The following is a 72089-nucleotide window of genomic DNA, read 5'->3' on the forward strand; positions in this document are numbered from 1 at the left end:
TTTGATGGACAATCGATGCTATGATTTTTCGGCAGCATGTTGATACTTCTCAAGGACATTTGCCTGCTTGTGCATTTCTTACACAGAGAAGGAGGAGTTATTTGAGTGACAGTTGATGCTCAGCATGGGAAGATAAAATGGAAGAAGGTGATAGACCTGAGACACATGTTTTGGATGCCGATTGAGCTTTGTTGTGCCCACAGAAAAAAGTGGGTTTTTGGAGGATCGGTCAGGCAGATCGATCAGTGGCTCTTGCAGTGAAAAGAAAAGGCAGTGACCAGTGGGGAGTTGTCCGTGTGTCCACCCTTGCCTGGGTGATACTCCACCACAGAAAACCGGTCCCCCTTGTTGTGGTCACAGTCGTTAAAGGATTTCGAAGGACAACGAGAAGATCGACAGCGTCAGCTCACCTGAAGACTCAAATTTCTCCCTCTCTCTCTCCATCACTACTCAACTCAATACCATGAACTGAAGTGAAATTTACTCATCATTGTAAGACTGTATCTTTTTACCCTGTATCTCTACTGCGATTGCTCTGCTATGGAGAGTGGAGACTGCTTTTTATCGCTGGTGAGATCGCTCTGATACAGAGAGGGAAAATGTTGCCCAGGTTTTCTGTGTTTTAAATGTGGACTTGGACAGCTGACTTTTTTCAGTCTTAAGGTTTTTTAGTGTTCTCTGTTTTTTTTGCCTGATCATTTCCCTTTCTTTTGTGTGTGTGGGGTAGGGTCTGTTCTGGTTTTGTTTGTTTTTTGTGTGGGGAGGAGAGATTTGGAGGTCGATGTTCATGCTGCCTCTCTTTTCTTTCTTGGTTTCACAGCTATCTGGAGAAGAAGAATTTCAGAGATGTATAGTTTGATAATAAATGAACCTTTGAACCTTCGTATCAAGATATATTTAAAGACACAACAGTGTGTGAATTCAGACGTCAAAGCCCTGCGTCAGCAAGTGTGCTTGTCCACAGGGGACGTCAGGGACCCAATGTCTGTCAGTTCACTGGAGGTTGGTAGCCCAGATAGAGCTGGTCCTGGAGTTCGAGGACTTTCTGTGTGTGTTAGTAGGTGGGTGAGTGAGAGGTGGGGAAAGGGGCTTGTTGTGCTGTTGCTGCTATTTATGTTCTTCTGCTGATGATAGTGGGCATGGTTTGTTAGTGCCGGAACGTGTGATGACACTTGTGGGCTGCCCCCAGCACATCTTTGATACGTTAACATAAAAACTGCATTTCACTGTGTGTTTTGATGTACATGATTCATAAATGAACCTGTATCAGCATCAGAATCTGAATTATTATTCAATTAAGTCCATGAATCAAAACCAGAATCAGAATCAGGTTGAATATGATTGGCATATATTGTGAAATTTGTTAACTTTGTGGTGGCAGTACAATGCAATACATGATAATAGAGAGAAAAAAACTGTGAATTACAGTATGTATATATAAATTAAATATGTAGTGCAAAAATAGAGGAAAAAAGAAAAAAAAAGGAGTGATGTAGTGTTGATGGGTTCAAAGTCGATTCAGAAATTGGATGGCAGAGGGGAAGAAGCTATTCCTGAATCGAGTGTGTACCTTCAGGCTTCTGTACCTCCTTCCTGATGGTAGCATTGAGAAAAGGGCATGCCCTGGGTGCTGGCGGTCCTTAATGCTGGACGCCAACTTTCTGAGGCACCGCTCCTTAAAGATGTCCTGGATACTACAGAGGCTAGTGCCCATGATGGAGCCGGCTAACTTTACAGCTCTCTGCAGCTGACTTCGATCCTATGCAGCAGTCTCCCCCCAACCCTCTCTCCCCATACCAGACGGTGATGAAACCAGTTAGAACGCTCTCCGTGGTACATCTGTAGAAACTTGGGAGTGCTTTTGGAGACATATCTAGTCTCCTCAAGCTCCTTATGAAATATCACGACTGTCTTGAATCAGTAGTGATGACCTTGAAAATATAGAATTATCCCAAACAACACAATATTGTCTGGCATGTGAGATAATTGTTCACTATTGCTAGCTGTTCACCTGTGTTGTACCTAGCCTTATTTCAATTGGTTTATTATCGTCATATATACCGAGATACAGTGAAAAACTTCCCTTGCACACTGTTCACAAACAAGAGAAAATCTGTGGATGCTGGAAATTTGAGCAACGCACACAAAATGCTGGAGGAATTCAGCAGGCCAGGCAGCATCTATGGAAAAAAGTACAGTCGATGTTTCCCTTCAGCAGGACTGGTTTCCAGCTGTTTTTTGATCTGATTTCCAGCTTTTCTGACAATCTTAGGGAAGGGAAACACATCTCTTAATGTGTACGAACCAGACTGAACTGATTACGATGATGTGCCAAGGGCGCGTGTGGCCAACTATTTATGCAGTGAATCAATTAGGCCTCCAACACTCAGCAGGCCCCTCACATCTTGTGCGAGCTTTTGAGTGGGTATGTTTGTACTACAATACCATAGTGTCTGACATCCACCTGGCCCCAACACACCTGAAAAACAAGGACACTTATATCAGAATGCTGTTTCTCAATTTCAGCTCAGTAATTAACCAGACCCTGGTGAACAAGCTCCTACACCTCAATCTAAATATTGGGTGCTGGATATCCTAATGAACAGACCTCAGACCACCCTCCCTATCATCTTCAACACTGAATGAGCAGGTAATAGATAGGAGCTACAGGGAGCTAGCCACCCTTAGGCTGAAAGAGCCAGGGTGACTGTCAGAAGAGGAAGGGGAAATGGATAGCCAGTTCAGATACACCTGTGGCTGTTGCTCTCAGCAATAAGTACACCACTTTTGATACTGTTGAGTGGTATGAACTACCGGGCAGGGGTGGGGGGAGCCACAGTGACTGGGTCTCTAGCACTGAGTCTGGTGCTATGGCTCAGATGAGAAGAGAGGCGAAGCGGAGGGCAGTATTGATAAGAAGATTCCTTAGTCAGAGGAACAGAGATGAGGTTCTGTGGGTGTGATCGAGACACCCATGTTGCATGTTGCCTCCAAGGTGCCAGTGTCAGGTATGTCTCAGAATGGGTCCATGGCATTCTAAAGGGGGAGGGTAAACAGCTAGAAGCCTTGCTACATATCGGCACCAATGACATTCATTGACAAGGCGAGGAGGCCCTGAAGAGAGATTTTAGGGAGCGAGGTAGAAAACTGCAAAAAAAGGACCTCCAGGGTAGTAATCTCTAGATTGCTACCCATGCCACGTGCCAGTAAAGGTATTTAGAAATTTAGAAATTAGTCCACACATTACTACTACCAAAGCGCATGACCATGCAAAAAATCAACATTGTATTTCATTTGCCACTTTCTTGCTCATTCTCCTAATTTGTCTAAGTCATTCTGCATTCTACCTGTTTCCACAACACTTCCTGTCCCTCCACCAATCTTCATATCATCTGCAAACTTGGCAACAAAGCCATCTATTCCATCACCTAAATCATTTATATACCGCATAAAAAGTGGTCCCAACATTGACCCCTGCAGAACACCACTAGTCACTGGCAGCCAACTGGCAAAGGATTCTTTATTCCCATTCACTGCCTCCTACCAATCAGTCAATGATCGAACCATGCCAGTAACTTTCCTGTAATACCATGGGATCTTAACTTGGTAAGCAGCCTCATGTGTGGAACTTTGTCAAAGGCCTTCTGAAAGTCCAAATATACAACATCCACTGCATCCACTTTATCTATCTTACTTGTAATCTCAAAGAATTCTAACAGGTTCATCAGGTAAGATATTTATGAATTTCAGCTTTATCAAACAGTTAGTAGGAAAAATAAAATTAAAAAGTAAGAAGTGTCCATTACAGTTAACCCAGTCCAAACGTGCACATAAGTTGGAGCTCATCTTGAAGTTGTCTTTAACTCACGTGCTAGAACCATAGTCGGCATGAAAGCTCACACCACCTTCTTAACGTCACTCAAAATCCATTTCAAACAAATGGGCTGCCACATGGGAGTAATCGTTCTTCCTCCTTGAAACCATTCAAGGAACAAAGCACAAAGCACAAAGCACAAAGCACCTTGTACAACAGGGACAGCATCCTCAACCATCTTCCCTCCTGTCTTCTCCCAGCTCCCGTCAAAAAGACCTCGACCCACACCAGTGCCCATCACAAAACCTCTCCACCCAGCATTCTCCAGAACCTTCTCCCAATTTCACCATCCTGATTGGATGACACTACATTCCTAAGCATGAATATTACAACCTCTTACCTTTAGCTCAAACCCAAACTTGCTGAAAGCAGTAGAGACTGCTTTTATGGAACTGCTAAAATGTAATACTTACAGCATAGCAGTAAAAACCTTAACCAGGGTGTTACATGAACATGCAATCAATTTATGTAATCTTATGTATTTATACTTGTTGTGCTTTTTTTCTTGTGTTCTTTATGCTTATTGTGATTTCTATGCTACATTGGATCTGGTGCAATAATCATTTCATTCTCCTTTTCACTTGCGTACAGATGAATGACAGCAAACAATCTTGAATGTTGAATCTTTCAGCTTGGTGGGCCGTGGTTTATTGCTCTCGCACTGTAATTTTCCCAGCAAATACCGTGGCTAACATGATTCAGTACAAATATTTAATCCCACTGCTCTATTGCTGTTCTTAAGACCATGAGACTGTAAGACACAGGGGCAGAATTGGGCCATTTGGCATTGAATCTGCTCCCCATTCCATTGCAGCTGATTTATTATCCCTTTCAACCCCATTCTCCTGCCTTCTTCCCATAACCTTTGACACCTTGACTAATTAAGAACCTATTAACCTCTGCTTCAAATATACCCAAAGACTTGACCTCCACAGCTATCTATGGCAATGAATTCCACAGGTTTCCCCACCCCCTTAGCTGAAGAATTTCTGCCTCATCTCTTTTCTGAAGGGATGTCCTTCTATTCTTGCTCAAAGCATATGCAACAGAGTGGACATGGACAGGACGTTTCCTATAGCGGAGGAGTCTAGGATCAGAATACAAGAACATACATTTATAACAGAGATGGGGGGAGATTTCTTTAGCCCAAGAGTGGAGAATTCATTGCCACAAATGGCTGTGGAGGTCAAGTCATTGGGTATATTTCTATTCTGCTTTGTATCTCAACAAATAAATAAATGAGCCCCAGCAGAATTGCAGAGTAGATTCAATGGGCCAAATAGCCTAATTCTGTTCCTTTGTCTTATGGTCTTACACTGGTACGGTCATAGCTGAAGTTTACTTAAGAAACCTTGCCAAAAGATGAGCATAAGACTTTGATAACTTAATCAGTTTATTGAAATGATTATAAAGGCTGCAACATCATGGTAGCATGGTAGTGTAGCAGTGAGTGCAATTGCTTTACAGTGCCAGCAGTTCACCCTTCGGGATTTGATTCCCGCCACTGTCTGTAAGGAGTGTGTACATTCTCCCCCATGGTCATGTCGGCTTCCTCTGGGTACTCCAGTCCAAATAATGTGCAGTTAGTGTTACTGAGTTGGGGGCTTGGTATGTTTCCTCCAGAAGCATGGTGACACTGGCACGCTGCCCAGCACAATCTGCAAACAATGCATTTAACTCTACATGTGACAAATAAAGCTAATCTTATCTCAAATCAAAGACAGTCAGAGTGGCTGTCAGAGGGCTCAGCACTCGGTAATCAATCTCTTTCTCTCTCTCTCAATGGTGCGAGAGAGTCTGCTGCCAATTTTCGAGTCAGGGAACTCGAAATGAAAAGCGAAGTTTCAGGCTAACTGTAACATTGAAATAGTGACTGTTGTCTCCCCTGTCGCTGGGGAAGGAGCAATATCTGTCTTTGCCTTGTTAGTGAGAGAGTGCCTATGGGGCGTTGATATTGTCAGAGTGAACAGATAGTTTTTGATGCACCGTAGATCACGGTCTCTTTTTGCTGTTGCTTGCATGGTGGATGGTGGGAACGCTGATGCTTTATGCTAGAATAAGTGGGGGAGGGTTTGATGATGTTTGCTGCTGCTTGTGTGTGGGAGGGGCTTTGGGGTTCTTCTGTTTTTTCTGACCTTCATTCTTTGGGGTTTTTCTTTGTTTTGCGGATGTGCGTGGAGAGTGAGAATTTTAGGTTGCATATTGTATATATTTTCTGATATTAAATGGAACTATGGAACTATTGAAATATTTTAAGATACATATAAAATAACTAAAAGTTTGGAGTATTTAACAAGTTTATGATTAATTTTGTAGAATTGTCATTGGTATAAATAGGACTATTCTGTGGGCAATACATCAGTAATTGGGTGACACAGCATCGTGGTTAACATGACACTGTTACATAGAAACATAGAAAATAGGTGCAGGAGTAGGCCATTCGGCCCTTCGAGCCTGCACCGCCATTTATTATGATCATGGCTGATCATCCAACTCAGAACCCCGCCCCAGCCTTCCCTCCATACCCCCTGACCCCCGTAGCCACAAGGGCCATATCTAACTCCCTCTTAAATATAGCCAATGAACTGGCCTCAACTGTTTCCTGTGGCAGAGAATTCCACAGATTCACCACTCCCTGTGTGAAGAAGTTTTTCCTAATCTCGGTCCTAAAAGGCTTCCCCTCTAACCTCAAACTGTGACCCCTCGTTCTGGACTTCCCCAACATCGCGAACAATCTTCCTGCATCTAGCCTGTCCAATCCCTTTAGGATCTTATACGTTTCAATCAGATCCCCCCTCAATCTTCTAAATTCCAACGAGTACAAGCCCAATTCATCCAGTCTTTCTTCATATGAAAGTCCTGCCATCCCAGGAATCAATCTGGTGAACCTTCTTTGTACTCCCTCTATGGCAAAGATGTCTTTCCTCAGATTAGGGGACCAAAACTGCACACAATACTCCAGGTGTGGTCTCACCAAGGCCTTGTACAACTGCAGTAGTACCTCCCTGCTCCTGTACTCGAATCCTCTCGCTATAAATGCCAGCATACCATTCGCCTTTTTCACCGCCTGCTGTACCTGCATGCCCACTTTCAATGACTGGTGTATAATGACACCCAGGTCTTGTTGCACCTCCCCTTTTCCTAATCGGCCATCATTCAGATAATAATCTGTTTTCCTATTTTTGCCACCAAAGTGGATAACTTCACATTTATCCACATTAAATTGCATCTGCCATGAATTTGCCCACTCACCCAACCTACCCAAGTCACCCTGCATCCTCTTAGCATCCTCCTCACTGCTAACACTGCCACCCAGCTTCGTGTCATCCGCAAACTTGGAGATGCTGCATTTAATTCCCTCATCCAAGTCATTAATATATATTGTAAACAACTGGGGTCCCAGCACTGAGCCTTGCGGTACCCCACTAGTCACCGCCTGCCATTCTGAAAAGGTCCCGTTTATTCCCACTCTTTGCTTCCTGTCTGCTAACCAATTCTCCACCCACACCAAAACCTTACTCCCAATACCGTGTGCTTTAAGTTTGCACACTAATTTCCTGTGTGGGACCTTGTCAAAAGCCTTTTGAAAATCCAAATATACCACATCCACTGGTTCTCCCCTATCCACTCTACTAGTTACATCCTCAAAAAATTCTATGAAATTCGTCAGACATGATTTTCCTTTCACAGATCCATGCTGACTTTGTCCGATCATTTCACCGCTTTCCAAATGTGCTGTTATCACATCCTTGATAACTGACTCCAGCAGTTTCCCCACCACCGACGTTAGGCTAACTGGTCTATAATTCCCCGGTTTCTCTCTCCCTCCTTTTTTAAAAAGTGGGGTTACATTAGCCACCCTCCAATCCTCAGGAACTAGTCCAGAATCTAACGAGTTTTGAAAAATTATCACTAATGCATCCACTATTTCTTGGGCTACTTCTTTAAGCACTCTAGGATGCAGACCATCTGGCCCTGGGGATTTATCTGCCTTCAATTTACCTAACACCACTTCCCTACTAACATGTATTTCGCTCAGTTCCTCCATCTCACTGGACCCTCTGTCCCTTACTATTTCTGGAAGATTATTTATGTCCTCCTTAGTGAAGACAGAACCAAAGTAATTATTCAATTGGTCTGCCATGTCCTTGCTCCCCATAATCAATTCACCTGTTTCTGTCCGCAGGGGACCTACATTTGTCTTTACCAGTCTTTATCTTTTTACATATCTATAAAAGCTTTTACAGTCTGTTTTTATGTTCCCTGCCAGTTTTCTCTCATAATCTTTTTTCCCCTTCCTAATTAAGCCCTTTGTCCTCCTCTGCTGAACTCTGAATTTCTCCCAGTCCTCAGGTGAGCCACTTTCTCTGGCTAATTTGTATGCTTCTTCTTTGGAATTGATACTATCCCCAATTTCTCTTGTCAGCCACGGGTGCACTACCTTCCTTGATTTATTCTTTTGCCAAACTGGGATGAACAATTGTTGTTCAATTCATCCAGCTGTAGTTACAGCTTGGGGCATCAGAGTTCTGAGTTCAATTCCGATATTGTCTGTAAAGGGTTTGTACATTCCTCCCTGAGAATGTGTGGGTTTCCTCCGGGTGCTCCAGTTTCCTCCCACAGTCCAAAGACAGACTTGTTAGTAGGTTAAAGTAGGTTAATTGGTCACTGGAACTTTACCTGTGATGAGGTAAGGGTTAAATAGGAGCTTTGTTGAGTGATGCGGCTTGTTGGGTTGAAAGGGTCAGTTCCAAAACAGGATGAGAGTACATCATTTCCAAAGCTTTATATGGAGTTTTGTATTTCTTTAGTACTGTTCAATGTTAAAAATCCAATCTTAATTTGACACTTTTTTATGTCAATATAAAAAATAAAACTTCAGATGATAAAAATGTTGGGCTGAGAAAACATTTTGGCAGGTGATGGGGCAAAGGTGTAGCCATTGGGATGAGTTGCAGTGCAATAAAGTTGCAGTGAAATCAAAGCAAAAAGTATCAAATACTGGTCTTAAGGTGTTGTACTTAAATGCACGCAGCATAAGGAATAAGGTGGATGATCTTGTTGTACAGCTACAGATTGGCAGGTATGATATTGTGGCCATCACTGAGACCTGGCTAAAGGATGCATGTCTCTGGGAGCTGAACGTCCAAGGATACACGGTGTATCGGAAGGATAGGAAGGTAGGCAGGGGGAGGCGTGGCTTTATTGGTAAGAAATGACATTAAATCATTAGAAAGAGGTGATATAGGATCAGAAGGTACAGAATCTTTATGGGTTGAGCTAAGAAATAGCGGGGGTAAAAGGACCCTGATGGCAGTTATTTATAGGCCTCCAAACAGCTGCAGGGATGTGGACTACAAATTACAACTGGAAATAGAAAAGGCTTGTCAGAAGGGCAGTGTTATGATAATTGTGGGGGATTTTAACATGCGAGTAGATTGGAAAAATCAGGTCGGCACTGGATCTCAAGAGAGAGAATTTGTAGAATGTCTGCGAGATGGCTTTTTAGAACAGCTTGTTGTTGAGCCCACTAGGGGATCGGCTGTACTGGATTGGGTATTGTGTAATGAATCAGAGGTGATTGGAGAGATTGAGGTGAAGGAACCCTAAGGAGGCAGTGATCATAACATGATTGAGTTCACTGTGAAATTAGAAAAAGAGAAGCCGAAATCTGATGTGTCGGTGTTTCAGTGGAGTAAAGGAAATTACAGTGGCATGAGAGAGGAACTGGCCAAAGCTGACTGGAAAGAGACACTGGCGGGAAAGACGGCAGAGCAGCAGTGGCTGGAGTTTATGCGAGAAGTGAGGAATGTGCAAGACAGGTATATTCCAAAAAAGAAGAAATTTTCGAGTGGAAAAAGGATGCAACCGTGGTTGACAAGAGAAGTCAAAGCCAAAGTTAAAGCAAAGGAGAGGGCATACAAGGAAGCAAAATTTAGTGGGAAGACAGAGGATTGGGAAGTTTTTAAAACCTTACAAAAGGAAACCAAGAAGGTCATTAAGAGAGAAAAGATTAACTATGAAAGGAAATTAGCAAATAATATCAAAGAGGATACTAAAAGCTTTTTCAAGTATATAAAGAGTAAAAGACAGGTGAGAGTAGATATAGGACTGATAGAAAATGATACTGGAGAAATTGTAATGGGAGATGAGGAGATGGCAGAGGAACTGAACAAGTATTTTGCATCAGTCTTCACTGAGGAAGACAGCAGGATACCGGACACTCAAGGGTGGCAGGGAAGAGAAGTGTGTGCAGTCACAATTACGACAGAGAAAGTACTCAGGAAGCTGAATAGGCTAAAGGTCGATAAATCTCCTGGACCAGATGGAATGCACCCTCGTGTTCTGAAGGAAGTAGCTGTGGAGATTGCGGAGGCATTAGCGATGATCTTTCAAAAGTCGATAGATTCTGGCATGGTTCCGGAAGACTGGAAGGTTGCAAATGTCACTCCGCTATTTAAGAAGGGGGCAAGGAAGCAAAATGGAAATTATAGACCTGTTAGCTTGACGTCGGTGGTTGGGAAGTTGTTGGAGTCGATTGTCAAGGATGAGGTTACAGAGTACCTGGAGGCATATGACAAGATAGGCAGAACTCAGCATGGATTCCTTAAAGGAAAATCCTGCCTGACAAACCTATTACAACTTTTTGAGGAAATTACCAGTAGGCTAGACAAGGGAGATGCAGTGGATGTTGTACATTTGTATTTTCAGAAGGCCTTTGACAAGGTGCCACACATGAGGCTACTTAACAAGAAAAGAGCCCATGGAATTACAGGAAAGTTGCATACGTGGATAGAGCGTTGGCTGATTGGCAGGAAACAGAGAGTGGGAATAAAGGGATCCTATTCTGGTTGGCTCCCGGTTACCAGTGGTGTTCCACAGGGATCAGTGTTGGGGCCGCTTCTTTTTACATTGTACATCAACGATTTGGATTATGGAATAGATGGCTTTGTGGCTAAGTTTGCTGACGATACGAAGATAGGTGGAGGGGCCGGTCGTGCTGAGGAAATGGAGTGTCTGCAGAGAGACTTGGATAAATTGGAAGAATGGGCAAAGAAGTGGCAAATGAAGTACAATGTTGGAAAGTGTATGGTTATGCACTTTGGCAGGAAAAATAAACTGGCAGACTATTATTTAAATGGGGAAAGAATTCAAAGTTCTGAGATGCAACGGGACTTGGGAGTCCTCGTACAGGATTCCCTTAAAGTTAACCTCCAGGTTGAGTCAGTAGTGAAGAAGGCGAATGCAATGTTGGCATTCATTTCTAGAGGAATAGAGTATAGGAGCAGGGATGTGATGTTGAGGCTCTATAAGGCGCTGGTGAGACCTCACTTGGAGTACTGTGGGCAGTTTTGGTCTCCTTATTTAAGAAAGGATGTGCTGACGTTGGAGAGGGTACAGAAAAGATTCACTAGAATGATTCCGGGAATGAGAGGGTTAACATATGAGGAACGTTTGTCCGCTCTTGGACTGTATTCCTTGGAGTTTAGAAGAATGAGGGGAGACCTCATAGAAACATTTCGAATGTTAAAAGGCATGGACAGAGTGGATGTGGCAAAGTTGTTTCCCATGATGGGGGAGTCTAGTACGACAGGGCATGACTTAAGGATTGAAGGGCGCCCTTTCAGAACAGAAATGCGAAGAAATTTTTTTAGTCAGAGGGTGGTGAATCTATGGAATTTGTTGCCACGGGCAGCAGTGGAGGCCAAGTCATTGGGTGTATTTATGGCAGAGATTGGTAGGTATCTGAGTAGCCAGGGCATCAAAGGTTATGGTGAGAAGGCGGGGCAGTGGGACTAAATAGAATAAAATGGATCAGCTCATGATAAAATGGCGGAGCAGACTCAATGGGCCGAACGGCCTACTTCTGCTCCTTTGTCTTATGGTCTTATGGGTCGAAATCAACATTTTAACAATTGCTTTTGTTACTCTAATGGCTAGAAGATCTATACTATTGAATTGGAAAGAGATTAGTCCTCCGACTACACTTCATTGGTTTTCTCAAACTATATCTTGTTTAAATCTAGAAAAAATTAGAAGTGTCATTTATGACCCATCTATTAAATTTGATGAGACTTGGAGACCATTTATTCAATATTTCCAGATGATGCAATTTGACCCTTGCCAAATCTATTTTGTGATTTCAATGTATGGGGAGAGGAGCGGAAGTGCCGACACTATTGGTTCTATCTGAGGTATCATAGTAGCCCTTTTTTTCTTTTTCTTTTCCTTAGTTTTCTTCTAGTTTGGGTAGATTAGCTTTTTTTAGGGGATATACTTTTTTTCTTTTTCTGTTTGTTTAAGGATATTTTTGTATTTTATGTATACCCTTTATATATTTTATTGTTAATCTGTGTAATTTTGGGAGGTTCACTAACTATGTGTTACCTGACTGTATACTTTTATAATATAATTATTATTAATTAATACAATCCCAAATGCTCTGTACTTATTTTTTATAATGTGTATGATGTTGAAACTAATAAAAGGATTGAAAAAGAAATCAACATTTTAAGTGGCTTCTCTCAAAGTGTCTTTGACTTGAAATGCTAACTCTGTTTCTTCTTCCTGGCCCACTGAAGGACTCCAGCACACTTGTGTGTGTGGAGTGGAGATATGCACCACTTTAACTAGTTGACTAGTCCAAAGCGCTGCAGAGTTGCCACCGAATCACACAACCACATTTCTGGAGGGCATTCAGTTCTTTTTGCCTTTGGACCTCTGCATTAAATATTTCTTTGTGTTCTTTTCTGGCTGAAGCAAGATGATGTAACACTTGGGAGCGAAAATACAGAAGAGAAGCCCAAAACTGGAAGCCAGGATTGCAAATACCTCGACAGCCACTGAGTACTTGCCAGGGGAGCTGACGTAAGCTGGGATGAAAGTAATCCAGACTGCACAAAATATGAGCATGCTGAAGGTTATGAAGGTGGCTTCGTTGAAGTTGTCGGGTAGCTTCCGTGCGAAGAATGCAAGGGCACAGCATAGCAACGCAAGAACACCGATATAACTGAAGACACAGCAGAAGTACACTATAGATCCAACATTGCACTCCAGAATAATAATAGACTTGTAATATTTCGTGCTGTTAACAGGGACAGGAGGTGCGGTGGTGAGCCACATAATGCAGATTATGGTTTGGACTGACGTAAGACCAAAGACATTCAGTCTCTGATGCATTCGGCTAAGCCATTTGAGCTTCTTGTTGTTGGGAAGCCTGGTTTTGAAAGCCATCAGCACGACAGTGGTTTTCCCCAGAATACATGAAAGACAAAGAACGAAAGAGACGCTGAAAATGGTGTGGCGCAGCATGCAAGACCAGGTGGATGGGCGGTCAATGAAGGTCAGGGAACAGAGGAAGCAAAGGGTTAATGCAAACAGAAGCAGGAAGCTCAGTTCTGAGTTATTGGCTTTGACAAGAGGTGTGTCTTTGTGCCTGTAAAAGATAAGAGCTGTCATCACTGTCAAAAAAGCTCCGATTACCGCAAGAGCCACAAGTGAACATCCCATCTCATCGTCAAAGGAGAGGAATTCGACTTTCTTAGGCACGCACTGGGTTTTTAGCTCATTGGACCAGTATTCTGGAGGACACTTTAAGCAGGACACGGCACCTAAAAGAAAGAAATACAACATGCACTCAGTAGCCACTTTATTAGGTACACCTGTACACCTGCTCATTAATGCAAATATCTAATCAACCAATCATATGGCTGCAACTCAGAACATAAAAGCAAGCAGACATGGTCAAGAGGTTTAGTTGTCGTTCAGACCAAACATCAGAATGGGGAAGAAATGTGATCTAAGTGACTTTGACTGTGGAATGCTTGTTGGTGCCAGATGGGGTGGGTGGAGGGGTTTGAGTATCTCAGCAACTGCTGATCTTCTGGGATTTTCACACACAACAGTCTGAATGTTGAGGGGAAAAAACATCCAGTGAAAGGCAGTTCTATGAGCAAAAACACCTCGTTAAAGAGAGAGGTCATAGCAAAAAGGTCGGGTTAGCTCAAGCTGACAGGAAGACAACAGTAACTCAAATAGCCAAATGCTCACAACAGTGGTGTGCAGAGGAACATCTCTGAATGCACAAAACATTGAACCTTGAAGTGGATGGACTGCAGCAGCAGAAAACCATGAACATATACTCCTGTACCTAATAAAGTGGCCACTGAGTGTATTAAAGCTGGATCAAAATCATTCCCATACTGCGACTCTTTAAAGCAAGGAAGAGTCATAAAAGAACTACAGAACAGAAAGATGGCCCTTGGCCTATGCCAACATGGTTTTCTCTCCAGTCCCAGAACCTGGGCCATAGCCCTGCATATCCCTCTTGTTCATACGCCTATCCAATCCTCTTACAAGTTGCAATTGAACCTGCCTCCGACACTTCTGCTGGTAGCTCATTCCACATATTTATCAACCGACTAGGTTGAGGGGTGAGATGGGAAGTGCATCTGGTCCTCAGTTTTACGTCACTAAAACGGGTCCATCCAATGTGTACTACTTCTTTGAATGAGATCGCCTACTTTCATTAAAATTACAAGTAAATACACTGAGTCTTCTGTTCTGCCATTCCACCATGGCAGATTTATTATTCCTTTTAAACTCTTTATCCTGCCTTCTCCCTGTAACTGTAATGAACTTAGTAATCAAAAATCCAAAAACATCTGCTTTAAATATACTCAATGAGTTGTCCTCCACAGCTGTCAGTGACAGTGAATTCCACAGATTCACCTCCCTCTGGCTCCAGAAATTCCTCCTTATCTCTGTTCTAAAGGGATGTCCTTGTATCCTGAGGCTGTGCCTTCTGGCCCTGGACTCCCCCACTATAGAAAACATCCTCCCTACATCCAGTCTGTCCAGGCCTTTCAACATTTGATGGGTTTCAATGAGATTCCCCTTTATTCTTCTCACCTCCAGTGAGTACAGGCCCAGAGCCATCATCTGCTCCTCTTACGTTAACCCTTTCATTTCCAGGATCATTCTCCTGAACATCCTCTGGACCCTCTCCAATGCCAGTACATCTTTCACAGATAAAAAGATTGGGTGGCACATTGACATAGCAGTTAGCATGATGCTATTACAGCTTGGAACTTGAGTTCAAATCTGGTGCTCTCCTGCAAGACTCTGTACTTCCTCCCCTTGGATGTATGGGTTTCCCCTGGGTGCTCCAGTTTGTCCCCACAATCCAGAGGTGTATTGGGTAGATTAATTGTGATGCGGTTAGGGTTAATCGGGGTTGTTGTGGATTACTGGGGTGGCTTGGCTCAAAAGGTCTGAAAGGCCTACTCTTTGCTGTGCTGCTAAATAAACCATTAAAAGGCCCCAAACTGCTCACAATACTCCTTGCAGTCTGACCAATGCATTACATCCTTGCTTTTATATTGCAGTCCCCTCAAAATTAATACTAATATTGCATTTCCCTTCCTTACCACTGACTCGATCTGCAAGTTAATTTAGGGAAACCTGCATGAAGACTCCCAAAGCCCTTTGCACCTCTCATTTCTGAATTTTCCCCCCAGTTAGAGTATAGTCTACGCCTTTATTCCTTCAACCAAAATGCATGACTATACACTTCTCTACACTGTATTCCACCTTCCACTTCTTTGCCCATTCTTCTAATCTAAATTGTTCTACAGACTCCCAACTTATAACCATATAACAATTATAGGACGGGAACAGGCCATCTCGGCTCTTCTAGTCCGTGCCGAACTCTTACTTTCACCTCGTCCCTCCAACCTGCACTCATTCCTTTCCTGTCCATATAGCTGTCCAATTTAACTTTAAATGACAACATCGAACCTGCCTCAACCACTTCTGCTGGAAGCTGAACATTATCTACCGCATGATCACAGGGTGTCAGTTAAGAAATAAAATATTTAAAAGGGATGTAAGGAAGATTTTTTTTCTCATCCACTGTCTGGAGTTAGCTCTGCACTGTATGAAAGCATGGTGGAGGCTCAATCTCTACCAGCATTTAAGAATTACCAAGATGAGGACTATGGACTAAGTGATTGTTAATGGGATTGATATACATGTCTGTGCAAAAGTCTAAGGCACATATCTATAGCTCGGGCAGCTGAGACTTTGGCACAGTATTGTACTTGTCAACATAGAGCAGAGAGCAAGTTTGTAAATCTGACGTGAAGGAAGGATGTTGGGATTGGGGAGGATGGAGCGTCACAGGAGGAGTGTGGGACAGGTGGCAGAGTAGGAATGCCAGGGGCGTTGGTACAGACACACCCAGTCCTGAGACACCAGGCAAGGTCATTTGATTCTAAACAATTGGCTTATTGATTATTACAGTACATCTTTTCTGGGTAGCCTCCAACCTGATGGCATGAACATTGACTTCTCAAACTTCCGCTAATGCCTCACCTCCCCCTCGTACCCCATCCGTTATTTATTTATATACACACATTCTTTCTCTCACTCTCCTTTTTCTCCCTCTGTCCCTCTGACTATACCCCTTGTCCATCCTCTGGGTTTCCCCCCCCTCCCCCTTTTCCTTCTCCCCGGGCCTCCTGTCCCATGATCCTCTCATATCCCCTTTGCCAATCACCTGTCCAGCTCTTGGCTCCATCCCTCCCCCTCCTGTCTTCTCCTATCATTTTGGATCTCCCCCTCCCCCTCTCACTTTCAAATCTCTTACTAGCTCTTCCTTCAGTTAGTCCTGACGAAGGGTCTCAGCCCGAAACGTCGACTGTACCTCTTCCCAAAGATGCTGCCTGGCCTGCTGTGTTCACCAGCAACTTTGATGTGTGTTGCTTGAATTTCTAGCATCTGCAGAATTCCTCGTGTTTACATCTTTTTGGTGCTTCCCTCTCCTTCCTCTCTCCCTTCCCTTTAACCAACCATGATTCCCCGCTCCCTGACCCTTCCCACTTTCAATCCACATTAGAGACCCGTGTCAGTCAGGTTTATCATCACTCACATATGACATGATGTTTGTTTTTCTTTACAGCAGCAGTACAGTGCAATATGTAAAATTACTACAGTACTGTGCGAAAGTCCTAGGCACCGTAGCTATGTACAGTATATGTGCCTAAGATTTTTGCCAGTGGTGTGGATGGATACATGATGGTCAGCATGAACTAGATGGGATGAAGGGCCTGTTCTTGTGCTGTACGACTCCAGCATAACTTCATTAGTTATGTGTGCTGTAAGGGATTTTGTATGAGCTATATAAACACATATCTTTAGAGAACCTAGCGTTTCTTTCTACACTGATATTGGTGCAAAGGTTAGTCATTTTCGTCAAAGCAAGTGAAAGAGGGTTTTGTGTCTCAGGCTGAGAAATGGAGCACTGAGACGAGCGTGTGGTGTGAGAGAGACAGAGGGAGAGAAAAAAGCCAGTCCCCCCATGTTTGTCCTTTTGCTCCCCCTTCTATCATCAGGCCCTTTTCCCTCCTGGCTCCATCTGTCCACTTCACACATAGTTCCCCACATCCATTCCATCTTCCATCTGGTTTCAAGTGTCATTCTCCTCTCCCACCTTCTTTACCTATCCAAATATAATGCTTCTCTCCCTCCAGCAGCTGCCTCCCATCTTCACCCTCCCCCTTCCCCTCACCCTGGTCCATCTGCTACTTTTTTTCCCTCTGGGTCTGTCTCCATCCATCACCCATTCTCCCCATTCCAGCCTGTTCCCTCCCCTCCGTGGTACTATCTCACTGTCATCATACATCCCTCTTCAGTCCACCAATCACCCCGGAATCCATTCTCACCTCCCCTCTTTACACCAGTCACCTTGTTTCTTCACCCTCAGTTCTGAAGCAGGATTTTGACCCAAAATGGCGACAATTCCTTTCCTCCCACAGATGTTTCTCACCCCACAGAGTTCCCCCAATCCATTGCTTGTTGCTCCAGATTCCAGTGGCATCCCATGTCTACAAATATTTTCAGGGATCCTTGCCTCTGATCTCACTTCAAGTTGAGGTAGAGTTGGAAGATGGGAAGCTTCGGGGGATGTCAGAGGGAAGTTCTTGACGCATAGAGTGGGGGGTACATGGAATGAGCTGCCACAGGTGGCGATAGAGGCAGATACATTAGGGATGTTTAGAGGCTCTTCGATAGGAACATGGACAAAAGGAAAAATGGGGAACCAAGTGGGTAGGTAGGTTTAGATTGATATTAGAGTATGTTAAAATGTCAGCATAACTTTGTGGGCCGGAGGGCCTGAACTATGCTGTTCTGTTCTTTGTTCCTCCCCCATTCCAAAGACATCGAGTTAGTAGGTCACGTGAGTGTATTTGAGCGGTACGGGCTGGTTGGGCTGGAAGGACCTGTTACCAGGATGTATCTCTAAATGAATAAATAACCCTGGCAGTGGAGACGTTCAAAGGTGGACATGACAATGTGGGAATGGATGAAGGAAAACTGGAGGGCAATGCAGGAGGGAAGGGTTAGATTGATCCTGGAGTAGGTTGAAAGGGTAGCACAACATCATGGGCCGAAGGGCCTGTACTGATGCTGTCCAGTTCTATGAAAACGGCCCCATTGTGATAACTCTTTTACCCTCCCTCCATTGTATGGTTAGGTCTCACACACACACGGAAAATAGACATCCGAATTCCTGCTGGCGATGCCCTTGTCAGCGCACATACACACACCTGTGACGTTGTTGATCTCACCGTCCGTACACGGAATACAACTAAAACAACACAGTGGCATCTCTTTTTTGACAGTTTTCCACGTGCCTGGAAGACAGTTGTCAGAACAAACTCCACGAGGAACCTGAGATTTGAGAAATTAAATCTGGATTGGTCCAGTGAACTTTAAGGCTGAAAGTGCAATACTTGGTTGTCTTGCAACTCTTCTAAGCTCCAGTGAGTACAGACACAGAGTCATCAAATGCTTCTTATACGTTAACCCTTTCATTCCTGGGATCATTCTCATGAATTTCCTTTGGACCCCCTCCAATGCCAGCACATCTTTTCTTAGATAAGGGACCCAAATCTGCTCACAATACTCCAACAGTGTTTGACCAATCCCTTATAAAACTTGGGCTTTAGTAAGGAAGTAGATTGTTACTTTACCATTGTTTTATTGAACAGTAAGCATCCACAGTTTCTGAGGTGGTTGAGGTGTGCAAGGCTCCCTGCCCTGCTTGCATTTACCCTATCTATACCCCTCACAATTTTGTTTAACTCCAGAAATGTAACTGAACTTTTTTCAAGTTCATGCAAACTTTATTGTCTATATACCAGGGCTAAATGGCATAAAAATTAGCATTTTACAATCGCAGCATAGTTCATTATCATGGTACATGATAATTGTAATTAATGAAGGTGGTACACCTAAAATGCACATCTTCCTTTGGTCGCAAACACAAGGAAATCTGCACATGCTGGAATTTCAAGCAACACACATAAAAATTGCTGGTGAATGCAGCAGGCTAGGGAGCATCTCTAGGAAGAGGTACAGTCGACGTTTCGGGCCGAGACTCTTTGTCAGGACGAACTGAAAGAAGAACTAGTAAGAGATTTGAAAGTGGGAGGGGGAGGGGGAGATCCGAAATGATAGGAGAAGACAGGAGGGGGAGGGATGGAGCCAAGAGCTGGACAGGTGATTGGCAAAAGGGATATGAGAGGATCATGGGATGGGAGGCCTAGGAAGAAAGAAAGGGGAAGGGGGGGAAGCTCAGAGGATGGGCAAGGGATATAGTGAGAGGGATAGAAGGTCACCTTTGGTCACCTTCAATGCATCTAAGCTGTTGTGGAATGTAAGGAATCTGTGGCTTTAAGATAGTGGACATGTGGACACACAGACACACACACACACACACGTCTGCGATGCCTCAAAAAGGTGGCATCCATCATTAAGGATAGCTTCTTCCCCTCTGCATCAGATTTCTGAATGGACATTGAACCAATGAACTATTTTTTTCCTCTCTTTTTGCTTTACTTATTGTCCTGATATAGCAACGTGCTAGTGAATCTCTTCTAAATTCTATCTAATACTATTACATCCTTCCTTTAGCATGGCGTCCAGAACAGTCTACGAAAAAAATCAAGTGCAGCCTGACCAATTCTTGTTGGAATAGAAATTTCTTGTAAGCTTTCACCTATTCAAATAGTTTTAATGATCCCACCTCCTTCACTACTACTGTTCTGTATAAGCTGTGTGGGTGCACAGCCATGCAGTAGTTGAAATACTCCTGCTCACAAAGGTTTTGTTGGCATGCAGCTAGAAAAAGTTTATGAAACGTGAACTATTTTCTTTGTTGTACTGTATTTCATTATACCCTTCAATTAATAAATAAAATCAAAAGTATGCGATTTTCCAATTTCCATTATAAATATTCATTGTATGCGTATTAGAAAATAACAGTAATTTCCTGCTCAGATCAATGGTTGGTCCATGCAGCTGTAAAAAAAAAATATAGAGGGAATTTTTACTCACTGCTAACCAGGGGAGAGAATAATCTATCTCTATTCACCTTCCATAACCTGGAAAATAACTTGACTCAGCCAAATAAGCAGATTTTGGAGCATAGATTGCATAGTAGACTCACTGGGCTGAATATCCCCATTCTGCTCTTGTAGTCTTATGGATTATGTGTGTAGTAATTGCCAGTTTCAATATGCCCTTGAAAGGACAAATATTTTCTACCTTAACATTTATGCTCTGTATAGAAAGGCTCTGACAACGTTGTTTTTAAGAGAGGATTCTAAGATTTATAGTAGATCCAGCAGAAGTGAGAGAAAAAGGCTGTGAGTCTTAATCATTGTGGAAGAACAAAGTAATTATGTTACTATTTACTGATTACTATTCACTCTGTTCTTCAGGTGGATGTTTGAAAGCAAAGGACTGTACCATTATCATGGAAAAAGATGAGGTTATGAACAGATGGACTGAGAATATTCAGGAATTGTTTGAAGACGATCGAGGCGAAAAACCAGAAATTAAGAAAAACTTTGAAGGTCCAAGTATTTTAAAATCTGAAGTTCGTAATGTAATAAATAAGATGAACAAGAAAAGGCAGCAGGTCCTGATGAATTAGTAATAGAACAAATTATGGAATTGAAACACTTACTGATTTAATCAATGACATTTATGAGACTAGAATAATACCAGAAGAGATGAAAAAATCAGTATTTATCACTCTTCCTAAGAAACCTAGAGCAATGGAATGTGAATTACATAGCACCATAAGTTTAGTGAGTCATATCACCAAGATACTTCTAAGAATTTTGATGGCAAGATCTAAAAGTAAGATACAAGCTGAAATAGGTAAAGAACAATGTGGTTTTGTGAAAGACAAAGGTACAAGAAATGCAATATTAATGTTAAGGATACTATCAGAACGAGCTATTCAAGTGCAAAAATATTTGTTTGTTTGTTTTATTGACTACACGAAAGCATTTGATAAAGTGAAGCACAATAAGTTATTTGAAATATTACAAAAAACTCTAGACCTAGATTTGAAAGACCTCCACCTAATCAGAAATCTGTACTAGGAACAAACTGTCGCTGTAAGAATAGATGGAGAAGTGAGTCAGTTTACGAAAATCAAGAGAGGTGCTAGACAAGGATGTGTTTTCTCCCCCGATTTATTTAATGTGTACAGTGAAACAATATTACAAAAAATAAGAGACATCTTGGGAATCAAAGTTGGCAGTGAAAACATCAATAATTTCAGATTAGCAGATGACACTGTGTTAATTGCAAGTATGGAGGAAGAACTACAAAACTTAATTGATATATTTGTTGAAGAAAGTGCAAAAATTTGTCTATCAATTACAAAAAGACAGAATGTATGGTGATATCCAAAAAGAAGAAGAATCCTATCTGCAGGCTGAGAATAAATGGGGAAGACATAAACAAGTAAAGAACTTTTGCTACTTAGGAAGCTGGGTGACATCAGATGGCAGGTGTGACATGGACATCAAAAGAAGAATAGGGATGGCAAAAGACACCTTTACGAGAATGAAGAATATACTAACCAATACTAAACTAGGCATGACAACCCGCCTCAGAGTACTGAAATGTTACGTTTATCCAGTTATGTTATATGGCTCAGAATGTTGGACAATATCTAGTATCATGAGGAAACAAATTGTAGCAGCAGAGATGTGGTTTTTGAGGAGGATGCAAAGAATATCATGGATGAAATGAATATCTAACAAAGATATCATGAACAGAGCAAATACAAAAAGAGAAATAATGTATGAGAACATGAAAAGATAACGTAACTTCATTGGACATGTGATTAGGAAAGAGGAGTTAGAATGCACGGTAATTATGGGAAAGATTGAAGGGAAGAAAGCACGAGGAAGACAAAAACAAATGATGATGGAGACAGCAGCCAGAGAACTGGAAATGAATACCAATGAATTGATCCACAGGAGTGTGTGGGCAAAGCTCAAACTGGGCATGGCCCCTGATGATGATGATGATTTACTGATTGCCATTATCTTTCTTAAAGCTGGAGTCATTGTATAACCTCGATAAACTATGTATAGAATGTGAGGTTTTCTGCATCACCAGGCTCAAGGTCAGCTTCTATCCCACTGTTATATGACTGTTGAATGGCCTCCTAGTATGATAAGATGGACTCTTGGCCTCACAATCTACCTTGTTATAGCCTTGCACCTTATTGTCTGCCTGCTTTGAAATTTCTCTGTAACAATAACTATTCTGCATTCTGCTATTGTTTTACCTTGCACTATCTCAGTGAACTGTTGGAATCATCTGTATGGATGGCATGCAAAACAAAAGCTTATCTATGGCTCTCGGCAAATGTGACAATAATAATCCAATATAAATAAAATATTGGTTGTGATGAAGGCTCCTGGCCTGAAACATTTACGGTTTATTCCTCTCCATAGATACTGCTGGGCTCCGTCAGCGTTTTGTGTGTGTTCTCTGGATTTCCAGCATCTGCAGAATCTCTTGTGTTTATAAATACAATAAATTTGTTCAGAACGGGACACCTGAAGAACTGGTAATGTGATGATATGCTTAAGACCATAAAACCTACAAGCAGAATTAGGCTATTTAGCCCACCGAGCCTGCTTCCCCATTCCATCATGGCTGATTTATTATCCCATTCTCCTGCCTTCTCCCTGTAATTTTTGACACCCTGATTAATCAAGAACCTATCAGTCTCCGCCTTAAATATACCCAATGACTTAGCCTGCACTGCTGCTGTGGCAAAGAATTCCACAGATTCACCACCCTCTGTGTAAAGAAATTCATCCTCATCTCTGTTCTAAATGGATGTCCCTCTATTCCGAGGCTGTTCCCTCTGGTCCTAGACTCCCCCATTTTTGGAAGCATCCACTCTATCTAGGCCTTTCAATATTCAGTATGCTTCAATGAAATCCCACCTCTTTCTTCTAAATTCCAGTGAGTTACAGTCCCAGAGCCATCAAATGCTACTCGTGTTAACCCTTTCTTTCCTGCGATCATTCTCGTGAACCTCCTCTGGACCCTCTCCAACCCTATTAGGTCATTTCATGGTTATTTTGCACAATCTATATTTGTAAACTCCAACTCACCTCTTTTTTTCCATCTATCCAAACAATATCCTCCTTGTTTATGGATAGTCTTTTCTCAAACTGTACAAGTCCATCGTAGCGTCCAATCGTCACAACATGAGCAAATCCTTCAGAATCTATTTGCCAGTTTACCAACTCATATAATGGGACTGTATCCAAGTTTTCATCAAAGTATACGTACTCTCCATTCTTAGTGGTGAAGTTCACAGCGTACATATAATGCAGCAGCTTGAGCAAGTGGGAAATTAAAGAGAATAAGTTAGTGAGATTTCAATTTTCAGTATATCAGAATCAGAATCAGGTTCAATATCACAGACATTATCATCATGTGCCATGTCACTGTTCTTGGCAAATACAGTATTTCTACAGAACTGGTTTGACATTGCCTTCTTCTGGGCAGTGTCTTTACAAGATCCTAACCATTATAAATACTCTTCAGAAAAGTAATTGGTTGCATAACGAGGACTTGTGATATGCACCAGCTTCTCATACGAGCATCCACCACCTGTTCCCATGGCTTCACTTGACCGAGATTGGGGGCTAAGCAGGTGCTACACCTTGCCCAAGGCTAGTGGAGAGGAGGATCGCCTTACACCTCCTTTGGTAGAGACGTGTCTCCACCCTGCCATCACAGGCATATGTCTTGAAATTTGTTGTTTTACAGCAGTGGTACATTGCAGTACATGATAATAAAAACTATAAATTACAATCCATATTATATAACTTAAATTAAGCAGTATATAAAGAGAATTAAATGAAACAACTAGTGCAAAAAGAGAAGAAAATACTGAAGTAGTGTTCATGGGTTCATTGTCCATTCGGAAATCTGAGGGCAGAGGGGAAGAAGCTGATCCTGAATGTGGTGAGTGTGTGTCTTCAGGCTCTGCCTTCTATGTGCAAGCCAGTTATGAATCCAAACAGCCAATTCACTGTAAACCCCATGTACTTAATCTTCTGGATTAGCCTCCCATGAAGGACTTTGTCAAATGCATTTCTAAAATCCATGTGGACAACATCCACTGCCTGCCTTCATCAGTCTCTCTCATCACCTTGTCAAAAAACTCAAGCTGGTAAGGTACGACCTGCCACACAGAAAGCCATGCTGGCTTTCCCTATTTAGCCACAGGTTTCCAAATGCTCATATATCCTATCCCGAAGAATTTTCTCCATCAATTTCCCTACAATTGACATGAAACTCACTGGTAAAGTTCCCAGGATTTTCCCTTGCTCCCTTCTTATATAGAGGGACAACATTAGCCGCTCATCAGTCCTCCTGGGCCTTGCCTGTGGCCCAACTCTTCCTTCTCCCTGACCTCTAAATACCCTAATGTATTTATACACTCAGCACTGATCTTCTGATCCTCCATATCCTTTTCCTTCGTAAACACTGAAGCAAAGTACTCATTAAGTACCTCACTCACATTCTCTGCATTCAAGCAAATGTTCCCCCTTTGTCCTTGAGTGGTTCCACTCTCTTCCTATTTATCCTCTTATTCTTGATGTATGTATCAAATGCCTTGGGATTCACTTTAATCCTATTTGCTGAGGACTTTTCATGGCCCTTCCTGGCTTTCCTAATTCCATTTTTTATTTCTTTTCTAGTTTCTTCATTCTCCTCACGTGTTTTGTTTGATGCTGACTTCAGAAGCTTTACATACTGTACTTTTCCATTTTCTTCCTGACTAAATTCATCACCTCTCTGGATGTCCAAGTTCTCTTGTCTTTCCATCCCAAACTATTCCTTCTAACAATAACATACCTTTCCTGTACACTGTGTAATTGATCTTTAAATGCCCTCCACATGGCTGATGTGGACTTGCCAGAAAAAAAAAGTATTACCAACTAATCCTTCTTAGTTCCTGCCTAATGCCCTCATAATTTTACCTACTCCAGTTTAAAGCTCTCCCACAAGGACCATACTTATCCTTATCTATAGCTATCCTGAAAGATAAGGAGTCGTGGTCACTGTTCCCTAACTTTTCACCCACTGAAATCTCAGTCACCTGGCCAGGCTCAGTACCCAGCACCAGCTCCAGTATAGCACTTCCTCTTATTGGACCATTCACATATTGATTTAAGCAACCTTCCTGGATACACTTAACAAACTCTGCCCCATCTAAACCCCTTGCACTAAGAAGGTCCCAATTCATATTAGGGAAGTTGAAATCCCCCATGACAACAACCTTATTATTTTTACACATTTCCTTAATCTGATTACGTATCTATTCCTCAAGAAATTTTGAAATTAAGAAATTAATTTACAATTTATTCCGCTGCTTTAGATTAAAATAATTAAAAAAACCATTTTCCAAACCTTTCTTCAATCAGAAGATATAAAAAGATTCTTTCAGAAATTAGAAAGCCAGTTATGCATAAGCGAGGCCCTCCGGTGGTTGGGGGTCAATGATGGATATTGTGTCCTAGCTGCCTACTTGATACGATATGGAGAGCAAGTTGTTGCCCATATAGCAGGCTCCCCTTCTTCTCACAGCTGATTAATCTAAAGGAAAGGCAGAGATCAATACAGTTTGGCACCAGCAGTGTTTCCAGTCAGTGTTGAACTCAAAGTGCCTGAGGGATTTCAGCTCCAGATTTTCCCTTGAGTTTTACTCCTGAAGCCTTCCCCATGAGTGGGTAGAGCCCCAAGGCAGTGGATGATTGAGATCAGAGTTTTCATTCTCCTAGAAAAGCTGCTAACAAGCACAATCTACCCAAAGCAACTGGTTTTAAGGCACCAGTAGCCCACCTTTGCTCCTTCTCCTGTACAGTAGAGATGGTTAGCAGTTAAGCCACGTGAGAAGGCCAGGACCTGGACTTGGTTGTCAGAGGCTATTTGAGATGCATGCCATTGGGAGCATTTAATTGGTAGCGGGAGCTTATCCCCACTACCACCCCTGGCTATGTAAATCTCAAGGAACCTCAATGGAACTTATGTATAAGTTCCTTATCCCACTTTACAAACACTGTGATCTGAAGGTTGGAAGCAGGTTGGATAAAGAACATTGCAAATGGAGAAAATCAGTGGGAATATGACTAAGTGTAGTGTCATACCAATGTTTCTTTATTGCATTAGTACAGCCACAATAGGCTACATGCCTTCTTTAGCATTGTAAGACACCATAGTTATACACTGAATATAAGATTGAGAAAAAGTGCTGGAAATATACAACATTTGTTATTAAGCTCTAAACAGAAAGAAAGAGGGAGAAGATCCTTGCAAAACTTAAAGAACAGTTTATATCCTGACTAATCTCCCCCTCATAGCAATGCAACACTGCGGTTAAGCATTGGAATGTGCACTAAATTGCCAGTTGCAGCTCCCTGAATTCACTCCTGTGCTGTCTGTGAGGAGATTGTCCATTCTCTCAATGAATGAATGAATGGCTGTCCGGTCATCACCCACATTCCAGAAACACATGTGCTGTGTATCGCCCCGGGTGGTAGAACCCTGCGGAACTTGAAAGGAATACTACATGTAAAATTAGCAGGGCAAGGGGATCACTTCAAGTGCAGATCTTCACTATCATGAGAAAATATGAAGGAGGAGACAAGACTGAGATTTATTGTGTATGTGACAATTTTGTTTGTAGGATTTGGAGAGGAGCCGTTGAACTGGGATTGCCAACTGCACACTTTGGGGAGCAAATTTCTGTCTGGGTGAGACTGGAGGAATTTAATCCCCCAAAAAGACTTCTGTATGAACCTTCTTCTCCTAACAGAGGAAACTGGCACTGGAATGGAAGTTGCAGCTGATAAATCTTGGCATCAAATTTCCACCTAATCTTCCATGTAATTTTTATGAGGATCAGTAAAACCCATAAACCTAAATCCAATTTTTAAATTAATTCTGCATTTGGTTCCGCCCAGAGCACCAGGAACACCACCAAAATTGGCCATTTTAGAGACAGAGTCATAGAACAGAACAACACAGAAACAGGCCCTTCAGCCCATCTAGTCTGTGCGGAACTATTAATCAGCCCTATCCCATAGACCAGGGGTCTCCAACCTTTTTTGCACTGCGGACCGGTTTCATATTGACAATATTTTTGCGGACCGGCCGACTCGGGGGGGCGGGTAGGGTTGCCAACGGACAAAAGTAGCAGTCATATACGTTGTTTACGAGACTACAATGACCATGAAGCCTTGCGCGGGTACAAGTGCGCATGCGTGATTTGCGCATGCATGTAGGTACCCATTTTTTCTATAGATCGTTTTCGGCGATTCTGTTCGGGGGAGGGCGGGAGGTGGTGTTAATCACGACCGGAATATCGGTGAAAAGTGGCTAATATACTCAATTTCGTTTCTAAAAGGGTTTATCTAACGAATTTAATATTAAACACACAGCGCATATTTTCCTCGCATGAATATAGCGGTAAGTCAATTATCAGGGGAGCTGAACAAAGTGTTGAACAAACTTCCAGTAGAAGTGGTAGAGGCAGGTTCGACATTATCATTTAAAGAAAAATTGGATAGGTATATGGACAGGAAAGGAATGGAGGGTTATGGGCTAAGTGCAGGTCGGTGAGAGTAGCGTTCGGCACCGACTAGATGGGCAGAGATAGCCTGTTTCCGTGCTGTAATTATTATATAATTATTATATTATAAGTCAATAGCATCATAACATTTTAAGTAACGTTTGGATATTAAACACACAGCACATATTTTCCCCTTATGAACATATAAAATCATTGCAACACACCAATATCGCTGAATCAGTGGGAGCCCTGGGCTTGTTTCCCTGCAACAAGACGGCCCCATCGAGGGGTGATGGGAGACAGCGATACTCGAAGGAGGTTCCTTATGTCCGGTCTATTTCGCAATTTGGTTTTCGTTGCATTCATTGCAGAGATATGTTGGAAATGGAAGCAACGTTTTCAGTGCTTTCCCGGCTATCTCAGGATATTTAGCCTTGACTTTGATCCGGAATGCCGGCAGAGATGTTATGTCAAACATACTTCTCAGCCCACCGTCATTTGCAAGCTCGAGGAGTTGATCTTCTTCCCGCGCTGACATGGATGACGCGCGGGTAATGACCTCGCATGCGTATTGGCTCAACAGTGCGCGTGACAGGGAATGAGGAAAGATGCAGCTGACTCATATCGCCAAATCATATCGTTTCCTCGCGGCCCGGTGGTTGGGGACCGCTTCCATAGACCTGCACTGGGATAATATGTAGGGAATGATTCTGAATTATCTTCAGTCATCAATAGATTGCCATTAGGCTGCTTTATCTGTCAATGAAAGGTCTTGGACCTGAAACGCTGTTTGCTTTTCTCTCCGCAGATGCTACTTGACTCCTCAGGATTTCCAGCATTTTCTGACTTTATTTCGGATTTCCAGCAGCTGTTGTGTTTAGTTATTTTTATAGACTGTTTTATCAAATAAGTTGAGCTCACGGATTCCCTGGATGCTCCTGTCAACCCAAAATGACACAGGAGCTGGGCTTACACTCATGTGATGGCATCACGGGTAACGGGGTGGAGATACGTCTCTACCAAAGGAGGTGTAAGGTGCTTCTTTGCTCCGCTAGCCTGCAGGGCACCTTTGGGCAATGTGTAGCCCCTGCTTGGCCTCCCCTCACCTCCGATCAGGGTCACATGAAGCCACGGGAGCAGGTTGGTCGTATGAGCAGCTGGTGCGTATCACAAGTCCTGGCGATGTGACTACTGGCACCAGCCAGGCAATCTCTGAAGGGTATTGATAATGGCTGGGGTCACAGGTCCTGTAAAGACACTGCTCAGAAGAGGGAAATGGCATAACAATTTTGTAGAAAATTTTGCCAAGAACAATCATGGTCAAAAACCATGATTGCCCATGTCACATGACAGAGCATATCATCAGATTGATTTCTGGGATGGCAGGACTTTTGTATGATGAAAGACTGGATCGATTAAGCTTATACTTGCTGGAATTTAGAAGTTTGAGGGGGGATCTTATTGAAACGTATAAAATTCTAAAGGGATTGGACAGGCTAGATGCAGGAAGATTGTTCCCGATGTTGGGGAAGTCCAGAACGAGGGGTCACAGTTTAAGGATAAAGGGGAAGCCTTTTAGGACCGAAATGAGGAAAAACTTCTTCACATGGAGAGTGATGAATCTGTGGAATTCTCTGCCACAGGAAACAGTTGAGGCCAGTTTATTGGCTATAGTTAAGAGGGAGTTAGATATGGCCCTTGTGGCTAAAGGGATCAGGGGGTGTGGAGAGAAGACAGGTACAGGGTTCTGAGTTGGATGATCAGCCATGATCACACTGAATGGCGGTGCAGGCTCAAAGGGCCGAATGGCCTACTTCTGCACCTGTTTTCTATGTTTCTATGATGATGATGATGATATTGATGATGACAATGATATTGATGGTGACGATGATGATGATGACGATGATGGTGGCATCTAACAGAGTAACAGTCTGATGCTGAAGTCTAACAGTGAAGTGTTGCAAGATTGCCTCCTTCAAGGAATTTCATGCCAGGTATACAGGAAGGCACCACAGCTGTAGAGCCAAGATTCAAGAGCAACTATTTCCCTTCAGCCATTTGTTTCTTGAACCCACTGGCACAACTCTAATCACTGCATCATTACAGCAACACTGTGATCACTCTGGCCACTTTGTATTACAATGAGGGTTGAACGGGGTTTCCAGGGAAGGGTAGCACCTCTGGTGAAGGGGCTTGTCATGTCCATTCTGAAGCAATCCCCAGCAGACACTCAGCTCTCATTTGTGACTCCCAAGTAGCTGTTTATATGCGACAGTGGCCACACCCCAGTAAACTGCTTTGACAGGTGGGCTAAAGCAGGTGAGAGTAGCCAGGGTCCTCGTACCCTGGTTGAGAAAGGGACATGCCTGTCCTAACTTGTGAAGTCAGATCCGGTGCTCTGAGTGGATGAGATCTACAATGAGATCCAAAACCCTGGAAGGTGCACCGCAACTGTCTGTGGAGAGCAAAGGGCATGCCAAGGCACAGAAAATGTCCTAGTCATTCATCTTCTACATCCAAGGAAGTTCATACCACTGGACCTGGACTTTTGAGGTCAAGACAGTGGAACTGCTCCAGTGCAACAGATTTTCCCTTCAATAACTTCCCTGCACAAATTTCCAGCCAGCAGCGGACATGATGAGCAACCACCATTACAATGGACTTTTTTGGTTCTAATTGTGTTTCTTATAAAACATATACTTTCCTTGTGAATGTTGCGTATACGGTGCTATATGTCTGTGATACTGCTGCAAACAAGTTTTTCATTGCATCTGTGCATACATGGAAACTTGACTTTGACTTTTGTACCCAATTTATCAAGGGCAGGTCCGTGTTAATGGGGAGGATGAACTTCCCTTCCAGGTGTTAGAAAACATCAAATTGATCCAAAGTCTGGGATGACTTGCAATAATTAAAAACTACAGAAGAGACAAAGAAGACTGCAGATGCTGGAATCTGGATCAACAAACAATCTGCTGGAGGAACTCAATAGGTCAGGAGTGGCATCTGAGGTGAGAAATGGAGTTGGTGTTTTGGTCCAGACGCTTCTTCTGGAGTGAAAGAGGTGAGATGTAGCCATTATAGTGTTGTTGCAGGAAAGCAGTGTCCATCATTAGGGACCTCCACCACCCAGGATATGCTCCCTTCTCGCTGCTGCCACCAGGAAATTGGTACAAGAGCCTCAGGACTCACACCATCAGGTTCGGGAACAGTTATTGCCCCTCAGCCATCAGATTCTTGAGCCAGAGAGATAACTTCACTTGCCTCATTATTGAAATGTTCCCACCAACTGTGGACACACTTTTAAGGACGCTTCCTCTCATGTTCTTGATATTTATTGCTTGTTTGTTTGTTTGTTTATTTATTTATTTTTTCCTTTTGCATTTGCACAGGTTGCTGCCTTTTGCACACTGGTTGTCTGCCCTGTTGGGTGTGGTCTTTTAATGATTCTATTATGGTTATTGTATTTGCTGAGCATACCCATGAGAAAAGGAATCTCAGGGTTGTATGCGGTGACATATAGAGCATGTACTCGATAATAAATTTACTTTGCACTTTGAACTTCAAAATGATGAAGTGAAGGATAGAGCAAGTGCTGCAAGTGAAAGTCAAAGTCAAAGTCAAAGTCTATGGACATTAGCTTATGGACCAATGGATTCATTTTCAATAACTCTACAACTCATTCTCAGTATTCATTCTTATCTGTTTCTTTGTTATCAAGATCTTGTCTTTCTTTTGTATTTGCAGAATTTGGTGTCATTAGCACATTGGTTGTCAGTCTGATTGTGTAGTTTTTCATTGATTCTATTGTGTTCCATTGTATCTACTGTGAATGCCCACAAGAGAATGAATCCCGGGGTTGCATAGAGTGACGTATATGTATTTTAATAATAAATTAACTTTGAAATTGCCATCTGCACAAGTCTGTGTATGAGCAGGTGAAGTGAAAAACTTACTTGCAGCAGCATCACAGGCTCATAATAACAGATTATCAGCATTCACAAGCAAAACAAACTACACATTCTTCAAAGAAATATAACATGGTAACAAGCCTTTCAGGCCCAATAAGTCCATGGCGTCCATTGACACCCTGTAACTAGTTAACCTATTAACTCTACTTTTGGATTTTGGGAGGAAACTGGAGCACCTGGAGAAAACACATGCCAAGAAGGTACAAACTCCTTACAGACAGTTTAGGGATTGAACCCCCTTCACTGGCACTGTAATAGTGTTACGTTAACGGCTACACTAAACTATGTAAACATTTTACAGGAAACTGCACAATTAGAACAAATTAGAGCTATTCTTGAGCCTGGTGGTGTGGGAGTTCAAGCTTCTGTGCCTCCTGCTGGATGGTAACTGGCATGGTCCAGATGGTGGGCCCATCTTAGAACAAAGGTCAATCCAGGTGAAGGGGTGTGTGATGGACAGATGGAGGAGGGGAGACTGAGAATAGTGACGGAGGCTGGGAGATGATGGGTGGATCCAGGTGAGGGGGAGTGATGGGCAGATGGAGGAGGGGAGAGTGGGAATAGTGACAGAGGCTGGGAGGTGATGGGCAGATGGAGGAGGGGAGAGTGGGAATAGTGACAGAGGCTGGAAGGTGACGGGTGGATCCAGGTGAGGAGGGGAGAGTGGGAATAGTGACAGAGGCTAGGAGGTGATGGGTGGATCCAGGTGAAGAGGAGAGAGGCAGATGGAGGAGGGGAGAGTGGGAATAGTGACAGAGGCTGGGAGGTGATGGGTGGATCCAGGTGAGGAGTGACGATAGGCAGATGGAGGAGGGGAGAGTGGGAATAGTGACCGAGGCTGGGAGGTGATGGATGGATCCAGGTGAGGAGAGGTGATGGGCAGATGGAGGAGGGGAGAGTGGGAATAGTGACAGAGGCTGGGAGGTGATGGGTGGATCCAGGTGAGGAAGGTGATGGGCAGATGGAGGAGGGGAGAGTGGGAATAGTGACAGAGGCTGGGAGGTGATGGGTGGATCCAGGTGAGGAGTGATGATAGGCAGATGGAGGAAGGGAGGGTGGGAATAGTGACAGAGGCTGGGAGGTAAGAGGTAGAGGAGACAATGGGCTGAAGGAGTTGGAATCTTTTTTTTCCAGAAACGCACATGAAAACATCATGAAAAATACAATCTTTGGAAAATTAAAACATCTTACCTCCCATAGGTCAAGGCGTGAGAAGGTAAAGTTTGTCTTCACCAGCATGTTGTTTAGTGAATGTGCTATTGCGTACACCGCTTTGTAGACATTGTACGCGATCCTCAGCTGTGACACATCTGTGTACTGGTTATCTACTTCTTCCAAATTTTCCTTGCCAGTGCACAGTTTAGCCAGAGCCCCACTCTCCGAACTACTGTAGTTTTCCGGCTTCTCGAAGAAACATTCAAAGGTGGTTTCCCAGAATTCGGTCACGAAGACATTCCCTGGATACTTGGAAGGATGGACCTGAAGGAGGAATTCCTTCAGTCCTGGTAGCGTGGTCCTGGGGACAGCAAAGCCCACTGTCCCAGCCAGGAATCTAGTCGCTTCCTCAGGAGAGAGGTTAGGCATTGTGATCCATGACTCACTACCAATCCACTGGATCCCCGTCACGTTCTGGCGGACAACTTCCCGGAGCAGAACAGCCATGTCTGCCTGAGCAACGAAGGCAACGACGATTTTCGTCCTGGCTTGCTTGATGGTGTTGATGAGGCTCTGAAGCTTGGCTTTGGAGTCAGTCTTATGCACCGCCACCGAAAACGCGATACAAATGCCGAGGCTCTGCATACTCTTGGTGATCTCGTCCATGGCCAAGGCACCATAGGTGGAGTTGCTCCTTATTGTCCCAATCCAATTCCACCCAAAGTACTTGACAAGCTGGGCTAGACCGTCCACCTGGTGATAGTCGTTTGGAATGGTTCGGAAAAAGGTTGGGAACTCGTACATGTTGTTGAGGTAGTCATATGCCGAGGAATAACTAAACTGGAGGTGTAAGCAAAAGTGAAATGAGAAGTTTGAAGATTGGATCTGAACCCTGGCACCCACCCTGCTCACGGAATCTTTCTCCCACTTCCATCTGGGAGGAGGCTAAGTAGCATCCAAACCAGGACCACCAGACTGAAGAACAGTTCCTTTCCCCAAGCAGGAAGGCTGACCAACACCTCCACCCACTAACCCACCCCTCTACACCCCCAACCACCACTACTTTGTCATTTCCTGTCAGTCACCTTATGTACAGACACTCCTGTGCCTAGAGTCAGTTTATGGGTGTAGAACCAATGTAGGTAAGCTATTTTATGTATTTATTGTGTTCTCTGTCTTATTTTATCCGTGTAGTCCCCAACCTGGTGCTGTTTATATCGAATTCTCCTTCCAGTACAAAAATAATAAATTTTCCTTTTTCCTTCCCTCTTCTTCTATTCTCCATTCTGGCTGCTTATTTCTTCTCTCCTACCTATCACCTCCCCAGGATCCCCTCATCTTTCCCTTTCTCTTATGGCCCACTCTCCTCTCCTATCTGATTGCTTCCTCTCCAGCCCGTTACCTTTCCTACCCATGTGACTTCACCTATCACCTTCCAGCCACCTTCCTTCCCTCCCCGCCCCCATCTTTTCATTATGGTGTCTTCCTTCTTCCTCTCCAGTCCTGAAGAAGGGTCTCGGCCCGAAACGAGGACTGTTCATTCATTTCTATTGATGCTGCCTGTCCTGCTGATATCGTTCAGCATTTTCTGTGTGTTGCCTTTATCTTATTGTGTTTTTCTCTGTTGCATTGGATTCAAAGTAAGAGTTATTTCGTTCTCCTTTACACCCGAGTATTGGAAATGACATTCTATTGTTGAACCTTGAGACACAAGAGACTGCAGATGTTGAAATCTGAAGCAACAAGCAATCTGCTGAAGGAATTGCTGACGTTTCGGGTTGCAAGCTGGAGCAGGGGTTTGTTCTAAGACGTTGCTGGTTCCTTTCCTTCATCCACACAGGCACCACGCGACTCGCTAAGATCCTCCAGCAGACTGTGTGTTGCTCTGGCTTTCACAATCTGCAATCTTTTGCGCCTCCAAGAAGAACCTGCTAACCGAAAGGTGTAAATAAGGAACGGGAGACAACTCGCTGAGGCAGGCAAAGGAGAGGTCGACACAAGGAGTCAGGCAATGTAGACCAGGGATGGAGTAACCACCCGGACATTCAGCAGGGAGGTCACAGACTGACAGCAGTGAACTGAGCACAGTACAATACAGGAACAGGCCCTTCGGCCCACTCTATCTGTATGACCCTGGGATGCCAATCTAAACGAATGCCATTTGCCTGCACGTAGTCTCTACCTCTCCTTTCTCTGCCTGCTCGTGTGCCTGCTTAAATGCCCTGTGATCGCCAGTGTCATATCTACTTCCACCACTTCCCTAGGCAAAATCAGAATCAGGTTTAATGTTACTGGTGTAGGTCCTGAAATTTGTTGTTTTGCAGCAGCAGGACAGCGCAATACAAAAATAATTACTATTAGTTATAATAATAATAATGATGATAATAACAGCCGTGAGAAGCACAGACGAACATCTGGAGTAACTTCTGAAATGCCCGCTTCGCTGCCGCTGCTACTGTGCGATTGAGAATCTCTGGAGACGAAGGCCCCAAATCCTCGGCTTTGCATATTGCCTGTTGCCAGGGCCGGGGTCGAAGCGCTCGGTAGAGATGGTGCTCTGTGTCGAAGAGGTGGGTTGGAGGCTCGGAGTTTTTTGGATGAACGGAGTTGAACTGTGGTCGGATGCTTCCAGGATGCTGCATCGGCAAATTGGCGGCTTTGGAGGTTTACAGTCTGCGTGAGATGATGGGAGTTTCGAGAGACTTTGAGACTTTTACTGTGCCATGATCTGTTCTTATCAAATTACGGTATTGCTTTGCACTGTTGTAACTATATGTTATAATTATGTGGTTTTTGTTAGTTTTTAAGTCGGTTTGTCAAGCGTTTTCGTGATATCATTCTGGAAAAACATATTATCATTTCTTAATGCATGCATTACTAAATGACAATAAATGGGGACTGCGTGTCCTCATAATCATAATAAAATAATAATAAATACAAGCCTGATCCAGTTTTAGAGTCAGAATACACAAATTATATTATGACCAATCAGTTATTGCAGATGAAAATCCATAATAACCGCCCAGATATATTAATACAGGTTAAACAAGCAAGAACAACATACTTAATAGATACAGCCATTCCAAACACACAGAACTTACAGAAATCAAGAAGTGAAAAACGCCACAAATATGCTGAATTAAAAGAGGAAAGTGAAAGACTTTGGAATATGAACAGGGTATACATTGCCTCGATAGTAATATCTGCAACTGGTGTCATCCCAAAGGCACGACACAATAGCATGAAACAATTAGGGCTACACAGCAATATCTATGTAAATCTTCAGAAAGCCACAATACTAAACACCACTAGAATAGTCTGAAATTCCTAGCAATTGACAATTGAGTGTGCTCGGCTATGCCTGTACCTCAGGTTTTATCAGCTTGAGCTGAGAAAAAAATAATAAATAAATGAATAGACAAGTAAACAAACAGAAAATAGACAAAGAAACATACATGCAAACTGTGTACATATCTCTGTATATGAATTAAGTAATAGGGCAGAAAAAGAACAAACAGTATGGTGAGGTATTGTTCTGGGGTTCGTTTTCCGTTTGGTAATTTGTTGACACATTCAGGGCATTCAGCATTCTTGTCGTAAAAAGAAAATATGCCTGGTAAATCTCCATTAAGCCTCCACCCCGCCCAGTTAAAATGCACACCCAGCCATATTTGACAATTTCACCTCTCAGGAAAGACTCCAACGACCTACCCTATCTATGCCCCTCTCTAACTAAAAATCTCCCCCCAGTATCTAACGTGTGGAGGCTCGCCATGGAAGCCTTTTGATATTCAAGATTGTTTAATGTAATTTCCATTACATACGTGTAAAGGAGAACGAAACAATACAACAAATAGACTTTAGTACGTAGCTTATATACTGTACATAGATTGATTGTACGTCCATTAAGTGGTAGTAGGCACAGATGTGTCTATACATGCGGTGATTCTGACAGAGAATTGTAAAACAGTTGTGGTGCGGGGTGTTGATGTGTAAATCAACATTACTGGTTGGGAAAATGCTTTTGAGCCTGGTGGTCCTGGTGTGGATGTGACACAGCCTCCTCCCTGATGGACATGGGACAGTCCATGAGCCGGTTGGATGGGTGGAATTTTTTTGAGGAAATTACAAGCAGGGTAGACAAAGGAGATGCAGTGGATGTGGTGTACTTGGATTTTCAGAAGGCCTTTGACAAGGTGCCATACAGGAGGCTGCTTAGCAAGATAACAGCCCATGGAATTTCAGGGAAGTTACTAGCATAGTGGAACATTGGCTGATGGGCAGGAAACAGAGAGTGGGAATAAAGGGATCCTAATCTAGCTGGCTGTGGAATTCCACAGGAGTCAGTGTTGGGACCACTGATATTTACAATGTATGTCAATGATTTGGACTATGGGATTAATGGATTTGTGACTAAATTTACCAATGATACAAAGATAGGTGGAGGAGCAGGTAGAGTTGAGGAAACAGAGAGCCTGCAGAGAGACTTAGATAGTTTAGAGGAATGGGCAAACAAGTGGAAATGAAATACAATGTTGGAAAGTGTATGGTCATGCACTTTGGAGGAAGAAATAAATGGGCAGACTATTATTTAGGTGGAGAGAGAACTCAAAATGCAGAGATGCAAAGGGACTTGGGAGTCCTTGTACAGAATACCTTAAAGGTTAACCTCCAGGTTGAGTTGGTGGTGAAGAAGGCGAATGCAATGTTGGCATTCATTTCTAGAGGTATAGAATATAAGAGCAGGGATGTGATGTTGAGGTTCAGTTTTAGGCTCCTTATTTTAGAAAGGATATACTGACATTGGTGAGGGTTCAGAGAAGATTCACGAGAATGATCCCAGGAATGAAAGGGTTACCGTATGAGGAACATCTGGCAGCTCTTGGGCTGTATTCCCTGGAGTTCAGCAGAATGAGGGGGGATCTCATAGAAACATTCTGAATATTAGATATGGCAAAGTTATTTCTCATGGTAGGGGAGAAAATTAGTTTAGTCAGAGGGTGGTAAATCTGTGGAATTTGTTGCCACGAGTGACTGTGGAGGTCAAGTCATTGGGTGCATTTAAAGCAGAGATAGATAGGTTCTTGATTAGTCAGGGCATCGAAGGGTATGGGGAGAAGGCAGTTGTTCAGACCAAATAACAGAATCGGGAAGAAATATAATCTAAGTGACTTTGATTGTGGAATGATTATTGGTGCCAGATGGGGTAGTTTGAGTATCTCAGAAACTGCTAATTCCCTGGGATTTTCACGCACAGTCTCTAGAATTTACAGTAACTGGTGCAAAAGCACACACACACACAAATCCAGTGAGTGGCAGTTCTGTGGGCAAAAACACCTTGAGAGAGGTCAAGTCAGTGGAGAAGACAGGATAAATGGGGTTGAGAGGGAAATGGAGCAGATTCGATGCGCTGATAGACCTAATCCTATCCTATGTTTTATGGACATAGACTGGTTCAAGCTGACAGGAAGGTGACAGACACTCAGGTAACCAGGCATTACCACTGTGGTATTCAGAAGTGCATCCCTGAATGCACAACACACCAAATCTTGAAGAGGAAGGGTTACAGCAGACCAACTCAGCAGACATACACTCAGTGGCCACTTTATTGGGTACATGACTGAAAGTATATGGACTTTATGTAGGCAGCAAGGATCAGTTTAGTTTGGCATTTAATTGCTATTTTAATAATTTTGGCACAACATTGTGTACCAAGTACCTGTCTGTGTTCGCTTATGATATATTCTATGAATTGAAACAGCCAGAATAGATGTGAATATTTCCAGAATGCAAAAAGAGGTAATTGAGTTTCCTACCATCGTAATGTTGAAGGGGGTAATGACTCTCGCTACCGCCACGGACTGCATGGACTCCGCGTCCGTAACTATGGTTGGGATGTTGGTGGTAGTCTTGCACTTCACGTCGGCAAGGGTCTCCTCCTGTCCGCTAATAAGCAGCGTGGTCACTTTGGTTGACATCGCCGGGTCCCCGCAGCCGTCGTGGATCTGATATCCCAGGGTAATGTTGGGCAGAAGGGTCTGATTCCTGTTTATTTCCTCGATGGTGTAAATCATGGTCTGGGCGAACTGGAACTGCGAGAAATCAAAACTGCGAGACAGACAGACAACGCCAGAAGTTATGCACTGCAAACGGAAGTGATGTTTGATTGAAAGACGCACGGTAGCACAGCGGTCAGCGCCTGGCTTTACAGCACCAGCGACTGGGATTCAATTCCCACCGCTGTCTGTACGTTCTCCCCGTGACCATGTGGGTTTCCTCCGGGTGCTTTGGTTTCCTCCCACAGTCCAAAGACGTATGGGTTAATTGGTCATTTGGATGTAATTGGGCGGCATGGGCTCGAAGGGACGGAAACACCTGTTACCGTGCTGTATGTCTAAATTTAAAAAAAAAGTAAAACAATAAACATATGAGATTATACAGACAGGGAAATCCCTTGAACAGGACACACTAAAATGCCTGTACATTCCCCTCTATAGGTGCTGCCTGATTTGCCGAGTTCCTCCAGTAGTTTGTCTGTGTTGTTTCAGCGGAAAGTCAATGAGTAATTCAATTAAGAATCGAGTATGGAGAGGCCACTTGCACAGGAAAAAATACTGCTGGGGGTTGCAAACTCAGCCAGCTCCATCATGGGCATTATCCTTTCCAGCATCGAAGACATCTTCAAAAGGTAATGCCTCAAAAAGGGGGCATCCATCATTAAGTACCCTCATCTCCAAGGACATGCTTTCTTCTTATTACCGTCATCAAGTAGGAGGTACAGGAGCCTGAAGACACACACTCGACATTTTAGAAATAGCTTTTACTCCTCCGCCATCAGATTTCTGAACAGACAATGAAGCAACTCATGAAGATGTCGTCACTATTTTTCCTCCCTTCTGCTCTACTTATCTTATATGTATATGTTTGTAAGTTACAGTATTTAAGAATTACACTGTAATACTATCGTAAAATAACTTATTTCATGACATATGTCAGTGATATTAGAGCTGATTGGAATTCTAATTCTGAAACTAATACTTGCCCCAAACTTAGTATCACCTTCAGGGACAAAGTGTTGATAAACTATGAGGTTCCTTACTCAATAGAGGGATATGATTTTCTAAACTGCACAATTTGGAGAAAGCAATTAAAGTAAGCTGCGTTTAGAGTTTTTCTATACACCAATTTTCATACATTTTCATCACATTCAGCGGTGGTATCAAATTTCCCCCAGGGAATAAGTACATAACAAAGCAAGACAGATTCCCCTACAAGCACTGTGTCTGGCGTAAAGGGGGCACGATAGCAGAGTTCCTGTTCTATTGGTCTGAGGTCAGCATAACAGTGAACATTAATAGGTGTTTTTTTAACTTTCAGATGAAAATTCTGATGAAAGAGCAACACACTAAGAGCTGGAAAAATGTAGCGGCTCTGGCAGCATCTGCGAAGGGAACTTGACAGTTGCCGTAACGACCGGAATAGTCGACTGCCCATTTCCTTCCATAGATGCTGCCTAACCGGCGAGCTCCTGCAGCTTTCTGCTGTTGCTTCAGATTTCCAGCATCTGCGGAATCATTTGCGTATCATTTCTGATGGACTGTCTGCGACCTGAAATGTTAACTGTTTCTCTCTCTGCAGATGCTGCCTGCCTCGCTGAAAGTTTCCTGCACTTTTTTAAAAATTTCAGATTTACAACATCTGTGTTTTTTTTAAATTTTAAGTTTCCAGGAACCAAATGAAAGCCCCCAGTATTGGAACGGCTACTTTACAATTTGGTTGTCAATGATTTAGATAATGGAATTAATGGCTTTGTGCGAAAGTTTGTGGATGATACAAAGATAGGTGGGGGGGGGTAGGTAGTGCTGAGAGATCAATGTGATTGTAGCAGGATTTGGACAAATTGGAAGAATGGGCAAAAAAGTTGCAGATTGAATACAGTTGGGAAATGTATGATAATGCATTTTGGTAAGAGGAACAATTGAGTGGGCTATTATCGAAATGCGGAGAAAGTTCAAACATCATATGTGCAGAGGGACTAAGGAGTCCTCGTGCAAGACTCCCAGAGGGTTAATTTATAGGTTGAGTCTGTGGTAAAGAAGGCAAATGCAATGTTGTCATTTATTTCAAGGGGAATATAATATAATAGCAAGGAGATAATGCTGAATCTTTATAAGACACTAGTCAGGCCACAATTGGAGTATTGTCAAGAGTTTTGGGTCCCATATCTCAGAAAGGATATTTTGTCATTGGAGAGATTCCAGAGGTGGCTCATAAGGATGATTCTGGGAATGAAGGGGTTAATATGAGGAGTGTTTGGCAGCTTTGGGCTTGTAGTCACTGGAATTTAAAGAATGCAGGGGATCTTATTGAAGCCTACTGAATGTTGAAAGAACTAAAACACGAGGAAATCTGTAGATACTGACTAGAAAGGGTGGATATGGAAAGGATATGGTGGGGGTATTCAGATCTAGAAGGCACAGGCACAAAATTGAGGGATGTGCTTTTAGAACAGTAAGGAGGAATTTTTTTAGCCAGAGTGTAGTGAATCTGTGGAATGCTCTGCCGCAGACTGTGGTGGAGGCCAAGTCTGCGCGTATATTTAAGGCAGAAGTTGATCCTTTCCTGACTGGTCAGGGCATCAAAGGATATGGCGAGAAGGCAGATGCATGGGATTGAGTGGGATCTGGGATCTACTATGATGGAATGGCAGAACTGAATGGGCTAATTCTGCTCCTATGTCTTATGGTTTTATGCTCTTGCAGTGGAGTAAAGAGAGGCACGAGGCAGGAGTTATCAAAATTGATTGGAAAAGAACACTGGCAGGATGATAGCAGAGCAGCAATGTTAGAAATTTCTGGAAGCAATTCAGAAGACACAGTATACATACATCCCAGAGACAAAGATGTTTTCTAAAGGCAAGATGAGACAACCAAAAAAAGAGAAGTCAAAGCCAACATAAATGTCAAAGAGAGGAGATATAATAGAGCACAAATTAGTGGGAAGTTAAAGGATTGGGAAGCTTTTAAAAATCAACAGCAGACAACTAAAAAAGTTATGAAGAAGGTAAAGGTGAAACTAACTAATAATATTTAAGAGGATACCAGAAGTTTCTTCAGATACATAAAGTGTAAAAAAGAGAGAAGAATAGATATCAGACCATTGGAAAATGATGCTGGAGAGGTAGTAATGAGGGACAAGGAAATGGCAGATGAACTGAGTAAGTAGTTTGCATCAGGCTGCACTGTGGAAGACACTAGCAGTATGATGGAAGTTCCAGGTGTCGGGGGCATGAAGTATGTGAAATTATCATAACTAACAAGAAGGTTCCTGATAAACTGAAAGGTCTGAAGGTCGATAAGTCACCTGGACCAGATGGTGTACATTGCAGGGTTCTGAAAGAGGTGGCTGAAGAGATTGTGGAGGCATTGATAATGATCTTTCAAGAATCACTATATTCTGGAATGGTTCCAGAAGACTGGAAAATTACAAATGTCATTCTACTCTTCAAGAAGGGAGAGAGGCAGAAAAAAGGAAATTATAGGCCAGTTGGTTTGAACTAAGTGTTTGGGAAGATGTTGGAGTCAATTGTTAAGGATGAAGTTTTGGGATACTTGAAGGCACATGATAAAACAGGCTATTGTCAGCATGGTTTCCTTGAAAATCTTGTCTGACAAGTTAGTTAGAATTCCTTGAAGGGAGAACAAGCAGGATAGATGAAGGAGAATCAGTTGGTATTGTGTACTTGGATTTTTAGAAGGCATTTGATAAGGTGCAACACCTGAGGCTGCTTAAGCTACGAGCCCATGGAAAGATACAGGAAAGATTCTAGCATGGATAAAGCAGTGGCTGATTGGCAGGAGGCAAAGAGTGGGAATATAGGGAGCCTTTTCTGACTGGCTGCTGGAGACTAGTGGCGTTTCACAGTGGTCTTTTTTGGCACTGATTCTGTTTATGCTGTACATTAATGATTTACATGATGGAATTGATTGTTTTGTTGCAAAGCTTGCTGAAGGAATGAAGACAAGTGAATGGGCAGGTCGTTTTTGAGGAAGCAGAGAGACGACAGAAGGACATGGACAGATTAAGGGAAAGGGCAAAGAAGTTGTAGATGGAATAGAGTGTTGGGAAGTGTATGGTCATGCATTTTGGTAGAAGAAATTAAGGGGGGTGGGCTATTTTCTAAATGAAGAGAAAATACAAAAACTGGAGGCACAATGGCACTTGGGAGTCCTTGTGCAGGATTCCCTAAAGGTTAATTTGCAGGCTGAGTCAGTGGTGAGGAATGGGAACAAAGGGAGCCTGCTGGTGACTGGTGGAGATTTATAGAGGTCTTTGTTGGGACCGATTCTTTTTGCTTTATGTCAATAATTTGGATACTGGCTTTGTTGCAAAGTTTGTAGATGATATGAACATGGGCATGCAGGATTCCTAAAGTTTAATTTGCAGGTTGAGTGTGTGGTGAGGAAGGGAAATATAATGTTAGGATTTCTTTCAAGAGAACTAGCATATAAAAGCAAGGGTGTAATGTTGAGACTTTATAAAGCACTGGTGAGGCCTCACTTGAGTATTGTGAGTGGTTTTGGGCCCCTTATCTTCGACAGGATGTGCTGAAACTGGAGAGGGTTCAAAGGACGTTCACATAAATGATTTCAGGATTGAATGCCTTGTTATGAGAAGAGTGTTTGATGACTCTGGGCCTGTAATTACTAGAACTCATAAGAATGAGGATGAAACCTACCAAATGGTGAAAGGGTTTGATAGTGGATGTGGAGAGGATATTTCTTATGGTGGGAGAGTCTAAGAATAGAGAACACAGCCTCAGAATAGAGCAGTGTCCTTTTAGAACAGGGATGAGGAGGAATTTCTTTAGCCAGAGAGTGGTGAGTCTGTGGAATTCATTGCCACAGGCAGCTTTCGAGGGCGAATCATTGGGTATATGTGAGGCAGAGGTTGATGGACTCTTGATTGGTTAGGGCATGAAGGGAGTTGGTGGAGGGGAGCGCAGGTGATTGGCTGAGAGGAAAAATGGATGAATTGCCACATGAAATGGTGGAGCAGACCTGATGGGACAAATAGCCAAACTCTGCTCCTATATCTAGTGTTCTCAGTCCTTGCAAACAGCAACCAAATCCATTCTCCACACCATGAAGATACCCTTTGCAGTATTGAATTACCTGCGTCAGTATTAATGTGGCCAGATTTCAAAGTTCAAAGTAAACATATTATCACCGTAGCTATACCCTGAGATTCATTTTCTTGCAAGTACTGTATTCACAGTCGCACAAAGGAACACAATGGAATCAATGAAAAACTACACACAAAGACTGACTAAAGTCAATGTACAAACGAAGACGGTGAGACATGGGAGCAGAATTAGGCTATTTGGTCTAAAGAGTCTGCTCTGCCATTCGACCATGGCTGTTCCTATTGTCCCCCCACTCAGCCCTACTCCCCAGCCTTCTCCCTGTAACATTTGATGCTGTGTCCAACCAAGAACCTGTCAATCTCTGCCTTAAGTACACCCAATGACCTGGCCTCCACAGCTGCCTGTGGTAACAAATTCCACAAATACACCACCCTCTTTCTCCATATTTCTGTTCTAAATGATGTACCCTCTTGTCTAGACCACCCCCTCCCACCCTGCCCACCTTTCCACATCTGCTCTGTCTCGGCCTTTCAACATTCGGAAGGCTTCAATTAGATCTCACCCTTCTAAATTCTAGTGAGTACAGACCCAGAGCCATCAAATGGTCCTCGTATGTTAACCCTTTCATTCCTGGAATCATCCTTGTGAACCTCCCCTGGACCCTCTCCAATGCCAGCACATCTTTTCTTAGATGAGGAGCTCATCACTGTTCACAATACTCAGGGTGAGGCCTCATCAATGCCTTACAGAGCCTCAGCATTACATCCCTGATCTTGTATTCTAGATCTCTTGAGGAGAATGTTAATGTTGCATTTGCCTTCCTCATCACCAACTCTAGCTGCAAGTTAACCTTTAGATTGTTCTGCACAAGGACTCCCAAGCCCCTTTACATCTCAGACAAACTGTACAATTGCTAAAAATTTATAAATTAATAAGCAAGTAAATGATACTGAGAACATGAGTTGTAGAGTCCTTGAAAGTGAATCCATATGTTGTGAAATCAGTTCAGTGTTGAGCTGAGTGAAGCTATCCATGCTGGTTCCGGCGCCTGATGTTGAAGGGTAGTAATAACGGTCAGTGAACCTGGTGGCATGGGACCAGATGCCCTTTATATCCTTTCCGTAGGCAGCAACGAGACCAGAGTATGGTCTGGATGGTGGGAATCCTCGATGATGGATGCTGCTTTTTTTGTTGATGCGCTCCTTGCAGATATCCTTAGTGGTGGGAGGGATTTGCCTCCGAGAGACCAGGCCTGTGTCATTCAGAGGGAAATCAAACACGAGGGAACAATAATACGAAGACCTTTGACGGAGTTCCTAGTGCACTCAGGGCAGCAACTGCGAAGCAGCCCAGTACCTGCGACTTTGGTTCAATTCCATCGGATGAAAAGTGCGTTTGGACTGGAATAAATAGGGGCCGGAGTTGCACCAAGTTAGGTATTCAGTGTGACCAAAACCACAGAACGAAATACAGGAAAAGGTTTACAGTCACCTGCGCCGGTTTGGCGTCGCGGACACCCTTTTCAATCTGGAGTGACAAGAGACAGCAGGTGCTAGAATCTGGAATGATATATAATCCACTGGAGAAACTGGGGAGCAACACACATCACGCGGGATGAACACAGCTGGATTGGCAGCACTTAACAGGGAAGTGGGCAGTCAACCAGTTGGGACTTTTCAGCCCAGATGAAGGATCTCAGCCCTTCACAGACGCTGACTGACTTGCTGAGCTCTTTTGTTTTGGGGGTGGATTATTTATTATTGTCACATCTATCAAGATACAGTGGAAAACGATGACCTGCATACTGTTTGCACAGATCAAAGCATTACTAGTGCATTGAGCTAGGATAAAGTAAAACAATGACTATGCAGAATAAAATGTAAAAGCTACGGAAACAGTGCAGTACAGGTTAACCTTAAAGTACAAGATCATAACGAGCTAGATTGTAAAGCCAAGGGTCCATCTTGTCGTTCAAGAGTCACGTGGATGATAGAAGACAGGAGCTCTATGTAGCAGGGAAGGGTCAGATTGATCCCGCAGAGACTAGTGGAGAAACTGTCGCTGCTTGGCCTTAGCACTGCCATGTGTCGCTGGATTCTGAATTTCTTGACAGAGAGACCACAGTCAGTCTGTGTTGGCAGGAACATCTCTGACTCCATCACACTGAGCACTGGATCCCCACAAGGCTGTGTGCTTAGCCCATTGCTGTTTACACTGCTAACACATGACTGTGCAGCCAGATTCAAGGAGAACCTGATCATTAAATTTGCTGATGATATCACAGTGGTGGGGCTCATCAGCAAAAATGAAACAATGTACAGGGAGGAGGTCAAACACCTAGAGAGCTGGTGCAGGGATAACAACTTGATGCTTAACGTCACCAAAACCAAGGAGATGATCGTCGATTTCAGATGGTCTCAGCCTGAGCACACAACCCTCAGCATCAGCGGCTCCACAGTGGAGAGAGTGGAAAACATTAAGTTCCTTGGGGTGCAGATCTCGGACAATCTCACCCGGTCCAGGAACACCACTGGGATTGTGAAACGGGCCCAGCAGAGATTGCACTTTCTGAGGAAGCTTAAGCAAGCATCACTCCCCACTAACATCTTAACTACATTCTACAGAGGCGTGGTTGAGAGTGTGCTGACCTTTTGCATCACAACCTGGTACTCCAGCTGCAGTGCTGTCGACAAAAAAGCCTTGCAGAGGGTGGTTAGGGGAGCAGAGAAGGTTATTGGGGTCTCCCTACCTCCTGTCCAAGACCTCTTTCAGAGTCGATGCCTCCAGAAGACACGGTACATCATTGAAGACCCCTCACACCCTCTCCATGAACTGTTTGTTCTTCTGCCATCAGGCAAACGTTACAGGAGCATCAAAACTAAAACCACAAGGCTACTAAACAGCTTCCTCCCACAGGCAGTCAGACTGCTAAATAGCTGCTCCACCTGACTCTGCTTTGGACACTTTTAACTTGCACTGGACACTTATAACTGATTTAACTGACATGTGGCTGTTGTGTTTTACTATTTATTGTTATGTTTATTATTTAGTGTTGCGTTTGTTATGTTATGATTGCACTGCTCCTGGGAAACGCTGTCTCATTCTGCCCTGCAGAGCTGATGTATGGTTAGAATGACAATAAAGCTTTTTGAATCTTGAATCTTGAATCTTGAATCTTGGAGAAGGCTTATAGTTTAAAGGATTGGCACAACATCGGAGGGGGGGGGGGAGGGGCGAAGGGCCCGTACTGTGCTACAATGTTCTACGGTCTATTCTTGACACATGCACCAGGATACAGTGAAAAGCTCGTCTTTCATGCTGTTCATACAAATTAAATTATTGAGGTGGATTGAGGTGGAGCAAAGTAAAATAATAGCACAGAATAAAATGTTACCTCTGCCGAAAAACGTGCAGTGTAGGTAAACGATAAAGTGCAAGATCATAACAACGGAAACTGTGAGGCCAAGAGTCCATCTTGCCGTTCTAGAGCAAGGGTTCTAGACCCCTTCTCAGAATAATGTACTTTAATATATAAAATAAAATACATAGGATTACAAAGTCTCAGCTACTGTTAATACTACTGCGGTTTGTTGCCGACACTCATAATTGAACGAAATGCTAAATTTAAGTTGTAGGGGTTCCTGACAATCTTTATGCCATGGAGCCTTACGATTAACCAAGGGGTCCGTGGACCGCAGGATGAGAACCCCTGACGGAGGTTATTTTTTTCCCATTCAAATTCACGGACCCCTCGCTCCCCTCCTCTAGAATCTATCCACGGTCCCCCAGTGGTCCGTAGACCCCAAGTTAAGACCCTCCGTTCTAGAGTGAAAATTCCCCCCGTGCACACGCCGTCATTATTTCTACGTTATGCCTTCCCATTTTCCTTGATTAATGTTCCTTTTCGGTCTCATTTTGTAACGCGGACCAGTTTCCGTACTAAAGCATTACGCATCCAAGTTCGAGGTCAAGTTTAATCGTCATTCAATTATACACATGAATACAACTAAACAGAACTGCGGGGTCAAGGGGCAAAATACAGTACTAAGAGTCACACCGCACTCAATGGTCTTATAGTTACGACAGCAGAAAAACATCGTCGTCGTTAGGTCGCATCTGGAATTTCCAGATGGTGGACGATCTCTCTTCACGCCGCTCTGTCCCGACACTTGTCCACAACATCAGTGGTCTTGTCCAGCTTGGTCCAATCCTCGATATTATCTAGCCACGTTGTTCTTTGCCTTCTTCTTCCTTTCTTTCCCGCCACCTTTCCATACAGCAGGTCCGACAAGATGTTACCTCTCCGCGTAACGTGTCCACAATAAGCAACTTTTAACTTCATAATCTTTTCCAGCAATGTCCGTGGTCTATCAACTTCGGACAAAACCCTCTTATTTCAAACTTTCTCTACTCAGTTGAACTTCAACATTCGTCGATAGCACCACATTTCAGAAGCATTAGTTTCTTTTGTGTCATCCTTCTTCAGGGTCCATGTTTCTGATCCATACCTCAGAACTAACCATACGTAACACTCGAGGAAGCAGATTCTACTTTGGATGTCTACCTTCCGATTGCAAAGTAGATCTTTTAGCTTCATGAACTGGGTCTTAGCCATACCTATTCTCCTTCTGGACTCAACTTCACATCGCCCGTCATCTGTCAGACAACTGCCAAGATATTCAAACTTTCGCACCTGTTCAACGTCTTGTCCATTCAGTTCTAACGATATCATCATGAACGAGGCTTTAGTGTTTGTTTTGCTTACCACCATCGATTTTGTTTTCTTAGGGATGATTTTAAGTCCGTAGTCAAGGCTTTTCTCATTCACTTTATTGAGCATAATTTACGGTTCGCATTCGCTGTCAGCTAACAGCGCGGTGTCGTCCGCATACCTGATGTTATCCACCTTCCGGCCTCCGATTGGAATACCTGTCTCCTGATGGTCGCATTCCCGAAAAATCTATTCTCCGTAGAGGTTGAACAAATCCGGCGTGCCAACACAGCCTTGCCTTGCGCCCTGACCGCCGCTTTCTGTTTCCGATACAAGTTCCTTATTATCTGCACATTCTCCCATCCCAGATCGTACCTGTTCAGCACCTCTATTACATTCTCGTGTCTTACTTCATCAGAAGCCTTTTCATAGTCAATAAAGCATAAGTAGATGGTCTTTTGTGCCTCAATGCATCTCTCCACGATGTTTCTCATCGCAAATATTCTTTCCCTTGTTCCTGAGCCTTTACAAAAACCAAACTGTTTCTCCAATTTCATCGCTGATTGTACCTTTCATTCTGCCGAACACTACTTTCAACAGTAGCTCGACGCAGTGAGACATTATGCTTATCGTCCTGTGTTCGTTACATTTTATCATCCTTGGCTTTTTTGGTAAGGCGATAAATACCCATTTGAGAAAGTCCTCCGGAAGATTTCCTGTCATATAAATGTTGTTTGATATCGCTAAAAGGTTCGTTTTTCCCTTCGGACTAAGTGATTTCAGAACTTCAGTGGAAATCTTATCTTCACCGGCCGCCTTTCTGACTTTTAGACTCCGAATCGCACTTTCCATCTCTGACATCAATATTTTAGGTTCATCATCATAGCTTGTCACACCAGACAGCCAGCCACTCTAGTGTTGTTTGGTTGATGTTGAGCAGGTCAGTGTCAGCTAAGTCATGTGAGAGTGGGCAGTTGCGCAGAACGTGTTCAATGTCCTGCACCCTTTTGCCACACTCACAGGATTCGCTGGTCTTTAAACCCCACTTCACCATATTGTCTCCTGACCTACAAACTCCCGCTCTCGCTCTGTTGAGAGTGCACCACTTCCGTCTGTCAAGCAGTGCCCCATCTGGCAACATTTCTGTGGGGTCTTGCGCTGTATTGTTTGGTGGGGTTCTGGCTTCTGTTTGTTGCCAGATGTCAATCCTGTATGTTTGGGGGGATGCTCCGTGCGGTAGTTCCTCCACTGTAGCAAAGCTTATCCTCTACTTTAGACGGTTGGAAACTGGCACATGATGATGTAGTGGGTGCCGTGGATCTGAGTTCTGTTTACCTTTTTCAAATTTTGTTGTAGTGTGTCTTTGGATCTCTGGGGGAGCAATGCCTGCAAGTCTGTAAATGATCTTAGTGGGTGTGGGGCGCAGTGTACCCATGATTATTCGGCAGGCTTCGTTAAGCAATGGGTCTATTTTCTTAGCATGGGATGATCTGCCCCACACAGGTGCACAGTATTCTGCAGGTGCATAGCAGAGTGCTAGGGCAGTTGATCTAAGTGTGTGAGCATTAGCTCCCCATTTCGTGCCAGCTAATTTTTTCAAGAGAGAATTGCGAGAGCCAACTTTCCCTCGGAGTTTTTGGATGTGGGTGGCAAATGAGAGCGTCCTATCCAGTATCACGCCCAGGTAAACTGGAGTCGGATGGTGTTCGAGCTCCTTCCTACACCAGAAGATGAGTTTCCGAGCTGCTTCTCGATTCCTCAGGTGGAATGCACACACTTGAGTTTTTGGTGGATTTGGGTTCAGAGACCATTTTTCATAATACTGCTTCATTGCTTCGAGGACTGCTGTAAGTCGTACTTCAACCTCTTGGAAGGAGTTAGCTTGTGTTGCTATGCATAGGTCGTCTGCGTAGATAAACCTGCGTGTGTTAGGAAAGGTTGGTTGGTCGTTTGTGTAAACATTAAATAGTAGAGGTGCCAGGGCTGATCCCTGTGGAAGTCTATTCTTTTGTGGACGCCACCTACTCTTATTTCCATTCATTTCTATACAAAATCTACGATTTTCTAGGAGGCTTCTTATTACTTTGACTGTGGTTTCGTTCTTTAACATTTTAGATAATTTCATTAGAAAGCCTCTTTGATTCACAGTGTTAAATGCTGCTGTTAAATCAACGAACACTGCCCCTGTAATTTGTCGCATTTCAAAGCCATCCTCAATATACTGGGTTAAGTTCAGGACTTGACCGCAGCAAGAGCGGCCTGGCCTGAACCTGGCTTGGTCTGGTGTTAGAAGATCTTCGAGAAAGGGGGATATTCTTTTCAGTATGAGTCTCTCTTAGAGTTTATAGAGGGTGCAGAGCAAGGAAATCGGCCTGTAGTTTTTAGGAATGTTGGAGTCTTTATTGGGTTTTAGGAGAGCAACAACTTTGGCTCTTCTCCACTTTTTAGGTATTTTTAATGATCTTAGACAACGGTTAAAAAGGGATAGAAGCCAGTGGCGTACTTTAGGTCCAAGATGTTTAAGGAATTCATTAAGAATCCCATCTATGTCAGCAGCTTTGTTGGATTTTAGCTGTGATTACTTCATCCTTTAATTCTTCCAGGGTGAGAGGTGGGAAGTTGTTATTTCCGTTTGAGAGAGCTGACTTCATCTCCTGATGTAGCTTTTCCTTTTGCCTCCGTTCCTTGTTATTTGGTCGACCATTTAGTATCAGTTGGTGGGCAACCTGATCGGGTGTTACGGCAGCAATTCTCTGTGGTGGTCTATTGTCTGAGTGGAGTTTCCGAACAGTTGCCCATGCCTTCTTACTGTTCTTGGCCATGTCTGTGTTTTCTATCAGTTCCTGATAATTTAGGTTGATTAGTCATCTCATTTAATTCTGGTAAATCTTCAGTCCTGCTATCTTCAAATAATTCCGAGATGTACTCAACCCATCTGTCCATGATCTCTTGTCTTTCACAGCATGGATTACCACTACCGTCTTCAATACACCCAGCTGACGGCACGGTCCTCCTTAATTTCGTCATATCCTTTACCTTTTGGTGAAGTCCTCTACAATCATGACTTCGTCCATACTGCTCAATTTCTTCGCTCTGTTTATTCATCCAATTCTCTATCGCTTCCTTGCATTTTCTTTGAATCAAGCGGTGTAGGGCTTTGTAACGTTCATTATCCCGATGTTTTACCTTTCTTCTTTCTTCCGTTAACTTCCTCAGCTCATCGGTGAACCAAGAGTTATGGCTTTTGCTCTTTTTCTGACAACCCAAAGTCTTTTCCGCAACTTCTGTTACTGTTGTTTTAAACTCCTCCCAGATGTTCTCCACTGCCATGTTGCTACCCTCCTCATCTAAGACTGAAAATCTATTCTCCGTTTCGATCAAATATTCGACCTTTTTTTGCTTCATCCGTAATGAGCAAATCAAAGTCTATTTTGTTTGATGGTTTGGCCTTTCTCAGCTTCTTCAAACGCACACTTATGTCCAATACCACAGGGTTGTGATCTGTATAACAGTCAGCACCAGGGTACGTTTTCACTTGCTTCACTCCATTCCTGAACCGATTGGGTACTAAAATGTGGTCAATTTGGTTTTTTACTGAACCATCAGGACTGGTCCACGTGTACAATCTCCGTTTTGGCACACTGTACCAGGTGTTCACTATCGCTAGTTTGTTAGCTTTTGCACATTCAACCAGTCTTTCTCCGCGGTCGTTTCTTTCGCCAAGCCCGAAGGGTCCAACCGTCATAACTTCTCTTGCGCTGCCAACTTTGGCATGAAAATTCCCAAGAATCACCAGTTATTTCGTTGTTTTCAGTTTTTTTTTCATTAGCCTTTCAACTTCTCCGTAGACTATATCGACTTCGTCATCGTCATAGTCCGTGGTTGGCATATAGACCTGTATGACGTTAATGTCAAATGGTTTCGCCGAAATTTTAATCATCATCACTCTTTCGAAAATGGATGCACTGCCTTTGATAGTTCTCGCTGTTTCCTTGTCTACCAAAATTCCAACTCCGTGCTTACGTTTACCTTCTCCTGAATAGATCAGTTGGTAGCAATCATCCCTTTTGAACCATCCCCCCCCCCGTCCATCTCGTTTCACATAGTCCGAGTATGTTTATCTTCAGTCTTTTCATTTCCATAACCACATTTTCTAATTTACCTTGTATAAGAAGAGATCTAATATTCCACGTAGCTATCCTGGTATCAGGTTTTCGCTTGTTGACGACCCTGGTAGCCTCATTCCTACCGTTGCCGGACGCGTCTCCACTACTGTTATTCATAGTTCCGTTAATGTAGAAAAACATATAATTATCAAATATATATATGTATATATAACTCAAGTCCCTAAGACAGGCCTGTAGACTGGTGGTGCGTGGGATATTGTCCCGTACACTATCAGGCAGAACGCTTTTGATTTTGCGAGTGTTACTCCAGAATTCCGACGTCTGCAGAATCTTTCTTGCGACTCCATGCTGGAGGAGTTCACAGGTCGAGTAACATCAGGTCGAAAGACCCACAATTCTTCTCCCCCTACAGATGCTGCTGGACTCTCTGACTTTTTCCAGGCTAATTTGACCCTTTGCAATTTTTTCGCCCAGCTCATGGCGCCTTCGCAATTCAAAATTCAAAATGAGTAAACTTATTATCAAATAAATAAATGTCATTATATACTGTCCTAAGATTAATTTTCCTGTGGGCATTCACAGTAAATACAGAGAAGCACAACAGGATCAATGGAAAACCGCAAAGACGGACAAACACTAATGCGCAAGATACAACAACTGAGTAAATACAAAAAGAAAAAAGAGCATAATAATAATAATAACTAAATAAGCAATAAATACAGAGAATGTGAGATGAAGAGCCCTTGAAAGTGGGTTCATGGTTTGTGGGAACAGTTCAGTGGTGAGGTGAGTGAAATTATCCCGTTTGGTTCAAGAGCCTGATGGTTGAGGGGTCAGTTAGGAACGGTTATCACTTGAAGTTTTTAACTTCATGCCTTTTCCATGCGAAGTATTTTCATTTGGTAAGTTACTGTAACCCCAATATTCAACCTTCACCCGTTCTGTTATGCCACAGTTTTAGAATGTAGGTCCGAACTTTAAACAAATCAAAATCTTAGATGCTAACTTTTAAGATACAATTTATATCATGTTAAGTCAATCAAGACGGCAAACCTCGTTCTTTTTCTCTGAGATACCAGGACTGACCTTTTACATACGGGGGGTCCCGGGGCCGACCGGAAGTCAAGAGTTTGCTCCTCTCGGTAGTAGTGGATGTTGAACGACCCACCAACCACGATATCTCCGTCCTTTGAAATACGCGGAAGGTCAAACCTTCCCCGAAGTCGGCAGAGTGAGTCACTCTCCCCTGAAGTGGGGACGAGGAAGAGGTGTATCAGAAGCAGGAGACGGCCCATGACAGAACACCGGTTACCAAGCGCTGGCTGGCACTGTTCCTGGCTGGGATTATATATCCTTGCAGGTTCCACAGATGCACAAATTACCAACATGGGCCAGCATTGCCAAGAATTGATTAAAATATCGGAGAATTGGAACATTTCCAGAAAAAAATCAGTACAACATTCTGCTCCTGTCTCCGGAGGAGAGAATCCAAGATTCGCAGGTATTCCTTCGTGGGCAAAATTATCTGTGGAGAAGTCATAGAGCAGTACAGCACGGATATAGGCCTCTTGGCCCATCTAGTCCATGACAACCACAATGCATACTCAACTGATCCCAAACCAGGGAGACTGTATATCAGAGCAACACAATGGACTGGTGGAACTCAACAGGTTGAGCAGTGCCAGGAAAGAAATTTTCAACGATTCAGGTCGAAAACCTGCATTCGATCCAGAACATTGGCAAATTGTCCCTTCCCTAACTCCGCCCACAGATGGTGCTCCAACTGCTCATCTTCTCCAGAAGATTGTTTGGAGGGGCTGAGAGTTCTGTCAACTATTTTGGAGGGGGAGCCACATGTCCTGAAAGAGGAGGACATTCCAGATGTGCCGGAGTGGGAGGCTTCATTCTGAGATCAGATGTAGCTGAGACAGAGGAAATAGAAGCTGTACGTGAGTCCTTACAGGGTGCAGGATGGGAGAAGGAACCAGTGGAAGTCAGTGTGTTTATGGTAAATATTGTTGAATAGTTTGCCTCCTGAGACAGAGACAGAGACAGAGAAATATAGAAATGTCTGATGAGATCCAAGTGAATCTGACGGCAGTGTGTGACTTGATAGCAGTGTTGATAAAATTGACGAGATTAGTTTTGGAATTAGAATCAGAATCTGAATCTAGTTCATCATTATTGATATATGTCATGAAATTACGAACAAGAGGACATCTGCAGATGCTGAGTGTGTTGTGTGTGTATGTCATGAAATTTGTTGTTTTGGAGTATGGTGCAAGATATCAAAGAATTATGAAGAGTGGTTATATTTAAAGCAGAAGCTGATCGCTTCCTGATCAGTCAGGGCATCAAGGGATATGATGAGAAAGCTTGTGTATGGGATTAAGTGGGATCCAGGATCAGCCATAATGGAATGGCAGGGCGGACTCGATGGTCTGAATGGCCTAATTCTGCTCCTATGTCTTATGGTCTCATGGTCTTCCTAAAATGGAGGACATCTTCAAAATATAAAATAACTAAATAGAGCAAAAGAGGAATAGGGAGGTAGTGTTTATGGGCTCATGGACCATTCAGGAATCTGGTGGAGAGGGTAAGAAGCTGTTCCTAGAACATTGAGTGTGTGTCTTCAGGCTCCTGTACCTTCTCCCTGATGGTAGCAATGAGAAGAGAGCATATTCTGGATGGTGAGTGTCTTCAGTGACAGACCATAAGACCATAAGACATAGGAGCAGAATTAGGCCATCTAGCCCATCTAGTCTGCTCTGCTATTCAATCATGGCTGATGCTTCTTTTCTATCTCCTCCTCATCTCCGGCCTTCTCCCTGTAACCTTTGATGCCATGTCCAATCAAGAATCTATCAATCTCTGCCTTAACTATACCCAATTACCTGGCCTCCACAGCTGAATACGGCAACAAATTCCACAAATTCACTTCCCTTTGCCTAAAGAAATTTCTCCGCATTTCTGTTTTGAAAGGGTGTCCCTCTATCCTGAGGCTGTGTCCTCTTGTCCAAGATTCTCCCACCATGGGAAACATCCTTTCCACATCTACTCTGTCCAGGCCTTTCAACATTCGCTTCTCAAGGCACCTCATCTTGAAGATGTTCTCCATGTTAGGAAGACCATAAGACCATAAGACATAGGAGCAGAATTAGGACATTCAACCCATCGAGTCTGCCCTGCCATTCCATTATGGCTGATCCCGGATCCCACTTAATCCCATACACCTGCTTTCCAACCATATCCCTCAATGTCCTGACAGATCAGGAAACGATCAACTTCTGCCTTAAATATTACCAGGGACTTGGATTTCATCGCAGTCTATGGCATAGCATTCCACAGATTCACTACCCCCTGGCTAATCTTTTCCTCTTTACCTCTGTTTTAAAAGGTCGCCCCTCAATCTTGAAGCTGTGCCCTCTAGTTCTGATGCCCCCACTATAGGAAACCACATACAGTGTTGGAAAATATATTGTCATGCACTTTAGTAGAAGAAATAAAAGGTAGACTACCTTTTAAGTGTAGAGAAAATTCAAAAGTCTGAGGTGCAAAGGGATTTGGGAGTCCTTGTGCAGGAATTCCTAAAGGTTAATTTTCAGGCTGAGTATGTGGTGAGAAAGGCAGATGCAATATTAGCAAACAACAGGAATTCTGCAGATGCTGGAAATTCAAGCAACATACATCAAAGTTGCTGGTGAACGCAGCAGGCCAAGCAGCATCTATAGGAAGAGGCGCAGTCGACGTTTCAGGCCGAGACCCTTCGTCAGGACTAACTGAAGGAAGAGTGAGTAAGGGATTTGAAAGCTGGAGGGGGAGGGGGAGATGCAAAATGATAGGAGAAGACAGGAGGGGGAGGGATAGAGCCGAGAGCTGGACAGGTGATAGGCAAAAGGGGATCCTTTTGCCTATCACCTGTCCAGCTCTCGGCTCTATCCCTCTCCCTCCTGTCTTCTCCTATCATTTTGCATCTCCCCCTCCCCCTCCAGCTTTCAAATCCCTTACTCACTCTTCCTTCAGTTAGTCCTGACGAAGGGTCTCGGCCTGAAACGTCGACTGCGCCTCTTCCTATAGATGCTGCTTGGCCTGCTGCGTTCACCAGCAACTTTGATGTATGTTGCAATATTAGCATTTATTTTAAGAGGACTGGAATATAAAAGCAAGATGTTTAGACTTTATAAAGCCTAGTGAGGCCTCACTTGGTGTATCATGAACAGTTTTGGGCCCCTTATCTAAGAAGGGTTGAGCTGACATTGGAAAGGTTCATGAAAATTACTCCGGGATTTAAAAGCATTGATGCTCTGTGCCTGGACTCACTGGAATTCAGAAGAATTAGGGCTGTCTTTGTTGAGACCCACCAAAGGTTGAAAGGCCTCAACAGAGTGGATGTAGAGAGGGTATTTCCTATAGTAGGATGGTCTAAGAGCAGAGGAGAGGGTCTCAGAATAGAGGGGCATTCTTTTAGATGGAGGATGGAGGAAGAATTTCATTAGCCAGAGTGTGGTGAATCTGTGGAATTTGTTGCCACAGGCAACTGTGGAGGCCAAGTGATTGGGTGTATTTAAGACAGAGTTTGATGAATTTTTGATTAGTCAGGACATGAAGGGATACAGGGAGAAGGCAGGAAATTGAGGCTGAGATGAAAAATAGATCAGTCATAATGAAATGACAGTGCTGACTCAAAATGGGCCAAATAACCTAATTCTGCTCCTATACCTTGTGGTCTAAGGATCAAGGATCAACTTGATTCACCATATACACGTAGATGCGTTAGGAATTTGCTACTATGTGTTGGTGCACATGCAAAAATAACAATCAAAAATTATTAAGAATAAAGAATTATATAAAAATAAAGTACAGATATGAAATAAAATCTGCATTCATGCATGAGTACCATATAAACAGCATTATAAAAAGTGGTTTAAAGTGTTTAGAATGCAGTGCAGTGACTGAGCTAACAGAAGGTGGAGGGGGAATGCCAACTAGAGTGATTGAATGGATTCACTGCCGGTGAAGAAACTTTTAAAATGACGTGAGTTTTTTTGTTTTCATTAGGAACATATAAGAAACAATTAACATGTCAGGAAAATGAAGGGTTATGGGTTGTGTAGGAGGGAGGCATTCAATTGATCTTGGAGTAGGTTAAAAGTTTGGCACATCATTATGCCTGAAGGACCTGTACTGAGTTGTACTGTTCTATACACTCAATGGCCAACTCATTAGGTGCAAGGGTGCCCCTAATAAAGTGGCCGCAGGAGAGCAACCCATTTCAATGTTCGATGTGTTTTGTGTTTAAACATTCTCTTCTGCACACCACTGTTGGAACATGTGGTTATTTGAATTACTGTCGCCTTCTTGTCAGCTTGAACCTGTCTGGCCATTCTCCGTTAACCTCTGTCACTAACAAGGCATTTTTTCCCACAGAATTCTGCTTTGTGGATGTTTTCTTCTTGTTTTTTGCATCATTTTCTGGAAACTCCAGAAACTATTGTGTGTGAACATCTTGGAAGGTCAGCAGTTTCTAAGACACTCAAACCACCCTGTCTGGCACCAACAACGTCTCCATGGTCAAAGTCACTTAGATCGCATTTCGTCTCCATTCTGATGCGTGGTCTGAACCATTGAATCACTTGACCATGTCTTCATATTTTTATGCATTGAGTTGCTGCTACATGATTAGCTATATGGATATTTACACCATGTATTTAATAAACTGACCACTGTGTGTACCGTATATTGTTTTTTGAAGTTCTTGATGATGCAGAAACCTGTAGGATTGTGAGAAGGGAGAAGGATGTAAAATGGCGTCGGGAGACTATTTTCAAGCTAAATTAATGTATAGTATTGAAAAATGTCATGTTGACATATACGCATGAATGTATGTCCACATTTTATGGATGCTCTTTAGTGTCCAAAACATAAAAAAAAAAATCTGTTCAGCAGTGAGAAATTAGGTAAATGGTAATTGTTATGTTGTGGAATTTCAATACATTAAAATAATTAAAGGAAGATGTGGGGTGTCTGAAATATAGGTGGAACTTCAAGTTTTACTTTAAGCAAGGTGCAAACTTAGCACGTGGTAGCTAGATGACATACGAAATTTAAGCATTTTTACATATGATCCATAAACAAACAAGAATGCTGAATCAAAAAATATATACGTAAGATCACTCAAATATCATTGAAATATTAATTACATGACAGTAACGTTCAAGGAACCCAGGTGTCTTGCACAATATGTCACTGAAGAATAGTGCTCTGGTACAGCAAACAGGAAATCAAATGGTACATCAACACACAGAAAATGCTAGAGGAACTCAGCAAGTCAGGCAGTATCTATGGAGAGGAATAAGTATTCCATGTTCAGTCTGAAGCCCCTCATCAGATCTTTATCCAATCTGTGGCCTGTAGTTTACCTCTCCATAGATGCTGCTTGCACTGCTGAGTTCCTCCAGCATTATATGTGTGTTGCTCAATATTTCCAGCACTGCAGAATCTCTTGTGTTTGTGAAATGGTACATCAGCCTTTAATGCAAAGAGGGTGTGTATGAATATAAAGAAGTCTGGCTGCAATTGTACAAGGCCCTGATGAGATCACACTTGGTGTATGGAACACAATTTTGGTCTTCCATACTTTAAAAGAAGAAGATGTACTTGCCATAGAGGTAATGAGACAAAGGTTCACCCGACTGACTGCTGGGATGGAAGGTTTACCGAGTAAGTAGTCATTAGAATCAGAACCCGGTTTAATATCACCGGCATATGTCATGAGAATTGTTAATTTTCTGCACCTTACTTCAATCCTCTTTTACTTAAACAGGAGCAACTTCTTTAGCCAGAGGATGGTGAATCTGGAATTTGTTGCCACAGGTGGCTGTGGAGTCCAAGTTATTGGGTATATTTAAGGCAGAGGTTGATAGTTTCTTGATCAGTCAGTGTAGGAAGGGTTATGGGGAGATTGGGCTGAGAGGAAAAATAAATGAATCGTCATGATGAAATGGAGAAGCAGATTCCATGGACCAAGAGGTCAAACTCTGCTTGGATATCTTACGGGCTTATAGTTTTCTCAGGAGTTTAGAAATGTGTGAAACTCACAGAGGTCTTACATACTCAACAGGATGGATACAAGGATGATTCCACGCCCCCCCCCCCAGTCAAGAGGTTCAGAAACAATGACTACATAGATCATTGAATTCAGAACAATAGAGCACAGCAATTGGCTCTTCAGCCCACAATACCTGTGCTAATCAAGATGCCAAAATGAACTATATCTACTCCAAGCCTTGTCAGTCAGGGACAAGCATGTCCCACTGGCAATTAAACTTGAACTTGTGTGGCCACTTTCAGAGAGCTACGGGGTTGGACCTAATGGAACCTTTCTACAACCAGGCTGTTAAAGGTTCCACCATTAACTGTATACTTTCCCCTTACATTTGGGGTCACAAAGTGCAGTACTATAAGACGTAAGGGCAGAATTAGGCCATATGGCCCATTGAGTCTGCTCTGCCATTTCATCATGATCTGGCTAGTTTGTTATTCCCTCTCAACCACATTCTCATGCCTTTTTCCCGTAAAATTAGACACCCTTACCAATGAAGCACCTATCAACCCCCGCTTTAAATGTATCGAGTGACTTGAACTCCACAGCTGTCTGTGGCAATGAATTTCTGGCAATGAACACCTCACACTTGATTGGAATAAAATGCCCACATCTGTAATTGATACACATTTTTCTGTAACCTTTCCCTGTACACACCCTCCACCAATCTTGGTTTCAGTTTCAGAAGAAGGGTTGATAACTTCTGAATCAGATAAGGAAAGGTTCCTTACTGGAAGTGGATGGATTGGAATTAAATTATGCAAACTGAGGAGTAAAAGTTAGGAATTGAGTTACATGGGACTGAGGTGTGATGGATTAGATTTCATTTATACGGGACTGAGGTGTGATAGATTGGAATTGAGTTATATGGGACTGAGGTGTGATGGATTGGAATTGAGTTAGACGGGACTGAGGTGTAATGGATTGGAATTGAGTTAGACGGGACTGAGGTGTGATGGATTGGAATTGAGTTATATGGGACTGAGGTGTGATGGATTGGTATTGAGTTACACGGGACTGAGGTGTGATGGATTGGAATTGAGTTAGACGGAACTGAGGTGTGATGGATTGGAATTGAGTTATACGGGACTGCGATGTGCAAGATTGGAATTGAGTTAGACGGGACTGAGGAGTGATTGTTTGGAATTGAGTTATACAGGACTGAGGTGTGATGGTTTGGAATTGAGTTATACGGGACTGAGGTGTGGTGGATTGGAAATGAGTTACATGGGACTGAGGTGTGATGGTTTGCAATTGAGTTATACAGGACTGAGATGTGATGGATTGGGATTGAGTTATATGGGCTAAGGTGTGATGGTTTGGAATTGAGTTATACAGGACTGAGGTGTGATGGATTGGAATTGAGCTATATGGGTCTGAGGTGTGGTGGATTGGAATTGAGTTACACGGGACTGAGGTGTGATGGATTGGAATTGAGTTATACAGGACTGAGATGTGATGGATTGGAATTGAGTTATACGGGACTGAGGTGTGATGGATTGGAATTGAGTTACACGGGACTGAGGTGTGATGGATTGGAATTGAGTTATACGGGACTGAGATGTGCCAGATTGGAATTGAGTTAGATGGGACTGAGGAGTGATTGTTTGGAATTGAGTTATACAGGACTGAGGTGTGATGGATTGGAATTGAGTTACATGGGACTGAGGTGTGATGGTTTGCAATTGAGTTATACAGGACTGAGGTGTGATGGATTGGAATTGAGTTATACAGGACTGAGGTGTGCCAGATTAGAATTGAGTTAGATGGGACTGAGGTGTGATGGATTGGAATTGAGCTATATGGGACTGAGGTGTGGTGGATTGGAATTGAGTTACACGGGACTGAGGTGTGATGGATTAGAATTGAGTTATACAGGACTGAGGTGTGATGGATTGGAATTAAGTTATACGGGACTGAGGTGTGATGGATTGGAATTGAGTTACACGGGACTGAGGTGTGATGGATTGGAATTGAGTTACACGGGACTGAGCTGTGATGGATTGGAATTGAGTTATATGGGACTGAGATGTACCAGATTGGAATTGAGTTACACGGGACTGAGGTATGATGGTTTGGAATTGAGTTATATGGGATTGAGGTGTGATGGATTGGAATTCAGTTATATGGGACTGAGGTGTGATGAATTGGAATTGAGTTATACAGGACTGAGGTGAGATGGATTGGAATTGAGTTATACAGACCTGAGGTGTGATGGATTGGAACTGAGTTACACGGGACTGAGGTGTGATGGATTGGAAATGAGTTACATGGGACTGAGGTGTGATGGATTGGAACTGATTCATACGGGACTGAGATGTGATGGATTGGAATTGAGTTATATGGGCTAAGGTGTGATGGTTTGGAATTGAGTTATACAGGACTGAGGTGTGGTGGATTGGAAATGAGTTACATGGGACTGAGGTGTGATGGATTGGAATTGATTCATACGGGACTGAGGTGTGATGGTTTGGAAATGAGTTAAATGTGACTGAGGTGTGCCAGATTGGAATTGAGTTTACGGAACTGAGGTGTGATAGATTGGAATTGAGTTATACAGGACTGAGGTGTGATAGATTGGAATTGTGTTATACAGGACTGAGGTGTGCCAGATTGGAATTGAGTTAGATGGGACTGAGGAATGATGGTTTGAAATTGAGTTATACAGGACTGAGGTGTGATGGATTGGAATTGAGCTATATGGGACTGAGGTGTGGTGGATTGGAATTGAGTTACACGGGACTAAGTTGTGATGGTTTGGAATTGAGTTATATGGGACTGAGGAGTGATGGTTTGGAATTGAGTTATACAGGACTGAGGTGTGGTGGATTGGAATTGAGTTACATGGGACTGAGGTGTGATGGTTTGGAATTGAGTTATACAGGACTGAGGTGAGATGGATTGGAATTGAGTTATACAGGACGGAGGTTGATGGTTTGGAATTGAGTTATACAGGACTGAGGTGTGATGGATTGGAATTGAGCTATATGGGACTGAGGCGTGGTGGATTGGAATTGAGTTACATGGGACTGAGGTGTGATGGATTGGAATTGAGTTAAATGTGACTGAGGTGTGCCAGATTGGAATTGAGTTTTACGGAACTGAGGTGTGATAGATTGGAATTGAGTTATACAGGACTGAGGTGTGATCGATTGGAATTGAGTTAGATGGGACTGAGGAGTGATGGTTTGGAATTGAGTTATACAGGACTGAGGTGTGATGGATTGGAATTGAGCTATATGGGACTGAGGCGTGGTAGATTGGAATTGAGTTACATGGGACTGAGAAGTGATGGTTTGGAATTGAGTTATACAGGACTGAGGTGAGATGATTGGAATTGAGTTATACAGGACGGAGGTGTGATGGATTGGAATTGAGTTAGACAGGACTGAGGAGTGATGGTTTGGAATTGAGTTATATGGGCTAAGGTGTGATGGTTTGGAATTGAGTTAGACAGGACTGAGGAGTGAGGGTTTGGAATTGAGTTATATGGGCTAAGGTGTGACGGTTTGGAATTGAGTTATACAGGACTGAGATGTGATGGATTGGAATTGAGTTATGTGGGCTAAGGTGTGATGGTTTGGAATTGAGTTATACAGGACTGAGGTGTGGTCGATTGGAATTGAGTTACACGGGCTGAGGTTTGATAGATTGCAATTGAGTTATGTGGGACCAAGGTGTAAAAATTTGGAATTGAGTTATACCGGACCATTGGAATTCGCTCTCGCGGAGGGCTGTGGAAACTCAGGCCCTTAATTCATTTAAAACTGAATTGATTTATTAAAGTAACTTAGATTTGACACAATGTAATGCTGGTATTGCTATTGCCTCATGATCTGATGAGCCCAGTTCAGTCCTGACTCAGTAACTCTCATGTGTGCAAGATGTTCGGAGTGGTATGGTGACGTAGTGGTTAGTGTATTGCTTTACAGTGTGAGCGATTGGTCGTTAATGCCCACCTCTGACAGTATGGTATTTGTACATTTTCCCAGTGTCCGTGTGTGTTTCCTTCACATTTTCTAGTTTCCACCACATTTCAAAGACATACTGGTTGTTTAGAGTTAGTATGTTGTGGTTGTGCTATGTGTGGGTGACAATCGATGAGTGTGGAGCTCAGGATCATGGCACCTAACGGCAACTCCTTTGTTTGCATCTTTGGAAACAGTTCCTATTCTATCTTTAATATCTCTTTTTAACCCTTTTCAGGGTTCTTTTGAAGACCCTGACCTGGAGTTACATGCTGACTTGGTTCTTTGCGGAAATGGGACCCGCTCTCAGGGCGTCACGACTGGTTGCTTTTCGATACACCAAGGACGTGGCCTGGAAGACCAGCGCACCTTCAGGGTGCCGGATTTTTGCAGCTCTGGAGGAAGGTGGATTCGAGGTCGGTGCCACCTCCTGATTTGTCATGGGACTACACAGAAGATTGAAAGCAGCGAGCTGGCTGCTGGCTGTGTGCCCGGAGACACGTGTTCTTTGGGCAATACGCTCAGAAAAAACACGCGCCAGACTTTGAACACCTTAAATCAGTGAGTTGTTTTGTTATGTTTCCCCTCTCGCTGTGAAACGGCGAGACCTCTTTTTCCCTTATTAAGGAGGAGACAGCCTGTGGTATGTTGAATTACTGGGTGAACGAGTTGTATTTGGGGTACTGCAAGTCTGTGTCTTTATTGATGCTTTGCTCCACGCTTGAATGCTCGGTGAAGGTTGCAGATGCTTTTTTTGTTGCTGTTGGGGTAGGACGGTTGTTGCTTCACTGCTGTTTATGCATAGGAGGTTGGAGCTGGGGGGAGCTTTGGGGTTCTAACATTTAACTGTTATTCATTCTCTAGAGCACTCCTTTGCTTTCATGGATGTTTGCAAAGAAAAAGAATTTCAGGATTGTACACATTTCCCTGACATTAAATGTACTTGTTGAAACAATTGCAGGCTGCCCCCAGCACATATTTGGACTGTTTTGGTCATTGACTCAAAAGACACATTTGATGATATGTTTTGATGTTTCAATGTGCATCTTTAAATCTTTTATCTTCCATGATATGCATAGGTTTCTCCTGGTGATCCATTTTGTTCCCACTTTGCAGAGTTAAGTTCCCTCCAGTAGAGGTGGATGACAGGAGATTGGGGGTGTGGGGAGACCTGAAGAGGATGTGGAGACAATAGGCTGTAGGGTAATAATTGGAGAATCCGACTGATGGTAATGGTCCGAAAGCCAACATAAGCTCAAGAGGGTGAATCGCTCCTTTTTTTTTTACAAAAATACAACTTACGAGGTAGAAAATTTCCCATGTAGGGGAACACTTTGCATCTAGTGGTCATAATGCCATTGGTTTCAAAGTAAATATGCAAAAAGATAGGTCTAGCCCATGGAACACATACAAAATTCTGGAGGAACTCAGCAGGCCAAGCAGCATCTATGGAAAAGAGTAAGTTGATTTTTTGGGCTGAAACCCTTTGTGATTCATGTGTCCTGTTGAAGGGTCTTGGCCTGAAATGTCAACTGTACTCTTTGCCATGGATGTTGCCTGGCTTGCTGAATTCCTCCAGTATTTTGGGTGTTTTGCTTGGATTTCCGCAGATTTTCTCCTGTTTTGATGGTATCAGAAAGGATCTCACAAGTGTGGATTGGGACAGGCTGTTTTCTGGCAAAGGAGTACTTGGTAAGTGGGTTGCCTCCAAAAATGAAATTCTGAGAAGACAAAGCTTGTATGTGCCTATCAGAATAAAAGGTAAAGATAACATGTGTTAGGAAACCTTGGTTTTCAAGGGATATTGAGACCCTGCTTACGGATAAAAAAGAGACACATTGCTGGTATAGGCAAGTAGGAACAAATGAGATACTTATGGAGTATAAGAAATGCAAGAAAACACTTAGGAAAGAAATCAGGAGGGCTAAAAGAAGGCATGAGTTTGCCCTAGCAGACAAAGTGAAGCAGAATCCTCAGGGATTGTACAGATGTGTTAAAAGCAAAGGGATTGTAATGGACAAAATTGGTTCTCTGGAAGAGCAGAATGGTAATCCAAGCATGCAACCAAAAGAAATGGGGCGATCTTAAGTGGATTTTTTGCATCTCTATTTACTCAGGAGATGGACATTGAGTGTGTAGAAGTAAGGCAAAGCAGTATCAACTTCATGGACCCTACACAGATTACTGAGGAGGAGGCATTTACTGTCTTGAGGCAAATTAGGGTGGATAAATCCCCAGAGCCTGACACGGTGTTCCCTTGGACTCGGTGGGAATAGCAGAGGTATTTAAATCATCCATAGCAACATGAGAGGATAGCTAAGTTTGTTCTGCTGTTTAAGAAAGACTCCTAAAAAAGAAACCAGGTAATTATAGGCTGTGGAGTACATCAGTAGTTTGAAAATTATTGGAAGAGACTGGGTATGTGAGTATTTGGATGGTCATGGAGTAATTAGGGATTGTTAACATAGCTTCATGCAGAGTAAGCTGTGTCTAAGCAGTCTTGTAGGGCTTTTTGAAGAAGTTACCAGGGCATCTGAAGAAGGCAAGACAGAAGATGAGGAGGAGGAGGAGAGACGATGACTAGTGTGAGGATGTTGGGACATAGTATAGGTTTGGGTAGGGGGAGGATCTGGAAAAGGAACTACAAGTGGAGGGTTTGAGTGTGTGTGGGTTGGTGGGAGGAGGTTGGAATGAGCATACATAGAACTTAGAATAGTGCAGCACAGTACAGGCCCTTCGGCCCACATTGTTGTGCCGACCCTTAGACCCTACCTCCCATATAACCACCCACCTTAAATTCCCCTATATACCTGTCTAGTAATCTCTTAAATTTCACTAGTGTATCTGCCTTCACCACTGACTCAGGCAGTGCATTCCACGTACCAACCACTCTCTGAGTAAAAAACCTTCCTCTAATATCCCCCTTGAACTTCCCACCCCTTACCTTAAAGCCATGTCCTCTTGTATTGAGCAATGGTGCCCTGGGGAAGAGGCACTGGCTATCCACTCTATCTATTTCTCTTAATATCTTGTATACCTCTATCATGTCTCCTCTCATCCTCCTTCTCTCCAAAGAGTAAAGCTCTAGCTCCCTTAATCTCTGATCATAATGCATACTCTCTAAACCAGGCAGCATCCTGGTAAATCTCCTTTGTACCCTTTCCAATGCTTCCACATCCTTCCTATAGTGAGGCGACCAGAACTGGACACAGTACTCCAAGTGTGACCTAACCAGAGCTTTATAGAGTTGCATCATTACCTCGCGACTCTTAAACTCTGTCCCTCGACATATGAAAGCTAATAATCTTTCTTGGCTACACTATCTACCTTTGAGGCAACTTTCAGGGATTTGTGGACTTCTACCCCCAGATCCCTCTGCTCCTCCACACTACCAAGTATCCTGCCATTTCTTTGTACTCTGCCTTGGAGGTGAAGTTTGATGCGGAAAATGGAAAAAGAAACATAATATTGGAATGATTTCATGTCTGTATTGGGAGCCTTGGAGCTGCTCTGGATTTCCTAGAGTTGCCCGGACCTCCATGTCTGCCTTGTGTTTTCTTCGAAACTGTCTCAAGCTGCAGGCGTGCCTTGCATTTTCCCAAACCTGCCTTGAGCTTCCGGCCTGCCTCATGTTTATTTTTGGGACCTGCCTTGGGTTATACATATTTTATACATCCAGTGGTAACTATATTAGTTACACCTGTGCAAGTGCTTGTTAATCTAAATATCTAATCAGCCGATCATGTAGCAGCAAGTCAGTGCACAGAGGCATGATCAAGAGGTTGTTGTTGTTCAGAGAAAGCATCAGAATGGGGAAGAAGTGTGATCTAAGTGACTTTTACTATTGGAATGGTGTCAGATGGTGCGGTTTGAGTATCTCAAAAAACTGCTTCCCTTCTGGGATTTTCATGCACAGTAGTGTTTAGAAACATAGAAACATAGAAACATAGAAAATAGGTGCAGGAGTAGGCCATTCGGCCCTTCGAGCCTACATCGCCATTTATTATGATCATGGCTGATCATCCAACTCAGAACCCCACCCCAGCCTTCCCTCCATACCCCCTGATCCCCGTAGCCACAAGGGCCATATCTAACTCCCTCTTAAATATAGCCAATGAACTGGCCTCAACTGTTTCCTGTGGCAGAGAATTCCACAGATTCACCACTCTCTGTGTGAAGAAGTTTTTCCTAATCTCGGTCCTAAAAGGCTTCCCCTCTATCCTCAAACTGTGACCCCTCGTTCTGGACTTCCCCAACATCGGGAACAATCTTCCTGCATCTAGCCTGTCCAATCCCTTTAGGATCTTATACGTTTCAATCAGATCCCCCCTCAATCTTCTAAATTCCAACGAGTACAAGCCCAGTTCATCCAGTCTTTCTTCATATGAAAGTCCTGCCATCCCAGGAATCAATCTGGTGAACCTTCTTTGTACTCCCTCTATGGCAAAGATGTCTTTCCTCAGATTAGGGGACCAAAACTGCACACAATACTCCAGGTGTGGTCTCACCAAGGCCTTGTACAACTGCAGTAGTACCTCCCTGCTCCTGTACTGGAATCCTCTCGCTATAAATGCCAGCATACCATTCGCCTTTTTCACCGCCTGCTGTACCTGCATGCCCACTTTCAATGACTGGTGTATAATGACACCTAGGTCTCGTTGCACCTCCCCTTTTCCTAATCGGCCACCATTCAGATAATAACGCAAACAACAGGAATTCTGCAGATGCTGGAAATTCAAGCAACACACATCAAAGTTGCTGGTGAACGCAGCAGGCCAAGCAGCATCTATAGGAAGAGGCGCAGTCGACGTTTCAGGCCGAGACCCTTCGTCAGGACTAACTGAAGGAAGAGTGAGTAAGGGATTTGAAAGTTGGAGGGGGAGGGGGAGATGCAAAATGATAGGAGAAGACAGGAGGGGGAGGGATGGAGCCGAGAGCTGGACAGGTGATTGGCAAAAGGGGATACGAGAGGATCATGGGACAGGAGGTCCGGGAAGAAAGACGGGGGGGGGGGTGACCCAGAGGATGGGCAAGAGGTATATTCAGAGGGACAGAGGGAGAAAAAGGAGAGTGAGAGAAAGAATGTGTGCATTAAAAAGAGTAACAGATGGGGTACGAGGGGGAGGTGGGGCCTAGCGGAAGTTAGAGAAGTCAATGTTCATGCCATCAGGTTGGAGGCTACCCAGACGGAATATAAGGTGTTGTTCCTCCAACCTCAGTGGCCACTTTGATGTATAAGCGTATCTAATAAAGTGGTCACTGAGTGCACTGAAAATGAAGTGTAGCTTGCAGCAAGTTACTTCGTTTTCACAGAAAGTGGCAATATATCTTAGTTTTACATCTTAGGTGAGACCACACCTGGAGTACTGTGTACAGTTTTGATCTCCAAATTTGAGGAAGGACATTCTTGCTATTGAGGGAGTGCAGCGTAGGTTCACAAGGTTAATTCCCGGGATGGCGGGACTGTCATATGTCGAAAGATTGGAGCGACTGGGCTTGTATACTCTGGAATTTAGAAGGCTGAGACGGGATCTGAATGAAACATATAAGATTATTAAGGGATTGGACACGCTGGAGGCAGGAAGCATGTTCCCGCTGATGGGTGAGTCCAGAACCAGAGGCCACAGTTTAAGAATTAGGGGTAGGCCATTTAGAACGGAGTTGAGGAAAAACTTTTTCACCCAGAGAGTGATGGATATATGGAATGCTCTGCCCCAGAAGGCTGTGGAGGCCAAGTCTCTGGATGCTTTCTTAGAAAGAAATGGATAGAGCTCTTAAAGATAGCAGAATCAAAGGTTATGGGGATAAGGCAGGAACTGGGTACTGATTGTGGATGATCAGCCATGATCACAGTGAATGGCGGTGCTGGCTCGAAGGGCCGAATGGCCTACTCCTGCACCTATTGTCTATTGTTTTCACTGGAAACACTAATGTTTATTTTTTGTTGTAATTTTTATGTCTCGCACTGTACTGCTGCCACAAAACAACATATCTTAAACATATGTCAACGACAATAAATCTGATATTGATTTCTGATTCTGGATTCTGAGTAGCTGGGTGACTGTCAGCAGAAATGGAAATCAGCATTTGGAACAGGGCGCCCCTGTGACCATTTCCCTCAAAAACAAGTATACTGCCTTGGATACTTCTGTGGGGCATGACCTCCGAGGAGAATGCCATGGCGACCGGGTTACAGGACTGAGCATGGGTTCGTGGTGCAGAAGGGAAAAAAAGAAGGCAGCTGCAGTGATAGGGGACTCGATAGTGAAGGGAGCAGACAAGAGATGCTGTGGACGTGAACGGGACACCCGGATGATACGTTGCCAGGGTCAGGGACATCTCAGATCGCATCCAAAGCATTTTGGAGAGGGAGGGAGAGCAGCCAGATGGCTTGGTACATATTGGTACCAATGACGTGGGAAGGAAAATCAAAGAGGTCCTGAAAAGAGAATTTGGAGAGCTAGGTAGAAAGCTGAGAAGCAGGACCTCCAGGGTGGTAATTTCTGGACTGCTGCCCATGTCATGCGCCTGCGAGGGTAGAAACGGGATGATTTGGCAGATAAATGTGTGACTGAGAAACTGGTTCAGGAGGTAGGGCTTTTGGTTCTTGGATCATTGAGATCGTGCTTGGGGGAGTTATGACCTGTTCTAAAGTGATTGGTTGCACCTGGGACCAATATTCTTGCAGGCAGGTTTGTCAGAGCTTTTGGAGAGGGTTTACATTTGGCAGGGGTTTCAGAACTGGAGTGAAGGGACTCAGGATAGGACGGATAGTGAAAAAGTAAAGATAGCATGCAGTCATACTGACAGGGAGGGCAGGCAGGTGATGGGATTTAGTTGCAGCCAACAGGCTGAATATCAAAACATTAGGGATGCAGAATCAGAAATGATGGCAAATACAGTACTTGAGGTGTTGTATCTAAATGCGTGTATTATAAGAAAAACGATGGATGATCTTGTTGCACTGTTACAGATTGCCAGCTGTGATGTTGTAGCCGTCACTGAATTGTGGCTGAAGGATGGTGTAGTTGGGAGCTGAATGTCCAAGGTTACACGTTACATTAGAGGGATAGGAAGGTAGGCAGAGGGGGTGGCGTGGGGCATTAAGTCAGTAAAAAGATGTGACATAGAATTGAAAGATGTGGAATCCTTGTAGGTTGAGTTAAGAAACTGCAAGGGTAAAAAGATGTTGATTGCCTATATACAGGCCTCCCAGCAGTGGCTGGGAGGTGGTCCACAGGTTATCACAGGAAATAGAAAAGGCTCGTCAAAAGGGAATGTTACGGTAGTCGTGGGAGATTTTAACATTAGGTCAGTTGAGAAAATCAGGTTGGTAATGGATTTCAAAGAGTTTGTTGAATGCCTAAGAGATGGCTTTTTGGAGCAGTTTGTCATTGAGCCTACTAGGGGATCAGCTACACTGGATTGAGTGTTATGTAATGATCCGGAGGCGATTAGGGAGCTAAAGATAAAAGAACCCTTGGGAACCAGTGATCACCATATGATTTGAGTTCATCTTGAAATTTGATAGGGAGAAAGTAAAGTCTGATGTAGCAGTATTTCAGTGGAGTAAGGGAAATTAGTGGTGTGAGAGAGGAGATGGCCAAAGGAGCTGCTGGCAGGGATGTCAGCAGAGCAGCAAAGGCGTGCGTTTCTGGGAAAAATGAGGAAGGTGCAGGACATGTGTATTCCAAAAATGAAGAAATACTCAAATGATAAAATAGTACAACCATGGCTGACAAGGGAAGTCAGAGCTGTTGTAAAAGCAAAAGAAAGGGCTTACAACAAAGTAAAAATAATTGCAAACTTTCTAAACCTACAGACAGCAACTGAAAAAATCATTAGAAGGGAAAAGATGAAATATGAAAGCAAGCTAGCAAATAATATCAAAGCGGATAGTAAGTTTTTTCAAGTTGTTAAAAATAAGAGAAATGAGAGTGGATATAGAACCACTAGGAAATGAGGCAGGAGAAATAATAACTGAGATGGCTGAACTAAGTGAGTATTTTGCATCAGTCTTCACTGTGGAAGACACTAGCAGCATGCCTGATGTTGTAG

General features: G+C 43.3%; 1 protein-coding gene across 1 annotated transcript; it reads right to left on the reverse strand.

Moving 5' to 3' along the window:
* Positions 1 to 12571: 12571 nt before the first annotated feature.
* LOC134345056 (extracellular calcium-sensing receptor-like) lies at positions 12572 to 52164 on the reverse strand. Its single transcript, XM_063045189.1, has 7 exons — positions 52021 to 52164; positions 48971 to 49083; positions 38794 to 39085; positions 33014 to 33817; positions 23377 to 23604; positions 18484 to 18607; positions 12572 to 13485 (listed from the first exon to the last, which is right to left on the reverse strand). Exons 1-7 carry the CDS (start codon positions 52162 to 52164, stop codon positions 12572 to 12574), a joined length of 2619 nt encoding a protein of 872 aa, XP_062901259.1.
* Positions 52165 to 72089: the final 19925 nt, after the last annotated feature.

The sequence above is a fragment of the Mobula hypostoma genome, chromosome 4 (assembly GCF_963921235.1).
Source record: "Mobula hypostoma chromosome 4, sMobHyp1.1, whole genome shotgun sequence".
Taxonomy (NCBI): Eukaryota; Metazoa; Chordata; class Chondrichthyes; order Myliobatiformes; family Myliobatidae; genus Mobula; species Mobula hypostoma.

Coding starts and splice junctions, on each gene's coding strand:
- LOC134345056 (XM_063045189.1), bottom strand. CDS start 52,164: ATGGCAGTGGAGAACATCTGGGAGGAGTTTAAAACAACAGTAACAGAA. Junction 18,608..23,376: donor GGATAGATGGAAAAAAAGAG/GTGAGTTGGAGT, acceptor CTCAAATCTCAG/GTTCCTCGTGGAGTTTGTTC. Junction 13,486..18,483: donor TGAGATCAACAACGTCACAG/GTGTGTGTATGT, acceptor TCTTTCTTTTAG/GTGCCGTGTCCTGCTTAAAG.